General features: G+C 36.3%; 5 protein-coding genes and 1 pseudogene across 8 annotated transcripts; 2 read left to right on the top strand and 4 right to left on the bottom strand.

Annotated features, from left to right (window-relative positions):
• Positions 1–2,735: 2,735 nt before the first annotated feature.
• On the bottom strand, positions 2,736–9,070 carry LOC108996830 (calcium-transporting ATPase 12, plasma membrane-type-like). The gene is made up of 3 exons (XM_018972860.2): positions 8,403–9,070; positions 8,006–8,309; positions 2,736–5,742 (listed from the first exon to the last, which is right to left on the bottom strand). The coding sequence occupies exons 2-3, from the start codon at positions 8,276–8,278 to the stop codon at positions 3,280–3,282; spliced, it is 2,736 nt and encodes a 911-aa protein (XP_018828405.1). The 5' UTR covers positions 8,279–8,309; positions 8,403–9,070; the 3' UTR covers positions 2,736–3,279.
• Positions 9,071–24,297: 15,227 nt separating this feature from the next.
• Positions 24,298–29,341, top strand: LOC108988644. Of its 4 annotated transcripts, none has more exons than XR_001995705.2 (5): positions 24,298–25,104; positions 25,396–25,752; positions 28,357–28,408; positions 28,508–28,630; positions 28,975–29,341. XR_001995705.2 is itself a non-coding variant. In XM_018961965.2 (4 exons), the coding sequence occupies exons 1-4, from the start codon at positions 24,951–24,953 to the stop codon at positions 29,045–29,047; spliced, it is 402 nt and encodes a 133-aa protein (XP_018817510.2). In that variant the 5' UTR covers positions 24,298–24,950; the 3' UTR covers positions 29,048–29,341. The 4 variants fall into 4 exon arrangements, 1 of the variants encoding a protein (XP_018817510.2); XR_001995704.2 differs by having other exon boundaries at positions 25,396–26,777; XR_001995703.2 differs by lacking the exon at positions 25,396–25,752 and having other exon boundaries at positions 28,296–28,408.
• Positions 29,342–38,015: 8,674 nt separating this feature from the next.
• On the bottom strand, positions 38,016–41,131 carry LOC108988642. The gene is made up of 4 exons (XM_035688677.1): positions 40,192–41,131; positions 39,587–39,919; positions 39,412–39,476; positions 38,016–39,233 (listed from the first exon to the last, which is right to left on the bottom strand). Exons 1-4 carry the CDS (start codon positions 41,129–41,131, stop codon positions 38,016–38,018), a joined length of 2,556 nt encoding a protein of 851 aa, XP_035544570.1.
• A 16,662-nt stretch (positions 41,132–57,793) lies between these two features.
• On the bottom strand, positions 57,794–58,216 carry LOC108982403. The gene has a single exon (XM_018953775.1). The coding sequence runs from the start codon at positions 58,214–58,216 to the stop codon at positions 57,794–57,796; it is 423 nt and encodes a 140-aa protein (XP_018809320.1).
• Positions 58,217–60,913: 2,697 nt separating this feature from the next.
• Positions 60,914–61,909, bottom strand: LOC108996749 (putative calcium-transporting ATPase 13, plasma membrane-type). Its single transcript, XM_018972768.2, has one exon. It carries the CDS (start codon positions 61,907–61,909, stop codon positions 60,914–60,916), a length of 996 nt encoding a protein of 331 aa, XP_018828313.2.
• A 7,168-nt stretch (positions 61,910–69,077) lies between these two features.
• Positions 69,078–70,764, top strand: LOC108996748 (annotated as a pseudogene).
• Positions 70,765–72,089: the final 1,325 nt, after the last annotated feature.

Genomic DNA, 72,089 nt, shown 5'->3' with positions numbered 1-72,089 from the left:
AATTTGAGACAGAGTCACAATTGGACATGTGATTTTCGGCTCTTCATAAAAAAAAAAAAAAAGAAAAAAAAAGAAAAATAAGCAATCACACACGACACAATATTTACGTGGTTCGGCAAATTACCTAAGTTCATAGGAGCTGCAGAGGATTTGTATTTCTTGAGGAATCACAATACAATAATATGTGACAGCTACTGTTCACGCTAGAACAATCATAAGTCAAGAACAAAACCATTTTATACATCATGTGGCGGAAACCCTAAAAACATTAGAAATAGTGATGTTTGCTCGAGCGGCGTGTCGAGCTCGTATCGAGCGAACCTGTTTCCTGTAATTGCTTGAGCCATGTGTCGAGCGGCTCTTCAAGTGAAGCTCTCTGACTTACTTCCGTGCGAGCTGTGTGTCGAGTGAACTCTTTTTGACTTGTCTTTACTCGAGCGGTCTGTTGAGTTGTCTTTGAGCAAAACTTTCTGACTTGTATTCGCTCGAGCGGCTGGACGCTCCGCTCGAGAAGTGTGAACCAGACTCCATAATACTTAACAATACTCTCCTACTTGGAGACTGGTACACCCACAGTATCACCCTCTGCCTTAAACATGAAATCCTCCACCTCTGCAACTCACTTCTCCTATCTTCATGCTAGAAGACCAACTGAAGTTGTTCTCAAGTGTAACACCCTTTGTCAACATATCAGCAGAGTTCTTAGTTCTACTAATTTTCTCAAGTAACAACTGTCCATCATCTAACAATGATCGTATAAAGTGATACTTGATCTGAATGTACTTAGTCTTGGAATGAAATGCTGGGTTCTTGGCAAGGAATATGACACTCTGACTGTCATTGTAGAGAGTGCCCTTTCGATTCTTTTTACCCAATTCATCCAAGAAGTCATGTATCCAAACCATCTCCTTTGCAGCTTCTGAAACTGCAATATACTCAGCTTCCGTAGTAGATAAAGAAACTGTCTTCTGTAGATTGGAACCCCATGAAACTGCAGTACCACCTAGAGTGTAAACAAACCCAGTGGTACTTTTTATGCTATCAGTACCTCCAATTAAATCAAGATCAACATAGCACTGCACCTCTAAGCCCTCTCTTGAGAAACACAAGCACGTTTCTGAGGAGCCTTTTAGATACCTCAAAATCCACTTCACTACTTCCTAATGTTTTTTTTTTCAGGATTACTCATGTATCTACTCACAACTCTCACTGCATGGGCAATATCTAATCTAGTGCAAACCATAACATACATAAGTGAACCAATAGATGACGCATAAGGAACCTTACTCATATAGTCTTGTTCATCTTCTAACTTTGGTACCTAATTCTTACTGAGTCTGAAGTGACTATCCAAGGGTGTGCCAACTGGTTTGGCCTTGTCCATATTGAACCTGTTGAGTACCTTTTTTACATACTCAGCTTGTGAGAGTCTCAACATGCTTCTGACTTTATCTCTGACAATTCTCATGCTAAGGATTTGCTTTGCAGCTCTCAAATTCTTCATTGCAAAGTGCTCTAACATCTGCTTTTTCAGATTGTGTCTAGTAGTGTCGAGCGAACTCTCTCTGACTTGCCTTTGCTCAAGCGGTTTGTTGAGCTATCTTTGAGCGAAACTCTCTGACTTGTATTTGCTCGAAAGGTGTGAACTAGACTCCATAATACTCAACACCAAGGTGCACGATTTTGGGACGCTACGGCTTGTAGTTCTACGATTTTGGGACTGTTTCTAACCTTGGAGATGGTGAAGGTGCACTATGATCTTTAATGATCCCAAGGGCTGTAAGCTTGCAGCCATGTTGGGGGCATTGAGTCTATTTCTGGCTGTTAATTACTAGGATTAGTACTTGCTTGATTTTAGAAATAATACAGAAATGGTTTTCAAAAAAAAAAAAAAAACAGAGAGAAACTGTTTTATATTGTCATTTTTTTTAATCGATAGTTCATAAAGTGTTAATGAAAAAAAGGTAGATAAATTAGAGTTAATATTCTGTTAAAAAAAATACATACGCACAGTAGTTTTAAAAGGTTTGAATTTATCCTCCCATATGTTTTCCCTTTTCTCTAAAAATCATCATCTTAATAAATAATCAAACAAGAAATTAAGCACAAAAATAAGGGCTCTTAAGATCAGATTTTCTGGTAATCATATTTTTTTAGTAGTAATAGTATCCATTCATTGACGGTCCTCACAAAGTTAGGCAAGTAGTCTTTGCAAGTAGATAGAGTAACGAACTAGTGAACGAGTTTTTAAAACCGACTTCCCTTTATAGGGTCGATAGATATTGTGTTAATAACTCTGTGTGGCGCACGTTTAACCCAAGTCAATGGTACAAGTCTTCTCTGTCTTATTCAACCGAAGTCAATGCTCTGCTAGTCTTTGGGGAGAGAGAGCGAGAGAGATGTTGCGATTGAAGCCTTTCAACATTTTCCCAGTGAGTCAATTGAACGGTCCTTCGATCACTAACCCTCCGGTAATGCAGTGTGTATGCTCTGCTTCACTTTGATCCATTGTTGGCTAGTACGTGAATCTTTGGTGGGTTTCTTACATTTCTGAACAGTTTCCTTCAATGGGTTCTTACATTTTCCATGTTTCAATCACTTTCATGTTTGATCTCTCTCTCTCTCTCTCTCTCTCTCTCTCTCTCTCTCAGTGTGTGTGTAATGTTATGTTGTCTATGCTGATATTTTAGTTCAATGCTATATGCTTTCTCTTGTTTAGTTAGATATTTTTTTGGTTAGCACAGTTAAAGGTTTTTTAATTGGCAAAACATTGGCACCATATTGGCCTCTTGCTGGTATTGCCTGATTCTAAGTTGCTCTTTCTTTCTGTACGATACCCATTTCACAAATTTTGCTTTGTTTTATCTTTCGTTTCAACGATAATAAAGATCCCTCTGGTTCGGTATAAGCACTTTATCTGCACGCTAATTATTGAAATATCTTGAATTAGAATGCAGAGAACTGCAGGGTTCGGTGTGTCACTAATTGTTTTAGCAGTTTCTTGTTCCAAACGATTGTTAATTAATGACTAAAGTGAAATTAAAACTTGGTATATTTCCCTTTTATCATGTCATTATACGGTAAACTTGAATGAGTTCATGGTGCTTAGGCGGGAGTAACATCATTTTTATGTACACAATGTTTCTGGTTTGAGAACAGGAAGAAGACATGGAGATTAGTAAGTGTTGTTGTCCAGCAACCAGAATATAAAGCTCCCAAACAGGAATGTTATTTGTACGTGCCCTTTATTTATATACAAGAAGTGGAAATTGGCATAAACTAAGATAAAACGGATGTGGAGTTTTCGTTGATGAGTGGCAGCTCAAGATTATAAGTCGGTTCTGAGAGAGAAGAGGGTGTCATACTGTTGACTCCCATATGTGAGTTAATTGGTGCAATCAACCAATTCCTGATGCAGCCTGATGTGCACTTTGTAGTGCAATCAATGGTCCATGAAACCACACCAATTAGAAGACAGACAAACCACTGCACCAAATTCAATCTTGCACAGCCTGAAACTATATGTGCAATCTCAATAAAAGCCACCTGGAGTACCAGAGTGACACCCACTGCCACCCAAAACAAGATGTTTCGATGAATGCCCCTAAATGCGTTCTTCTTCTCCAGTTCTCTTGCATTGACTTGGTTGAATACTTGACAAAGAACAAAGCTATTGAAGATAATGGTTTTACTAACCTTCTCTTCGATGTGCAGGATAGCTTGCCCTTTAAATTGGAAGGCCAGTAAGATGGCTACCTGATATAGAACTTGACTGACAAGATTTCTCCACATAGGCTTGGTGATAAGTGGTTCAGTTCGTCTCATTGTCAGCATCTCCATTAGTGTCCCTGTTGGTGGCTCAGTCAGTAGTGCAAGGCCGCCAAGAAGGGCTACAACGAAGTTTGCCCAGAGCAACTGGACTGATGTTATTGAAGAATATCCAAAACATATCGTTGTTAGCAAGGTTGTCAACAGCCCTGCAGCATTCATGGTGAGTACAAGTAGGATATATTTCCTTATGTTGTCATGAGTACATTTTCCGCAACTTACAATGGTGACCAAGAAATTGAAATTTCCATCCCTGATGATGATGTCAGCACTTTTTCTGGCCATTTCACTGCTACAAGCCTCTATCACGATCCCCACATCAGCTTCTTTTAGTACTGGAATCTCATTTGTTTTGACCCCAATCATTGCTACTTTATGGCCTTTTTTCTTCAAACACTGCACCAGAAGGAGCCTATCAGAAGGGAAAGAGCTTCTCATCACAGTGATTTTATCTACAATATTCATCCTCTCTTCTGGGCTGTAATTGAGAAACTTTTCACCTTCAAGGACCATCCTATTTGAGTCAGGAAGCAGTCCACCCTCGCAAACTTCCAACCCTGACACATTATCTTCTGATACCAATATGATGTTAAATCCAGCATTTCTCCTAGCTTCTATTTCTTTTAGCATCTCTGTGCAGCACAAATCAACTGCCATTGGATTTAGTGTTAACCAACTAGATTTATCAAGACAGATAGTTGTGACTGAAGCCATGGTAAGACAAGCCAAAGGTTCTTGAGCAATGGCCTTGTCGGAGAGCATCTTCTTATTCCAATAAGTGATGGCTAGTGTGATTACAAAAGGAATTCCTTCCATTAATCCAACCAAAGACATAACAAGTGAAGTTGTCAGGGTACTGATCTTCCCATTTGGTTTCAGAACAATTCTCTTGATTGCATTTATTATCTCCTCACATGAGATTGGTTTCCCCTTCAGGTCTGGAAGGCTAGAGTCAACATCTTTCTTTTCAAGCTTAAAACGGAGGAACAACACTACTAGGATGAGGATTGAGATTGAAAGCCCAGTAATTTGTATGCCAATATTCACCTTGTCAAGTTCTGCTGGTAAAGGGGTATTTTTGGGGGCATGGGTACCCTGTTTCATCAAATGACCCCATGTTGTGTCCATGCCTACAGCTGTAACAAGCATGCGACCAGTTCCTTCCGTCACCTTTGCACCATAGAACAGAAAAGGATTATTTTTATCAACAATGAACTCTGAACCATCATTTAGTTTTAGGAATTCACCAGATACGAACAAACCATCAGCTGGGACCAGATATTCCCTCTCCAGGCATACTATGTCACCCGGCAAAACATTACAGATGGATACTTTCCGTTGGCATCCACCCCGGAAGACATCAACATTTTCCCACATTTCTAATGCTTTCTGATTTCCTGTACATGTCATTGTCTGGGAATGCTTGAGCCAGATGTCACGAAGCGCAGGAACAACTACAAGTACAACAATGGCAAGAAGTATTATGAACCCTTCGTACCAACCAGTCCTGCGTCCTTCCTCCTTGATCCCAAAGCCAAGTGACAGCACTGCAGACACGAAGAGAAGGAAAATGATGTAACTATTGCATGATTTCAGGAGGATTTGAAAGAAGCTTCGTGCAGGAGTTTGGGTTGTGGCCGCGATTGTGCTGGTTTCGCGTCGAGAACGTAGATCTTCCTCATCACCAGGTATTCCATCCTCTAAACTCGTATCCAGAGCCTCTGCAATTCCTTGAATGCCTCCAAACTTCTGTAAGGAATCCGTGTCCTTATCCTTTACCATCTTTGAAATGTTTTTTTGCTGGAGTTTTGCGTCTCTGCTTATACGATTACCATTTTCACCGTCCAAACTTACATTCATGGAAACTTGAGGTGATGCAGATGATATTTCCACGCCTGTTATAATTTGTGGATCCTGCAAAATATCAATTACAACATATATATCAGAGTGATGACTATAATCTTAAAGTTAAGTCACTAGTCTTCAGGGCAGATGTAAAGCTCATCCTCAATATATATAACTATAGTCCATACGAAACTTGGTGTTTTCACAATGTAACCATACTGCATGTGTAGCAATCCAGAAGTAACTATATACACAAGAAAAAATCTATTCATCATCCCAACTCCCATCATCCTCCTATCATCCCATGACGTGATATTAAATGATAGGTTTACAAGTGAAATGTAATAAATAATTTCCAATCATTTATTACCACATCATAGGATGATGGAAGTTGGGATGATGAGTAGCATTACTCTATACACAAACCCTACCAAGGGGGTGAAACAGGTATTCGGCCCAGCCACGGGTATAATGGTGGTTTATAACCATACCACGGGGGTGAAACATGGTATACAGCTCAGCCATAATGGTGGTTTATAATTCTACCACAGGGGTTAAACATGATATTTGTCCAGATACAATACTATAATATGATATGAAGATGATGTCTCAGTTTATGATATGCCGAAGGATTTTTGAATAAGAAAGTTTTTCTCAAAGTTTCGCTCTGATATTTTGTAACAAGTTTTGTTTAGGCATTCTGAAAGTAAATATGCTGTTTCTGCATTCTGAAAGTAAATGTTTTGTTCTGCATACTGAACTTTATAAATGCTCATGTTTACATGCTAGTATAAGTTCTATGCTTATTGAGTTGTTGATAACTCACCCCTTATCTCTACAATATTTTTCAGATATTTTGATGATTCAGCTGAGGATTAAGATTATGAGATATTGAGTGAGATAGTTTAAGTATAGTGGATTAACAATAGAAAGTTTTTACGAGTTTCGTTGATTTTTATTAAGAAATTTTATTGTGTTATGATGACTTGGCATTTTGAAAAATTAGTTATATTGAGGAAATTAGTTTGAATTGAAATTTCTATATGATATTGGGAGTTTTGAGTCTATTATTATATTGTTGAAATATGCTAGGAAGTAACTCTCCGACCTTTGCGGGACCTGGGCATTACAGACACTCTTAATTAAAGCTCTATCTATTGTGTAATGAGTACTCAAGGTATGACGTTAGCTTTAGTTTTCATCTAATAAATTTCAATTTCCTAATTTATGAGCTTGTGATATCCTTCACATGCCTTTGATTCCCTTAGAGGTTAAATTGTACCTAATATATTATGAAATCTAAGTAAGAAATTGTTTCAGCTAAAATATGAAAATTAGTTTATAATCTATACTTTCTTCAAGTTCCCCTTGTGCTTGGAATTGCAATATTTAGATCCCTAGCAACCCGAGCTGCTCTTCTTTCTTCATGCACTACCACTTGTTGCTGCATTTAATTTTCTGGTATTTACCCAGGTTTGGATGCCGTTTTGAGCATCCCTAAATCTTGGAGAACAGGTACGTACGTACTTCTAAAGATGATAGGTCCGGCCCTGGACATAAGGAAGGCTCGGACTTTTTTTTTTTTTTCCTTTTTCCTCATCAACAAGGACATATTCTTAGGGTTTAGCCTACGAAATTTTAAAACCTCATTAGTCACATGTCAGAGAAGCAGAGTTCAGGTTTGCTCCGTCGGAATATAAACCACATAGCTTTCTTTTCTTTAAATTTCAGAGAGGTAGGCAAGATAGTTTATACTTTATCGATTAGAAAAATGAAGAAATTTATGCTTTTTTTTTTTTTTTTTCCTGTTTTCTCAATTTCTTAGTTTCTTTATTAAAGGGGTTGGGGGATCATTCCTGAGCATGGTCAATATATATGGTTTGGTGGTCAATATATATGGTTTTCAACTAATTTTTCTCCCTTTGCTAATTTCTGAAATCATACAAATGTAATAAATTAAGGACTATATATAAAAGAAACATAGTGATCATCACAACTGACATGTAAGCATCTCCAGTAGCAGTAGATTTAATTAGTCATATATAGATTTCGCTCAAAATGATTTCGGTTGCATCGATCATTATGTAGTTTGAAATATCAATAATAATGAATCTCTAATAATAGTTATCTTTGACAGGCCATGCATGATAGGTGCACGATGGTATTTCAAATACTCATTTAGTAATATATCTTCGTTTGTACCTAGCTAAATATATGGAATCAGCTAGCATTGATCTTTTTGGAGAAGTTGTCAAGAAGCTAGAAATATATCTGTACCTGCCATGCACAGAAGATCCAAGCGATCGAGACATGCAAGAGCAAGAAAACTTACCATTTCTCCGGTCATGCCATCGATATTGCTGATTATACTGTAATAGGAAGTTGATGATGAGACTCTATCGAGAGAAGGAGAACCCTTCTCATCATGAGCTAATTTATCTGCTCTCGATATTAGATTTCTTTGCTGCAGGATCAAAAGAATCCAGCGCCAACGTTCTCTTGCAGTGCTACTGTTGCCGGATATTAGCAAGGCCGTCTGCTGAGACTCGAGGTGCACATCGTGGCCAGAGCTTGTGCTCGACCTACAGCTTGTCTGAATATGCATGGCGGCTGGCGCTGTGCGTCCAACTCACTTTCTGCACCAACAAACAAATTAATCATTAATGGGTAGGCAAAAATAGAATGAAAGAATTACATGGTATGATTGGAAGCCAGACATATATACTCACATAACTGTATTTTTCTCCTGAGCAGCCACACAATAACGGTACTGATGCCGATAGAAAAATTGCTTCATAGGTAGCTGGTCGTGTGTGTGTGTATATATATATATGTTGCTTTTTCTGTTTAGATTATTTGTTTTCCTCGAAACTTCCTCCAAATGTTTAGGTAGCTCCAGGACTAGTGCAACTGCCGCGTGCTAAGGTTGGAGATTGAGGCTTCCATTACGTCTCTACCGATCATCCAAAACCGCGTGAACTTTTAAAATGATTTGCTTGGCATTATGAAGAGCAGAAGAGACAATAATTGAATGCAGCTTGTACTTGATCAATCATCTGATTAAGATCATGCGGCGTCGCGCCACAACCAACATGATCATGTGGGACATGTCCGAGGGTCCAGCCATCTGACGAGGTAGATTGTGAAGTGGTCACTGAAATTTCCGTACCACCATACTGGAGGGAACTGGAGTCGATGACTTGATATTATTACGTCTTCTTCTATTAATTGTCGTGACCTGTGGGGAATTGCAGCGATATGTATCCACGTACGTGTTCGCTAGGTATGTACTAGGAAATTCACCTGTAGCCAAATAATCGGGGGTTTTTTATTCATGAGCTAATCTGACCAAAAAAAATTAAATATTCTTTGTTGTCGTTATGATTGTTGTTTTTGAAAGCCAAATTTTCGTGATTTATTTATTTATTTACATTTATTGGGTCCGAGCTGTTATTAGGAGTTGGGGTGAATCAAAATTAAGTTACCACTATATATATATATATATATATATATATGTTTGCTGAAAATTTGATCCTAGAAAAAAAATGATTTATTATTATTTTTATCATCATCCTCTCAACATTTCTTGATAATTTGATATTAAATAGTTTGCTTATAAGTAAAATATAATAAATAATTTTCGATTGAATTGTAAGATGGTGGATAGTATCAATACTTTTTTTTATGATACACATGAGTTCCTGTTTAATTTGCTGCTGTACTTCTCAGTTCTTTACATGGTAAATGGTGCTCGACGTGTTTAAGTACTTAATGAATTACTTGAGAACTCTATTGGGTGTCTCAATTACACCGCGCGGTTCCAATTCCAAGCCAAATGGTCAGGTAAAAAATGTCATTTAATTTAGATTTTCTTGTTAATTAATTTGTATAATATTGAAGTGTACGTTTGTGGATGACAGAGAAGGGTGAAGGGAGATTTTTCTTTGAAGCTTCGTTCAAATTTTTGGCAAGATCCTTTTACTGACGATAAATAACGTTAACGTCGAGTGAAAATGTTTTCGAGGAATGGTTGACATTTTGAAGACATTGTACGTACGTAATGCATGACGTGCTTGTGCTTCATTTTGGAGTTAAGTTTCTTTAGAGATGCACTGAACACTAACAGGAACATAAATTAAGCAAGCAAATTCTTTGGGGGAAAAAGTAAAGTAAAACCTGAAATAGGTGCTACTCAGCGCCTTTTTAATACTAAATGCGGACAATTAAAATTAGGAAAAATCTAATTATAAGCTATTCTGTGTATTAATATGCGTATTCATTCAATATAATTGGTTAGAAAGTAAATTTTATTAAAAATAATACTAATTTAAATTTAGAATATGAAAATAACAATATTAATACACAGATTGGTACTTAACAAAACTCTTAAAATTAGTTGGATGTGAGATACATGTTCCTTATAAGGTACTTTCTGTCGAGAGACATGCGTCCCGCATCTAACAATTTTGAAACTGGACCAAGTCAAAACTAAACTAAAATAGGGTTGGCGTCTGAGTTTCTCAAGATGAGTAGATTCTAACAGAGCAGAGGGTGTTACTCTAGGTTCCAATACATGAGCCCAATGGTGATCCACTCAACCAATCCCATGACATAGCCTGGTATGCACTTGGTACCCCAATCGATAGCCCATGAAACCATCCCAATTACAAGACATGCCACCCACTGCACCCAATTCAATTTTGCATTGCCCGCCAGGATATTTTCAATCTCAATAAAAGCAAACTGCAGTACAAGAATAACGATCACAGCCACCACAAACAATCGGTTACGATGAATGCCCCGAAACACATTCTTCTTCTCCGGTTCCCTTGCATTCACTAGGTTAAATACTTGACACAGAACAAAACTATTGAAAATCATGGTTTCACTAACATTCTTACTGACTCGTAGGATCGCTTGCCCTTTGAACTGGAAGGTCACCAAGATGGCAGTCTGATATATAGTTTGACTGAAAAGCTTTCCCCACATAGCCTTTGTGATGAGTGGTTTATTTTGTCTCAATGGCCACTTGTTCATCGATTTCTGATGATCTGTTGGTGGCTCAGTCAGTAGTGCAAGACCGCCAAGAAGGGCAACAACAAGGTTTGCCCAAAGCAATTGGATTGCCGTAATAGGAGAATGTCCAAGACACACGCTTGTGATGGAGGTTATCAAGAGCCCGGCAATATTCCGGGTGAGCTGAAGTTGGATGTACTTCCGAATGTTGTCATGAATGCATCTTCCGCACCTTACAATTTCAACTAAGAAACTGAAATTTCTTTCCATGATGACAATGTCAGAATATTCTTTGGGGATCTCACTGCTTCCCATCACAATTCCCACATTAGCTTCTCTTATTGATGGAATATCATTCGTTTTGTATGCAACCATTGCTACTACACGGCCTTTTTCCTTCAAACACTTCACAAGAAGAAGCTTATCAGAAGGTGAGGAGCTTCTCATCACAGTGATATTATCTACTTTATCCATCCTCTCTTCCTTGCTGTAATTTCGGAAGTCTTTACCTTCAAGCACCATTCCATTTGAGCAAGGAAGCATTTCACAATTGATCAGAGCTATAGCTTCCACCTCCGATATTTCATCTTCTGAAATCAATATGATGCTAATTCCAGCCCTTTTCAAAGCTTTTATTGCGTTTATTGTTTCTGCCAAGCACTTGTTATCTCCCAGTTGGTCGAGTGTTGGCCAAGCATATTGGTCAAAGCAGATGTTTGTAACTGAACCCATGGAGAGACAAGCGAAAGGGTTTTGGGCAAAGTCCTTGCCAGACAGTATCCTTCTATTCCAAAAAGTAATAGCAAGTTTGATTACAAAAGGTACTCCTTCCATTACACCAACCAGGATTGGCATGGCAAGTGAAGTTGTCATGGCAGCGATCTTTGCATTTGGTTTCATGAAAACTTTGTTCATCATAGCCGCTATCTCAGTTGGTTTCCCTTTTAGATCAGGGAGATTAGAGTTAACATCATCTCTTCCAACCTTAAAACGGAGGAACAACACTACAAGGAGAAGAATATAGATTAGAAGCCCAGTAATTTGTATGCTGCTGCTCACATTTTCAAGTTCTGCTGGAAGTGTGGTCTTGAAGGGCGTGGCATGGTCGCTGATAAAGTGCATCAAATGATCACCACCCCATGTTGTGTCCATGCCCACAGAGGTAACTAGCATGCGCCCACTTCCATCAATCACCTTTGCACCACATAACATAAACGGGTTCTCCTCATTGATGATGGTTTGTAGCTCGCCATCCAGTTTTAGGGATTCACCAGATATGAATAAACCATTAGCAGGGACCAAATTATACTCCCTATCGAGGCATACTATGTCCCCCAACAAAACTTTGCATCTGGATATTTTCTGAACGCATCCCCTTCTGAAGACATTGACTTCCAATGGTTGCATTTCCAAGGGCTTCTGCTTTTCTAGGATCTTCCATGAAAGCTCAAGGCAAAAGTTACGTACGGAAGGAGCAACCTCAAGAATGAGGATGGAAAAAATTATGATGGCGCCTTCGTACCAACCAGTCTTTGGGCCTTCCTCCACAATCCCAAAGACAACTGACAGCACCGCCGACAGAGAGAGAAGGAAAATGATATAACGATTCCAATATTTTAAGTTAAACTGAAAGAAGCGATAATGTGCAGGAGTCTCATCACCAGGTACACCATTCTCTATATCGGTATTAAGAGCCTTTGCAATTCCCTGGATGCCTCCAAACTTCTGTAAGGAACGTAGATCCTTCTCCGTTACAATCCTAGCAATGCTTGCTCTTTGCAATTCTGGATCATTGTTATGATTGCCAATCTCATCATCCAAATTTACATTGATGGAAACATGAGGCGATGCCAATGAGATTTCTGCACTTCCTAGTGTAATGTGTGGATCCTGCAAAATATCAATATCAATCAAAGGATATATAAGTATTGTGAACTTTCTTCAACAAACTGATCATGAGTTGGTAGCTCAAGGCAGAAAAGCTCAGGAGAAAGTTGGGCACTTTTCCAAATTCAAGCACGAGTGTTGCAAATAATTCTTTTGGGAAAAGTAGCAAATTTTTATGATAACTAGTCGTATAGCTAAGCGTGGGTAGATCGAAATAGCTGCACATTGAATGAAAAATCTCATTTAGCATACCTTAAGACATGCATTAATTACACAATAAATAGAACCTCTATATATATATATAGGCTTATAATTATTATATATATAATTTCAATATCCAAAATTTTGATTGAGCAACTCGATCTCACAACATGCAGTTGTTTGAGTGAACGTCACGAAGGTAAAAAATTAAGCTATATTTTATAGAACTGTGCCAAAGTAAAAGAAAATAAGTTGGAGAAAAGAGGCATGCATATATATATATATATATATATATAAAATTAGTAAAACTACAAAACTACTAATTTTAAATAAAAGTTGCTGATTAATGTTTGCCTGTTGGAGGTTGGAAGCAGCACTGATATGATTCAATTCGCTGATCTCTTGACCGACATGATCTATGGAAACTTGAGATGATGATATTGCGGATGAGATCAGATTTATGCTTCCCGTATTTGGTGAATCCTGCAAGATATCCGACTAGCTAGAAGATATCAGTACGTAATTAGATAGGAATTGGTTTTTATTTTATTAATTGAAACTGGTTGACAATAGGAGAGAGAGAGAGAGAGAGAGAGAGAGATGAAAGCTGACTAGAAGATCAATTTTTGTGGATTAATTAATTATGGTCGGGGAATCCTGATCTTAAGGGGTACTGTACATCGGTTCGGTCCGGTCAGGTTTGGGGGGATGAACCGGTCCATTATTTTTTCGGGACCAAACATCCATAGGAACTAGACCGAACCGGTAGCTATCGATCCTGTCCAATTATTTTTTATTTTTATAAATAAATTAATAAAAAATTTTATTTAACTACTAAATTAAAATTAAATGAATTATAAATGTAGATTATATAACTAACTCATTAAAAAGAATATTTTATATGGTCAATGATAATAAATTAGATGAAAACTGTATCATTAGCTTATATAATTATTATATATATAAACAATATATTAAATTATTAAAAATATTTTTAAAATATATATAGAAATTCAGTCTGATCCTATCCAAAATTTATAGACTCTAGACCGGACACAATTTATAAGACAGTTTATGTTCACACTTTGTAACTTCATTACGAAGGAACGTCAAATTTTGAAATAAATGAGTTTAAAATGTTATAGAGTAGTTTTCCTTGTCTGTTAGAGTACAAAATAGATTATTGAGTTGTGATTTTAAAAGACAGGAACTAACTCATCATCATTTTAATTATACTACAAGAAAAATGAGTTTTTATAGCTATTTAATTAAGATAAAAAGATTATTTATAATTAAAATATACTTATTTTAACTGTAAATAATTATTTTACTATAATTAACTGATTATTAATAAATAATTTTCTTGTAGTGAATTTGAATCTTGCTGACTGCTTATTCTCAGGCTTTAACTATCAGCTTGAAGAAATACAACCCGGCCCCCACCCCCACTTCCCAAAAAAATCCAAACAAAAATGAAAATGCTACACAACAAATTGGCTACACTTTATATATTGTAGCAAAAAGAAATTGATAAGAAGCCGCCAGAGATCAAATCCTACCTAAAACACATATTCTTCTTCTATATATATAAGAAAAATTCTTCAAATCAGTTATTATATATTCACCACTTCATACCTTATACCCTATAAAAAACACTACACACTCTAAAAAATTTATATATGTAGGGTATGGGGTGTCTATAGTGACTGATCTGTAAAATTACTCTATATATAAAAGTATGTGTTTTTTTAAAGTGGATCACAAGAAAAACGGACTTTTATGATCAATTTATTGCAATCAAAAGATTATTCGTAACTAATTTTAGTTACAAATAGTCATTTCGTTAGAATTAACTGATCACAAATAAGCAGTTTTCTTATAATGACAACAAAAAGAGAAGAAAAAAAAATCTTTTACAGAACTTTACAACCAAAAATTATATCTAACATTAGTCTTTCTTTCTTATTCTAGAGAATATAACTCTTATTCTAGAGAATAACTTTTAACCAGTCTCCAAGAATCCGTCTTGAACAATCATGTATCTTAATGCATGACCGGACCGCTAGCTGTCATGAAGCTGTAGGACAAGTACTCAATCCTCATCACGTGGTGCTATGTTCAATTTAACTTAAAAAAGTTTTATGTAATCTAATTAGCTCTAACTGATTATATCTCAAGTGTACAGATTTTTAAATTCAAGTAGTGTTCTGTAATATATACCCAATCAGATTTGGTCTGTACGTTGGGCTAGCTAAGCTTCCATTAATCCCCTATAACAACCAAGTGTAGGTACCCGTCGTTTGCTTTCAGTAACAACCACATGTCCACAACCCCTTATAAATGAAGGTTTTTAGTACTTATGGTCTATGCTTTTCTTCCCCTCATGAGACTTATCTAACATATGAGAAATGCTAACAATGAAGTTTTATACCAAACAATTTCATCTGATCAATATGTAATTTGTCATTTTTATCATTCTATTTAGACACACATATTTAAAGATTAAGATAGAATGATAAAAATAAAAAATCACATTTTAATTAAGTGATCAGTGTGTATACTGTAAAACTTTCATATAGAATTTTTTATAACGTGTGTGTGCACACATATATATACATATGTATATATATATACATATATATATATATATGGGTGGTTCTACTCTCATCGTTGGAGTCCTAGTTATTTTACTTGTTTTTTTTTTTTTAGTTTTTTTATATGTATTTTTTTAACACTTTAATTGTTTTTTAAAAGTAATTAAATTATTTTTATTATTAAAAAACAATTACTTAATCATTAAATGAAAAAAAATAACAATAGCCCCAACGAGAGCTACCAGCTGTAAGAATATATTTTCATATATATATATATATATATGAAAATCTATTCTTACAGCTGGTAGCTCTCGTATATATATATATATATATATACTAGTAGTGGCTAAACGTGCAGCACGTTTGCCACATCTGCCTAATTGAAGAAAAAAATAAAGTGTGACTTCAAATATTAAAATAATCTAATGCATAAGAGTAAAATTATTGTTTATTAATGTTCATAATTTATTATTGAATTTAAATTATATTAAAAATTAAAACTAATTAGATAGTTTTATTTTTTTTAAATGTTCAATAAAACTTTATCATTTATTTAATGATGAAATTTAGCATTTTATAAATTAAAGTTGATTTTAAGTGTATGATATAATATTTATATTTTAATTATCTATTTTATGTTAGCTTAAATCAATATTTAAACTTCTACCGTTAGATTAAATCTAAAGATTCAAGATGAAGGGTTGAGATTTAAAACCACAAACATAACATTTTTTCCTCACTTTTCATTTCTCCCTCTCTCTCCTTCCCCACACGTCTTCGTTCTCTCTCACCTGATCTCCTTCCTCAAGCAACCCAACGCCGCCATGCGCCACCCTACGGCCTAACCGACCATCTTACCGGCTTCCCCTTATACCGACGAGCAAACCCCACCGTTGAAGCCCCTTGGCAGCTCGTCCCTCAGTAGCACTCGAGCAACCCGAAATGGGTCTCGACGCACGGGTTCTCCACCTTTGCGCCACCTCGGCTCAGCCCCAGCTCCACCAAGTACCACCACCGAGTTCCCCTCACGCCGTGGAGCACTTCCATAGAACCCACCACCTGTAGCTCCTCCCTAGTCCCACGCACAGGCCGGTTTCTCCTCGTAGCGCCGCCGTTAGCCACCTCTACGATACCGCACCACCACCACCATCAGCCTCGTCCTTTGCCAACGACCCCTCCACTTCCTCCTTTCCTCCAGTTGACGATCCCTGATTTGTGATTTATGTGGTAATTTTGTAATTTGTGTGAAAACTTGTGTGATAATTTTATGATTTGTGTGGTAATCTTGCTATAAAGATATAGAGAGAGATGAGGATATGAAGAAGACGTAAGAGGAAGAATAAAAGCGTAAAATAAATTTACTATTTATTATTGTTCATTCATGTTTATTCGTTTATAGCTATTTTTAAATATAAACTTACTGCTGCGGTTGCTGCTGCTCCTGTGTCGTCATTCAAGGATGAGACTCCATGGAGAGCATTAAGAGAGCCCATCTCAGCTAATTTATTCGCCACCGGTTTTGATACAAGTAGATTCCGCTCCCGAAGGGTCGAAAGAGCCCGGCGCCAACGCTCTCTTGGCGTAGTAGTACTGTTACTACCTGTTTGTATGACCATCATCTGACGTTCATGATCAGACTCTTGATGGCCAGAGCTTGCGTACATGTTTATCATTTAGCTTGAGCACTGAATGCGCATGGCTAGCTAGCTGCTAGATCTGCATATGGAACCCTTATATATAGCTTGCTAGCTAGCTGCTGGACATAAATGTCAAGTTAACTATTTATATTGTATTCCCTTTTCATTTAGAAAAATAAGAGGTTTAATTAAACTTTACCTTTCGAATTTTTATTTAATTTATAATGTACTTTTAAAATTAATAATTACATTAAAATAGATTTATTTACTTTAAAACTTATCAGTCCTCCTTCTGTCTATCAGTAGCGTCAAATTTAATGGAAAGTGCCTCCACTTGCTACTTATGTGCATAACATTCACTGCAAATATATAATTTTTATTTAATTTATTATCATTGATCATAAATTAATAAAAAAATTATTTAAATTATTAAATTAAAATTAAGTGAATTATTAACGTAGATTATGTAACTAACTCATTAAAAAAATATTTTATTATAATTATGATAGTTACTACTTACTAACTTAGACTTTACTCTTTAGTATGCCTAATTATTAATAATATCATGCATTTTATATATTGTTAATGAATATCAAATAATTTTATTATGTACATAAATTATTTATACTTGCTTGCAATTTAAGTTTCAAATAATTTTATATATGGTCATTCGTGTATGATGTATTAACTATTTACATATAATAACATAAATTATTACATGTTTTATGATTTATGATTAATTAATAGTATATATTATTTTATATTGGTTAATAATAATAAATTAAATAAAAATTATATTTTTACTGTAAATATTATGTATATGAGCAATATGTAGAGATACTTTCCGTTAGATTTAATGCTATTGGTAGATATAAGGAAGGATTAATAAGTTTTAAAAATAAGTGGGTATATTTTGATACAATTATTAATTTTAAATTCAAACGAATAAAGTGTAAATAACCCAAAACAAAATTTAATTGAAAAGCGGCAGCCAATACCGCGTGGGCACGTACGTACGATGCTTTGGTTTTTTTGACTAATTTAGAGCCTCGCAGGCAATTCCGCGTGTACGTTTTTCTGGTCAAGAAAGACATGCTTGCTAGAGAGTCAGAGACTCATGTTTTGTGGTCTATGACCAAACCACTAGTCATGTCCCTAACAATGCTGTCTGTCTTGCCCTCAACCACAACATCTACCGACCCGATTAATAAGGAATAAATTCCTTTCGGGGGACTTTCCTAAGGAGGAAATATTTCCTGAGTTAGAAACCTTTTTGTACTTGATAATTTCCTAGCAAGATCCTTCAAGAACCCTTTCGGGGGACTTGCCGGAACCACGAATCAGCTAGCTAGCTTTTTCGTTTTGAGAAATAACATATGACATTCATATATAATCAGTAGATACAGAAAGTCTTTCAATCCAAACATAAACAGCAAAAAAAGTTACATGACAAGAAGGCCACCAACGCCCACCATTGAATAGTATCACTCACATTATAACGTGCATGTCGTGTCAAGCGATGAGCCAACTCAGGAAGAAGTTGAACAATATCAATGGAATGGAAGGAGGATAAGCGCCGATAAGTAATTTCATATTATTATTATAATTTTTTTAAATTTATACATAAATTATAATAAATAATTTAATTTTTTTAAATTTTAAAATAATAATATTAAAAAATAATATTTTATTATACTTTTATTTAAAATTATCTCATTTTATTTTACTATCCAAACCGTACCTTATAACTTTCTTGTTAGCTAGTTGCTAGAAATAAGACATAATTTGTTTTCACAAATAAAATGAAATGAATTAATATTAAAATTAAAAGTTAAATAAAATATTATTAGAATATATTTTTTTAATATTATTTTTATTTTAAAATTTTAAAAAAATTAAATTATTTATTTTAATTTATATAAAAAATTTTAAAAAATTATAATAATGAGATGAATGTAAAAATAAACCAAGTATAATGTCCAATTAACTATATATAATATTGTATTCTGAGTTGGATCGAAAAAGACAAAAGATTGAACAGCTGCAGCCAATTCCGCGTGGGGCCATGTGTTAATATTGTACGTACGAGGTTTTTACTTTTTCTACTTTAGAGCATAGCTGGCCAATTCCGCGGAAACAGCCTCATAAATAGTACTGGTAAGGGCTCAACCAGAAAAGTCACATACCTTTGCCGAGTTGAAAGAAAAGAAAAAATCAGAAAAAAAAAATGTTCAAAGTAAATATTAATAGTATAAATTAATAATTAAAAAATATGTTCATTGCATTCAACACAAAAGTATTGATATTAAGCTGTAATAACGAAGAACACAGCAGACGATTTCCGATGCTCAGAGCAAAAACAGCCTCCATGCTTAGAAAGTTAATACATAAGATACAGCTGAAAATGGAGGAAATTTATAGGTAGGCGTCCAATAGAATTGAAATACAATACTTAAACAGGAACAGGTCACTGGGCTGATAGGAAGATGAAGTTAACGGGTTCGTTTCCAAGATAAGTTGACGATCGACGAGTAGTGTTGCTAATTGTAAATGAAGAAACAATTTTAAGGGGATTTCTCCCAGTGGGCTTGAGAATAGCAACTAGAACAGATCAAAGGCCTAGTTCAGAACGAATAAAGTCTCCAATCCAGCTCATGGGTCGGCTCCTCTGGATGCAATCTACATGAGGAAACGGTATTACAGGAAATGAGACTCATCGACCTGAAAATCCCTCGAGTAAGGTCCAAATCAACGTCGACTTCCTTCACGACGCTTCAATGGCTGCGAATTTGACAAGGGCTTCACGGCGCTTCAATGGCTCCATGGATTTGACGAGGGTGAGGAGAGAGATGAGAGAGAGAGAGAGAGAGAGAGAGAGAGAGAGAGGAAGATCAGTTCGACACATTTGAGAGAACAGAGATGGGGCTTCGCGAGAGGGAGACGAGGATAGGGAATTTTTTTTGATTCGGTGTATTGCGTCTCATTATTAGTGAAATGAGACTGCTACGTGACTGGCTCTTATTGGAGGGTGGTCTCAGCCCAAAAACAGATGTACCGGTTAGAAGATTTTCCCTTCTCTAAATAGTAAAATCTGATTTGAAACCTAAGCCCACAATGGTTAACAACCCAAGGTTCAAATGAAAGCAACAAATCTGCTGAAACAGAAAAGACACTGGCGCATGGGCCGATCCTGGCCCTTCCCCTAAAATAATCTTAACCATCCATACTCCTCTTCCAGTACTCCTCGACATCTCATAAGACTTCTCTCTGTCACTTTGCAACGAGTCCCTAGTACTATTCAATGTGAAACCAAACTGCACATACTGATCAGGATCATATTTAGCTCAGAGATCAAAAGGGTCTTATTAATTTAATATCCTATCGGTATCAGTCGGCAGCTCTTTCAAAATTCACGCTTCTCCATTTCACCTTCAAAGGGTGCCTTTGCTTTCATGCACGGTTTCTTCTTTTCTGGGTAAAGAAGCATGTGGCATCATCCCACCAGGTTGTGTTCGAAGCTTTTTTTTCCCTTTATTCTTGGCAAAAAGTGGGATGATTCTACACACGTCCACAGAAAAAAAAAAAGGCACTAAAGATCAATGGAAGCTGCATGCAGACAATAATCATATCTAGAAATCCTCATAGGGACTTATGGTTGTAGGCAAAGGCCAATGGAGCATAGACTCAAACTTGGAGGGGTCGGCTCTAACTCCATCGTTAGAGATTAATGCCCTAGATAATTAATTTCAGATCATCCAAAACTACATTTATAAAATTTAGCAAACAATTGGTGTTGCTGGAGTGTTTCCAAAACCAATTTAAGGCGATGTACGTGCTCTTCCATAGTTTTGCTATAAACGAGAATGTCATAAAAAAAGAAATTTTCGTAAAAATGGCTGAAAAATGTCATTCATTAAATTTTAAAAGGTTGTTGGAGCATTTGTAAGGCCGAATGACATTACTAAAAACTCAAAATGACCATCATGTGTATGAAAAGCTGTTTTTGGGATATCACTAGGGCAAACTCTAATTTGATGACAACCTGACCTTAGGTCTAATTTGAAAGAAATAGTAACCCCATTGAGTTCATCCAATAATTCTTTTACTACAGGAATAGAGAATTTGGCCTTTATTTATTCTTTATTAAGAGCTCTATAATCCACACATAGATGACAACTCCCATCTTGCTTACGAAACCAAAAGAACGGGAGAAGAAAATGAACTTTGGCTAGGACGAATAATTCCTAAGCTAAGCATTTCTTAGACAACTTTTTTCTATTTCTGTTTTTTGGAAGTAAGGGTACCTATATGGACGAACACATACGGGTTTGGATCATTCTTGAGGCTCAACGTGATGATCTTGATTTCTTTTAGGAGGTAAACCAGTAAGAGTGTTAAAAACAAAATGAAATTGATATAATAAGACTTGTATTTGAGGATGCTAATTAATAGGAGAATTTAGAGAACCCGGACCTTCGATTAGCTATATAATCAGTCCCCTTTTGTTAATTTTAGCAGCTTTTCCAAATTCCTTATCCTCCATTAATGACAATGCAGTAGGTGCTAGGCCATGAAAGGCGATGCTACTACCCTTGAATGAGAATGCCATGGAAAGCTGAGAAAAATCCCACAATATTTGGGCCCAACGTTTTTAACAACTGCACACCTAAAACCACATCACATCCACCCAAAGTAATATTTTAGACAAAAAAAGTGGCACAATCAAGAATGTTTTAGACAAAATCACACGTTTTTTCACTTTTAGAAGTGCTAATCAAGTAATCTCAAGTCGAATGTTTTCATTTTTTAAAAATATTTAAAGGTATTAAAAAATTGTAAGTAAAAAAAAAAAACATAAAAAAAATATATAAAATATACTAACGGAAGCTCTCAACAGTGGCTCTAGTTCATATCATCGATTTCTGATGATCTGTTGGTGGCTCAGTCGGATTGCAAGACCGCCAAGAAGGGCAACGACAAGGTTTGCCCAAAGCAATTGGATTGCCGTAATAGGAGAATATCCAAGACACGGTTGTGATGGCGGTTATCAAGAGCCCGGCAATATTCTGGGTGAGCTGAAGTTGGATGTACTTCCGAATGTTGTCATGAATGCATCTACCGCACCTTACAATTTCAAATAAGAAACTGAAATTTCTTTTCACCATACAAATTAACCATATGGGTCCGGCTATGGGTACTGATAAATGGTAAGGTTAGCTTGACCGTTAAGTAATTTTTTTATATATATATTTTAAATATTTTTAAACATATTTGCAAAAAAACTCAATTCGCTAATAAATACTTTAAAACAAAAACAAAATATCAATCAATTTGGGAGTCCAATTGATCGGCCCCCGACATTTTCCTAACTATTTATATTGTATGCCCTGATCATTTAGAAAAATAAAAATTAATTGAAATGCTGCAGCCAATCCGCGTGGGGACATGATTGTACGTACGAGGATTTGGTTTTTTGACTTTATAGCCTTGTAGGCAATTCCGCGTGCGTTTTTCTGGTCAAGAAAGACTTTACACAGAGATTGTTGGCGTCAACCACAACACCTACCGACCGATTAGTAAGGAATATTTTCCTTTCGGGGGACTTTCCTAAGGAGGAAATATTTTGGCCTAAATTAGCAAATTTTTTGTACTTAATAATTTCCTAGCAAGATCCTTCAAGAGCCCTTGCCGGAAACACGAATCAGCTAGCTAGCTAGCTAGCTTTTTTTTAAATAACATATGACATTATTCATATAATCAGTAGATACAGAAAGTCTTCCAATCCAAACATAAACAACAAAGAAAGTTACGTAACAGCATCCACCATAATGCTATCCAAAATCAAATCTAGATGTTCATACCACTATTGAATAGTATCACTCACATAACGTGCATGTCGTGCTGAGCGATGAGCCAACTCATTGCCTTGTCTACCCATATGTAAAACTCGATGAAATAGAAGTTGTCGGTCTTGGTTGGAATAAAGTGCCTCCACGATCACAAGAGACTTCCCCTCAAACATCAAATGTGCAGAAAGCCCAACATGGACTAACGTGGACTCCTCGTTCTTATTAGCCCAACATCTCACCATGCAGTCTATTATTAGGCCCAAGTAAGCCCATGAGATCGGTCCATTAAACTCAAATGCTAATTCTCTTTCCCATGAGGTTAAATTCAGCCCATTAGACCCATAATTCCGTTTCTTTCGCGCACGCTCGTTTAATTGCTTGTTTGAAAATAGATCTCGTTCCAAAAGTCTCATTTCATCTCATCTCATTTTTTTTTTAAACATAATTTAAATATAAATATTTTCAAATTAATCATTACAACTTTTTTAAATTAATCATTACAACTTTCTCAAATTTTCATACAAAAAAATAAAAAACAATTAAACTTTTTCAAATCACTAAACAAAAATAATATTATAAAACCATATTTTTATAATATTTTAACTTTATAATATTTTTTATTCAAGTTTTTCTCTCTCGTTTCCCAAAACCCTAAAAATGTTCCACTCAAAGTATCTCACTATCATTCACAAACTATCTTACTACTATTTACAAAATTCTCATCTCATCTCACTTCCTAAACAAACGTATATTGTGCATGGTGACAGTGCATTTTTAATTTTTCTAAGGAAAATGATAGTACAACTCTTAAGAAAAATGTTATTTTGCCCAGTCAACTTGCCCCTTCATGTATTTTATTTTATTTTTTTATTTAATAGTTAAGGAAGTTACTATTATTGTATTGAAGTTTTTTTTTTCTATTTTTTAAAATTTTTTTAAAATGATAAAAAAAATATGAATAAAAATAATGAAAAAAGTGAAAATGTGTTTTTGACCTAGAGGTCACTTAGAGCGGGCTACTCTAAGCGTCAAAGTAGCACCACTCTAACTCTTAAATATGTCTATCAAATATGTTCACTCATGTATTTTTATTTTTTTAATTTTTTTTATTCTTTCTTAATGGTTAAGGAGATGATTACTAGTGAATTTATATATATATATATATATATATTTAATGTTAAGGATGTTTAGAAAATACTTGACTTGTTTGATTACACAAAAATAAATTATCTCATCTTATATAATCATTACAACTTTCTCAAACTCTCACACAATATATAATAAATGTGAGATTCTAAAAATTAGTGTTTTAATTTATTTATTAGTATTATTATTGTTTATTTTATTTTTCAGGATTAATCACCACTGTTAGATTAATCTGAAGGACCCTTAGATGGATGGTTGGGATTAAATCCCCAAGAGGAACCCTAATTCCCCATTTTCCCACTTTCCCTCTCTCTCCTCCATCTCCCTTCAGTTGCCTACACCTCCCTCCTCCTTCACCGATTCTCTTCCTCTCTTCAACCCAGCAATGTCGTCGCAGTCCAGCCACCACCACCGCAGCGAGCCCCTCACGTTGATGATCGTCCCCTCTACCGAACCCAGCCACTCATCTCCCCGATATGCCCCTCACGCAGCCCACTCTCTCTCACACGGTTTCCCCACATTGCGGCCCAGATCCACTGCCTATAGTTGCGCATCACTGTCCACGTGTACTCTGGACCTCCACCTCTCGGCTATACCTTCCTTCTTAAGCCACGCCGACCTCTCATACCCTCTCAAGCTATCTCTCTCCCTCTCGGGTCTCCACTGTGCAACGCCAAATCTACCGCCTTGCGCCACCCTCTAGCCACCAAGCTGCCACACATGCCGTGACTCCACAACCCGTTGGTAAGCATCTACCCTTTTTCTTCTCCCTCGAATCCTCTTTCCTGTAGCCTTAGGAAGTCTTTTGACCCCAAGAGCCTCCGCTGTCAGCAGCTTTCAGTGGTCGCACAACCACCTCTGGCCTTCCCCTTCCCACTCCCGACATCTTTTTCCTTCGAAACAGCCTAACCTGTGAGCTAAGGCCCACATTTGGCCACTGCCCCGCCATGCTGCCGCCACCCTCCACCGCGAGAATCTCTCAACCATCCATTAGCACCCTAGATTTGACCTCTTTTTCAAGAAAAACCCACAAAAGGCCCTCTATCTCGCCCGTATCCGTTGCTGCCCCGCTTCTGCTCCGCTACTTTTGGCGTCATCTCGGTGAGCAAAATTTGCCTTGCATTGTATTTAATTTCTGGTTTACGTATTTACGATAATCTAATTGTTGGGAATTAGGCCATGGGCCAGATGGAGGATGGGATTACACATGTAGCTTGGTTTGTGAAACTGTGAATACTGTGACTGTTGTGATGTTGTATATTGTCCTATGTATGTTATGCCATGTCATCCAATATACTATTCGTCATGCATTTGCATCTTTACCATAATTACTATTTGTTCTAATTATTTAACTGTGTTGTGTTATGTCATTTTGTGTGAATTGAAAACTAGGTTTTCGTGTAGTGGGGATATCATGTGGGTGCATGTGTATCAAGACCCCAATCCGAGATGGGGTATTATCTTGGTGGAGCTGTTTTGGTCATTCAGGGGCTTAATAAACTGAGTGACGTCTTTTGGGTTGTCGCTGGGCGACAAAGGGCTCAGACGAGACGGTAATGCTCTCGTGCTGACTCTGTGGCCCCTCTGCTGGCGGGAGCTAGAGGATGCTTGGTCACATATGCACTGGGCGCGAAGGTGGCATCGCTCATTACGAAGTCATACGTATGGACGTTACGCGTGGTGTGATAAAGGGAGCTAGGGTGTACGGATAGTCCTTAGGAGAGACCATGGTGCATGCGTAATAAAAAGGTTGTGTTTTGGGTCAAATGGATTTTTGGTGTGAGTGTTTGGTTTAAACGTGTTATTTTGGGAAATGCTAGAAGAAATGATATTGTGGTTTTTTGTTTGTATGGCTGTTTTACTTTGTTGTTTGTATAAACTCATGTTTTAAACTCTTAGTTGTTGCATGTTAATTACTTATCGAGATTGCGAAATCTCACTGTGGTATTTCTACCTACGGTTTCGTTTTATTGATCCGTAAACTTTGATGTAGATGAGGTGTTTGAGCTAAATCGGCTCTGCCGAATGAGTGATTTGGCTAGAGATTCCTTCTATTTGTATTTGTCGCGGGACTTGTTACCGTTTTATTTATTTTCCCACCCGGATGACTGTATTAACCTCTTGGAGGACTTTGTTTCGGGTTGTAAAGTTTAAAATTTTTTGGTGCTTAACTTTGACTACCTTTTAATTTTCTTCTGTTATTTATGTTGCACACATATTGCATGCTTGCACACACTAGCACATGGCGATAGGGTGTATGATCCGTGTGGTCATTATCTCGATGTTACGACTTCTACCAAATCACACTTGGGGGTCGAGTAAGGGTGTTGATCCGGACCGGTTTTTTTCCGGATCCGGTCCGAAACCCGGAAATCCGGGTGCATCCGGGCGGTTAAAAAAATCCGGATCCGGTTACGGATCCGGTTATGTGACCCGGTTATCCGTAACCGGGTCCTTTAAAACAAAAAAAAACCCGCACGTCTTCGGTCGAAATTGTCTTCGACATCTTGGGCTTTACTCTTTTCTTCTCGAATCGTTAGGGTTTACTCTCTTTTCTTCTCGAATCCGTCGTCTCTCTCGGTCTTGAATCCGGCTTCTCTCTCGGTCTCTCAGTCTCGCTTTCTCGTCTTCTCCAATCCCTTCTGGCCTTCTCTCTCTTCTTCTCGAATCCGTCGTCTCTCTCGGTCTCGAATCCGCCTTCGAAGTGCTTTGTGCATCTGGGTGAGACACGCGAAGGCTACCATCCATATTCTCTCTCTCTCTAAGCTCTTAAGGTATTTTCCTTTGCTCTGTAAGTTTATTTCGACACTTTATTGGTGGATTTTTTTCATTTGCTCTGTTTTTCACACGTTAGTTTTAATCACTGTTTTATGTAATACTCGGTTTGTTTAGTTTATATTATTTTTCCTTTACTCTGTTTTTCACATGGGATTTAGTTTTCTTGTCATTAAAGTGGGTTTATGGCATTATACCTTTTTGTTTGCTCTCATAGTTTTGGTTTGAAACCATAATCGAATTTTTTGAGCTTGTGACAAGAGTCTTGTAAAGCATTGAAGATTTCTATATTGGCACAGAAGTTAATATCTACAATTTTTGAGCTTTTGTGGTCATTGCCGTATGTTTTGTAAAGCATTGGAGATTTCTATAAAGTTTTTATCTAAAAAAAGTGTATGTTTTGTAAAGCATTAGAGATTTCTAAAATATATACACTCAGGCATATATATACACTCACAAGCAATTGATATGGATAAGGCTGCAATATATAAATTATCCAAGAATGATAAAAAACCCATTAAGCCAATACAAGATTTCCCTACAAAAGGTCAAAATAGCACATTATTAGCCATTTACTGCTTATTAGTATACAATAAAGTACACCACAAGGTAGAAGCCATATATATGTCAGTATGATTGATATGACACAAAAACATATTAATTTTTGTAAAGACCATATCATACTCAAAACATATCATCTAGCTAGTATGATCCAAAATAAGTGCCAAGTAATCACCTGAGACTGAAAATAATGAGATAATTAACTTTAATAACTTGAACTATGTACAAAGAGCAAAAAGAGTCAATGTTGTCAACATCTCCTTTGACTGAAGGGCTAGCAGCATCCCCAAGCAGCCAAAGATAAGCATGAAGTGAAAATAAATCAATAAAAATAACTAAACAAAACAGAAAGACGTTCAGACCTTATTCTGCAGCTGTTCCTGGAGGATACGGTTGTCTGCTGATTTTATCTGCAGTATCAATAAACAATCATTTTAATTAAAAGATAAGAAGAATATTTAATGATATCCAATTCATACCGTCCAAATATATCTGATGAACCTCAAAACTGAAACTCTATACAATCATAAAAGAGTTGTAAACAACTCTATGCATTAGCAATTGAAGCTTCACCACTCTCAATAATATGCTGCTCTAAGAGCCAAATCAGGAAATTCTGAGACACTATTGTACATCATTTTATTTGTACCTTTCAAATTCTAGCTACTATATCTTGTCTATTACCTCATTTCAGAGCTAATGAACATGTGACACAATATTTATACACTAAATAATCCTCCTTTCTTGACCAAAAGAAAAGGGACAGCAAAAATAGTTGGATGATGAATATTGTCCAGAGGAAACTAATGTGGAAATCAGCAAGGTTGCTGCAAACTCTTACCACAAATCTTTGCTAGAGAAACAAGGAGAAAACTTTTTCTGTTCTGATTTTCTGCAATTCAATATTAATTTTTATTCACTAATTGCATTTTCCTTAATTTTTATGTAACTATAAGAGTCAATAAATAGAATAGCAATGAAAAAAGGCCTCAAACTAACCAGCTCTGACAACAACAGTGTACTTCACAAAGCTCTCATCCTTGACAAAGAAGGCAAGTAATCCAAAGAGGTGAGATAGTGAACTTTAATAATTTAATAATGTCTATATGATAATCTGATCTTTTCTGAATTGGTAAATCCTTTTGTTTTCTCCCTTGCATCTATGCAGTTGCATTATTGACAGTGATTCAGGTGGAGTTTTGGATCTGTTTGTTACTAACCATCTTGAGCTATCTCCCTGGGATTATTTATGCTGTCTATGCCATCACCAAGTAGTGAACTTTATTATTTTGTAAGCACCCAACATCTCTGATCTCCTCTTGCTTTCTATTTTCTTTTTTGTTTTGTTGATTGAAGTAAGATAGAGCAATGGTAGTGTATATATGTCAAGGAGGTTGGAAGCATACTTTTTTCAAATTTTCTGGGTCATAAACAATGAATTAGTTTCAGATATGGAATCTTTCTTGTCCCAATTGATTTGGTGTTCTATCAAGGGCCTGTTTTGAGTCTTAAAGAAATATATTTTATTGAAATTGCATGTGGACTCTGGCTTTGATCTCTAGGAGCAGACTTCTGAATAGGCATCTACTGCCCAATAATTCTCATGGTGTTCTAAGTTTGGGTTTATTTGGGCAGGAGCAATTGCATGGAAGGGAACAGGCCATACATGAGTTGGAAAGGAAGATGGAAGAAAAAGATTGGGAGCTGAAATAAATTGGAGAGCATTTCAATGGCCAGGGCCTTAGCAGCCCGGGCTTTTTCATGGTGAATTAACACCTAGGCCAAATAAATTAACTATCACAAAGGATAGTGTATATTAATTAGTTGTAATATATATGCACTGCATTTCGGTTGTTTTTAATCCTTTCTCTACAGGATATTATGTACAAAATATACACGTAAGCATGAAAGTAGTGCATATTATGCAGTACTTTGGCAAGAACAACATACACACTTTGGATGAATGCATTTTAGCCTGTAAGCTGAAACTCCCACATATTGATTTGGATGAATTTGTTTTAAAAAAACCTACTATAAATTTGTCATTAAAAAAAAAAAAAAAAAAAACCGGATTAAATCCGGTTATAACCGGATATCCGGATTTAGTCTGGATATCCGCCCGGATTAAATCCGGAATAATCCGGGCAGATAACTGCCCGGTTTTTAAAATCCGGATCCGGATCCGGTTGTGGCCGGATATCCGGATCCGGATCCGGATGCACACCCTTAGGGTCGAGGGTGTCACAATAAATAATTTAATTTTTTCAAATCTTAAAATAAAAATAATATTAAAAAAAATTAAAATAATATTTTATTCAACTTTTAATAAAATATCTTATCTAATCTCATTTAAACTGTATAATAGTTAAAAAAAATAATTAAAAAACTCATTTACAATAATCTACCTATTTGAAATGCACATTTGGCGTGGATATGTGATGCATCATATTTGTCAAATCATATTTCCGTTATTGATTTAGTAGAGGTTGTATGGACGGACTTTTTTGAAGTACGGACCTAAACCATTGGTAGTAGTTTGGAAAAAGCTCAAACTCCAGGGCCTTATATAGTAAATTTTCCTTATTTAAGTAGTTTTAGCTTGAAAATAAAAAATTTCATTTAATCATTATAATTTTTTCAAGCTCTCAACTAAAATATAAAAAATAATTTAATTTTTTTAAATATAAAAAAAAATTATATTATAATAATATTTTATTCAATTTTCATCTCATTTCATCAATATAACCAACCTAGACAATATAGTTTACTTGTTTTTTCAATGCCTTCTTATTTACTTTATATTTTTTATATTATAAATTAATTTACTCATTAGCTATTATTTACTATCTTATACCTCACCTTATGTGACAAATTGGGTTTACTAACAAGTGAATTGGTTTTTGCCCCAACCCCTCCATCTCAGTCTCGCCTGAAGGAAGCACGATTAGAGAGAGGTTTGAGAGAGAGTAATATGAACATCTAAAATTTGTAAAGAATTTTTAATATTAGGTCTATCTTGTGTCTATCAAAAAGAGCTTGAGGAGAGAGAGAAGTTGAAGAGAAAGAATTTGAGGAGAGAGAGGGGTCAATAAGAGAGAGAGAAGGGTTCGATGAGAGAGAACTTGAGGTGAGAGAGAGGTCAAAGGGAGAGAGATTGAGGATAGAAAGGGCTTGAGAAGAGAGAGAGAGAGGGGGTTTGAGTAGAGCTAAGGTGATAAATAGGACTGACATAAAAAAAAATATTTGAAAAAGTTGACAGGTTTAGTGTGTAAAGATGAATGACAGATGATGTATAAAAAAATCCTTATATTATAGAATAAAACTAGTCCCACCAAGGACTAGATCCTGATAATTTTTTTTAATTTTAATTTTTATTTAATAATTAAAGAAATATTTCAATGATGTTGTAAATGTTTTAAAAAAATATTTAAAAATATGAAAAAACTGAATAAAAAATATATAAAAAAGAGCCATTAGTCTTGCCGGCAGCCATTCTCGTGCTACACGGCTCTATATTATATGCCAAACTAGAATGTTGACAGTTTTTTTTATTTTCAAAAGCTGATTGTATATCAATATCAGCTATATCAATATTACACGTCCTATGTCTAGTTGAAACCTGGTAGGTAAGTACGTGTTACGTCAGTGTTTTCCATAACTAAATTAATAGGGATTTTTTTTTTTTTTTTTTTCCCTAGGAAATGGTCTTGTGCTGAGAAGCTGACGACTATACAATTTGTCGACAACTTGATAATAAAAATTGATTTTTAAGGGTTCCTTTGACTTTTGATTTAATTGTGACATGTTTGAATTTTTTTTAAAAATATTATTTTATTTTAAAGTGGTAGAATAATTGTAAATCAGTGTATAAATATTATTTTGTACTTTTAAACATTTGTAAACCCATCATTATCATTGAAAAAAGAAACGTCAGCATAGATTCATGTAATTGCGTTGTTTTTTCTTTTTTTGAAATAAAATGCGTTGTTGATAAGAAGGAAGAGTATCATTACCTTTTTTAAATTGGCACCTAACCTTAGAGATCAATTTTAGAAATCTTACATCATATGTACCAATGTCAAAGAAATCCAAGCCCTAGTGATGTGAAGTGTAACTTTCCTTCGTACTTATAATTAAGGTTAATTACAAAATAAGTATTTAGATTTTTATAATTTTGTAATTCGTTCTCAATTTTAGATATTTAAAAAATTAATATCTAATCTTAAACTTTTTATAATTTTGTAATTCGATCTCAGTTTTAGATATTTACAAAATTAATATCTAATCTTAAAAATCTCGAAAGTACTTAATTCTGTCAATCTATCATTAGAAAGCTAGCAGGGGGTGGGATTACCACGCAGCGTAAATTTTTAACAAGAGATTAATAGAGGTACCTAGCTAATTGCGAATTTTTTAACATCAGATATTAATTTTTGCAAAAGTTTAAATTGAGGTTTCAAATTACAAAAAGGAAAAAAACAAATACTGATTTTACAATTAACCATTATTATTTTATAATTTACAAAAAAACACTTTCAAATTAATCATTATAATTTTTTCAACTTTATCAAATTTTCAAATAAAAAAATCAATATTTTTAAATTTTAAAATAAAAATCATATTAAAAAATTATATTCTATAATATTTTAATTTTATAATATTTTTTATTCAACTTTTTCTCTTTGATTTCTCAAAACTCAATAAATACTTAATTCAAACTATCTCACTGTTTACAAAGGGAAAATCTTCAAACCGATCGGAGTGCCATTTTTCTTTTTACACCCTCCACTAAAAGAGCAACACGTTGTAGATTCATTGGACTTATGGTGGGTGCGAGTCCATTCTCCCATCTCCCTTCTCTTCTCTCTCTCTCTTCCCTCCTCTCTTCTCCCCCGAACCTCTCTCTCGATGCATCGAAACTCCCTCTCTGTCTCTCTCAACAGATCCCATCTTTCTTCAAGAGATTCAAACGCATCTTCATCTCTATCTCTCTCGACAGTTCCCATCTTCTTTCAAGAGATTCAAATCCATTTTCGTCTTCGTCAAGATGGTTTTACTAGCCAAAATGTACAAGTCACCAAAATATCGAAGTAGTTTAGGCTAAACTGTTCCAAGCGGTGAAGTGAGATCATAACACCAAGGATGCAAACGCTTCCAAATTACAAAAGAAAATTCCAACTTTATTACAGGACTAATGTCAAGAAGTAGGGTAGAAAGAATAAATTAAAATTGAAAACCTCCTACCAAAGGGGAAAAATATTTATGAACAAGACATGCAAGGGAAAAAAACTCCTTAATAGATAGAGGAATATGCAGCTCTAAGTAACCAAGAATTTTTTTTTTTTTTTTTGGGAGAGGAGGGACGAGGGTTGTGGTGAGTGGGACAACGATGGGTGTGTGGGGACAATAGAGTGAATATAGGGTTTTGTGTGTATGGGGGAGGAGGGAAACAAACTCATTGCATGCAGCTCCATGTTTAATTTTCGTAGAGTTCCTACGTGTCTTATTATTATTAGTGGGTGTAAAATGAAGTTTCACTCCCATCTAGCTCCTAGCCGCATCCATTCATAAATTATCTTATTATTATTTATAAAATTTTTATCTCATCTCATTCTCCAAGTGTATCCTACACCTCTACAAATATTTTTGAGTGCCAAAATAGCGTATTTTGAGGGGACAAAAAAAAGAGGACAAAATGCAGTAAACCAATTTCACGATCTCTGTTTGTCAAAAGCCTAACTAGGGCTGAGCACCGACGCTTTCGGAGTCAGAGGGCCCAACCTCCGACTCCGACTCCGACTTTGTCGGAGGTCGAATCCGACCTCCGAATCCGACTCCGAGACATACAAAATCCTCTTCGACTCCGACTCCGACTTATCGGAACGGAGTCGGATTTTTTTATTATTATTTTTATCTTTTTTAACTTCATATTTGACCCGCTTTTTTAAAAAAAAAAAAATTATGAGCTTTCAAATTTCAATTTTCTCAACATTACAATCTAAACTAATTAAACTTTTGATTATAACAAAAAATACAACTAAATAAAACAAGTAACATACTAACATGCATTCAAAAATTAAAAGGAAAGTTCTATTGCAATAGAAACGGCGCCGTATTGTATAGTAGTATACTAACTAATATGAATCTATTTTATATATTATATATATATGAAAATTTATAAAAAAATATATGATATATATTATTATATATGAATATTAAAAAAAAGGCACCGTATATGAAATATTAGTAATAAACTAATATACTTGATATATATATATATATATTAAATCTCTAATCTCTTATACTTGATATATATATATATATATATTAATATATATAAATATTAGTTATACTAATACTTATATTAGTATTAGTTATTATCAATACTATATATTATAGTATTATACTAATAGTGATATTAATACTATATATAATTATAGTGATTAGTATAACTATATTAGTATTAGTTATAGTGATTTAGTATAACTATATAATATATTAGTATAAGTTATAGTGATTTAGTATAGTTTTAATACTATAAGTTATAACTATAGTCTATATTAGTATTAGTATTAGTTATAGTGATTAGCATAACTATATATTAATATTTGCTATAGTGATTTTAATTTAGTATAACTATATAATAGTATTAGTATAAATATTATTATATTACACTAACTATATCACTGATAGTATTAGTATACTAATGTCTAATACTAATATATCACTATAGTTAATAGTATCATATAGTAATATAGTATTAGTAATTGATACTATAGTGATTTATATAGTAATTTATATATAGGCTTAAAGTGGTTTACTAATAGTATTAGTATTAGGCCATAAATCTAATTATTATACTAATGTATATTAGAATTACTAATATATTTATCAAAATGAATATGTTGAGAATTTATTAGGTCAAAAAATATAATTAATACAAGATATTGTTATATAAAATTTATATGAATAATACTTTAGTTATTATACATTAGTATTATATGTTATTATAAATTTATAGATTAGTGTTTATCCATTAGTATATGTATTACAATATTACATGTTGATGTTATTATGCATCTTAGTGTTTATAGTATATTATATATACATTAGTATTACATGCTATTATATTTATACATTAGTAATTTAGAACAACATAGTAGTAATATTGTAAATTTTTAATAGTATGATATTTACATATAGTCATATACTAAACTTTTATTAGTAAATTTAGTCTATATATTAGTATCAGAGCTGCTATGTATAGTCGTTGACTACAGTCGGCGCGGAGTCGGCTGACGTGGATGTTAAAAAGAAAAAAAAAAAGAAAAAAAAAAGATATGCAAAAATGAAAATGAAAAACAGAAGAAAATTCTATTTTTTCTTTCGGATTCCAGCTTTCTTTCGTGCTCTGGTCAATCGTCTTCGGCTTCGGCTTCGGCTTCGTGGTGTTGTTCCTCTCAGATCTAAACTCTGCGTTTGCTCTGGCAGCTTTTTAAGCTCTATCGGTTTCATCTTGGGTTTGGGCTTCTTTGCCATATACCTAATCGCCGTCCCAAACATAATGGTTAGGTGAATCTTCTTTTCCCCAACCTCAATTCACTACAGTACACCCTCATACAATCATACCCGCCCACTTATAATCAGAATTTTAGTCAAAAATTAAGAAAATTAACAAAAATCAAATGAGCAAAAATATAGGCTGAAGAATTCTGTGAGGCAAACGAGAAAATGAAAGATGGCGCACAACAAGAGAGAGAGAGAGAGAGAGAGAGATTCACAAAGCTATAGTTTTTATATTCAATTAGATTTACCCTGGACGCGTCGAGGAAGGGAGGAGGCTGGGATTCGAGGAAGGTTCGAGCTCATCAAACGCGTTAAACTGAAGAAACTGAGGAGAGAAACTGGGGAGAGGGAATCTGTGGTCGTGTGCGTTTAATTTTTTCGAAACGGTATGTTTAAATTTTTTTCCACATCAGCAACGTTTACCCACCGTTTGCACGAAGCGACTGCATTCAGCATTTCTCTATTAGTATATATCACATGGAAGATGATGGGAAGAAGAGCAACGATTTGTCAAGGGTTGAAGGAGTCTCCGAGGACGTGCGGTACTCGGTATATACCACGTGCACTACCAGCCGATAGTTTACTCCAAAAATATCGTTGGAGGCGATACTCTCACGAACGAACGGAGCAAAGACGATGGATGACAACTAGAGGAACCAGGAGGACATACAACGAAGAAAGAGAAATTTGTGAGAATAAAATAAGCCTCTAGCTAGTTGTCAATAATAATAGGTTCTAAATTATATTTTCAGGAAAGACGGGGCCGGCCGGCGCGTGACATCGATATATATTTTTTTTTTTTTGAGAAGAGGACGGTACCCCAATTTTATTAAAGAACCCTCACTTGTGGCGGAGGAAAACCGTGGTTACAAACCAGAAGTCTGGGGGTTATACATAAGCAAAAAGGACCAGAACCCAGACCTCACAAAAACCCTAGGCCTCAAACTAAATGCCAGTTTTAAAGAAAATACAAAGGATTCAATCCAGCCAACCTAAAAAACACCTGCAAGAAAAAAACAGCTCGGACATATAAGAGGAAAGTAAGAAAACCGGCTGGAATTAGAAAGTACCTCACTACGATATACGCAAATAGGGGAGACCAATTCTATCCATGCGCAGAAGACCTCTTAATTTACTAGGCAAATTACCACGATCCTCAGACCACTCCATATTCAAGCCCTCCGCTCCCATTTTGGCAAGGAAATCAGCAACGGCATTACCTTCACGAAAGACATGATTCACTCTATAATCCAGTTGTTCCATGCAGACTTGAAGCTCATCCCAATAATCCTCAAGGTACCAAAGGTCACAATATCCTTTTTTAATCCAATTAACCAGAATTTGGGAGTCAATCTCAATATCCACTCGAAAAAAACCAAGATGACAACATCTCCGGACACCTTCAAGCAAACTTCTCAATTCAGCAAGATTATTAGACCCCTGGCCCAAGGGAACAATAAAAGCAACACACATCTTACCACTGGCATCACGAATGACACCCCCAGCCCCGGATGGGCCAGGATTGCCCATACTACTCCCATCTGTATTAAGCTTAACCCTATCCCGCAGGGGAGGGTTCCATTTCACCACAGAGATTTTCTTAGCTCTCGGAGGCAAAACATGGATGTCCATTCTTTTTAAAATGGCAACATCTTGATTAGGAAATCTCGTAGGATTTTTGTTCAATTGCATGATTCTACCAATCCAACTTTTAATAGAAAGCCAAACTGTCTCCATGGTATCCAAAAGGTCATCATATCTAGCTTTGCAGCGCCTCTCCCAAAGTTTCCAAGAAACAATGGAGGGGATCAAACCAAATATAGTCTTAACTTGAGAGGACTTGCTAGCCCGACGGAACCAAAAATCAATTTGTTCTTGCCAAGTACGAAAAACACCCATGTGCACACCTAACTGAATAGCCGCCTTACGCCAAAGATGTCTAGCAAAATCACCAGTACAAAGGACATGATTAAGATCCTCCATGTTTCCCGAAGCACAACAATTACACTTAGACACCATCGGGATCCCAGTCATTTTAATCTTGGCATCCACACTCAAGCAATTATTGGAGGCCTTCCACATCATTATAGAAATTTTTTTTGGGATATTATTGTGCCAAATCCAGTGAGCCCAATTAAGAGGAGGCGCATGAACCCTAATGCAGTCCCAAGCACTTTTAGTAGAAAAACTACCATCCTTCTCCTTCAACCAAACTAGCACGTCCTGCCCCTCCTTCCTTCTAGCCAAGAGTTGACACACCTCATTAGCTTTTTGTTGACCCACAAGTCTTTCCAGAAGAGGAATATCCCAGCCATTTTCAATACGACACTCTTTAATCTTAATCATAGGATCAATAACAGGATAATGGGCATGTAGGGGACCACCCTCTACCCAATTATCATACTAGAAAGAAAGGTTACCCTCCCTAACAATCCATTTAGAGTTATGCATAATATCAGGGATACTATTGACAATAGACTTCCAAAACCGAGTGCCCTTATTATGCCCTAAAAGGGATAAATGATTCTCCTTGACATACTTGCCTTTGAAAAAATCTGCCCACAAGGAGTTTTCAGACATCAACCTCCAGGCAAGTTTCATGTGAAGGGCCCTCTGGGTATCCCCAAAGTCCCTAATACCTAACCCGCCTTCTTCAATGGGACAACAAATCTTTTTCCAAGCCACCCATTTTCTTTTACCCTTTCCTTCAGATTCACCCCAAAAGAAAGAACTCAAAATCTTATTCAATTCCCTGATCACAATCTTAGGCACATGTAAGACAGCAAGCAGATGAGTGGCCATACTCGAAAGAACATGACGCAACAAAACAGTTCGACCACCAACAGAGAGTAATTTCATCTTCCAACCTGCAATTTTTTTTTTAACTTTACCAAGCAGATCAGTAAAATCAGAGGCCTTCAACCTACCAGTAACAATAGGCACACCTAGGTACTTAAAAGGGAAAAACCCTTCAGAAAAACCAGAAATACGAAGAATAGAGTTTTTCCTAGCCATAGACACATGTTTAGAGAAAAAAATGGCGCTCTTAGCTTTACTGAGGATTTGACCCAACCACGCTTCATAAGAGTTCAAAACTTGAGTCAATCCTTTCATAGACTTTTTACTACCATTAGCAAAGATCCAATATCATCAGCATACATGAGATGAGAAACAAGAGGGGTGCTTCTAGCTTGAGAAAAAAGATTAATAAGACCACAGTCAAAAGCTTGTTTAAGAAGGCGAGAGAGGACCTCCTGCAATATAATGAATAAATAAGGTGATAACGGATCACCTTGCCTCAATCCCCTCTCACTCTTAAAGAAGCCTTTGGGAGTACCATTCATCATAATAGAATACCAAGGCGTAGATATGCAAGCTTTAATTAAATCACAAAATTGAGCTGAGAAACCAAAAGCATCCAAAACATGAAGAAGAAACTTCCAATCAACTCTATCATAGGCCTTAGACATATCAAGCTTAATAACCACATTACCGCCAACAGATTTTTTATTAATAGAGTGGACCATTTCCGGAGTTAAGCTAATATTCTCAAAAATGCTACGACCAGGAATAAAAGCCCCCTGCTCTTGAGCTATCATCTTAGCTAGCAGATTAGTCAACCGAGCCACAATGATCTTGGTACAAATCTTATAGAAGACAGAGCAGAGGCTAATAGGTCTAAATTTATCAAAACCATTCGGCTTATCAACCTTAGGAATCAAAACTATATAGGAAGCAGTGAAATACCTGGGCAAGTGGTGCGAGTGGAAGAACTCAAGGGTGGCTTCCAAGAGATCCTCCTTAACAAATTCCCAACAAGTACGAAAGAAACCAGAGCCAAAACCATTCGGACCCGAACTGCTATCAATAGGAATACTGAAGAGGGCATCTTTAATATCATCAATAGAATGATCTTTACAAAGCATAAGGTTCTCCTCATTAGATATCACAGGAGAAATAAGATGGTTAAGGTCAGACATATCACAACTATTATGATGCCCCAAAAATTCCTTAAAATAATCAACAGCAGCTTGATGAATTTTAACAGGGGAATTTATATGAGTACCGTCAACCAAAAACATATCACTAACCCTATTATGCTTTTTAACATTCAAAATAGCATGAAAAAATTTTGAGTTTTGATCCCCATCCTTCAACCAATTTTTTTTGGCCAAGTGAGACAAGCGCGTCTCTTCTCGGCTCATCCAAGTCGATAATTCAAACTTGGAAACCATTAAATCATTATCATCCTCAGTATTAAAGCAATTTTGCAGACTGGATTCCAATCTATCAATACGTTGTTCCAACTCATGAATAATAGTAGTAGTCTTGCCAAAAACACGGAAATTTCAATCACGTAAGATAATCTTGACTCTTTTCAATTTAGAAGACAATTTATTAAGACCAACACCTATACCTTCCTGCTTCCAAACCTCTTTCACAAGACTCAGAAAATCTTTATGATCGGTCCACATGAATTGAAAACGAAAAGGGTTAGGTCCATACCTGAAAGGATTTTCTCCTATTTGAATCACCAAGGGAGAATGGCCCGAGGTTGTGCGAGCCAAAACCTGATAAAAAACATTTGGAAAGCAATTAAGAAAATTAGAGTCAATAAAACATCGATCTAACCTTGCCCAACTTCTCGCCAGTCCGCCTTGACCATTGCACCAGGTCATACTTGGGCCTTGAAATCTCATATCCACCAAACCACAGTTCTGAATACAGAGGTTAAAATCAGCCATTGCGGTGAATTGACGCGGTTGTCTGCCTCTGCGTTCTGAATCATCTTTGATAATATTAAAATCCCCACAAATAATCCAAGGAAGAGAGAAACTAGCTGTATCCTCCAAATCCTCCCAAAGGGATTTCCTTTCATTGTGGTTACACTTAGCATACACAACAGTAAGAATAAAACCATGACCATTTTCTTCCACTTTGACCGTCAAAAGTTGATTAGAACTAGCCAACTTTTGGACTGAAACCTCCGAGTTCCATAATAACCAAATTTTGCCTGCATCATCTTCATTAGAAGTGTAATTATCACAATTAAATTTACTCAAGAAATCCGGAATACGAGCCTCCCCTAAGAAAGGCTCCGCCAAAGCTAAAATGTTAGGCTTGTGGGTTTTAATAATTTTTTTCAACCTCGCCTGAGAAGTCCCAATACCCCGAAGGTTCCAAAAGAGTATTGGACTAATCATAAATTGAGTTTATCAGGGCGTATCACCGCCCTGGTGGAGCACCTTTTTTGAACTAACTTCCGAGACCTATTTTTCCTACTACCTGACTCAGAACTATAGTCTTTTTGTGAATCTTCATGCAAATTATCTCTTTCAACTTCATAATCCGACTGACTTTCTTCCATATTAAAAAACAGCATTTTTCCGCCCACTAATCCATCCAACCCGTGGTTTTCGCGTTCCAACCCGTGGGTTTCCTTAGTAGCTCCTGCATCTAACCCATCCAACCCGTGGGTTTCACTCACTAACCCATCCAGCCCGTGGGTTTCCGTAGAAAAAAATCCCATTATTTTAGAGTTTTCTTGTTCAGCCAATGAGACATCATGCATGGTAGACCATAAAGGTGCCGTCACTTCGTGCGGAACTTTTTCTTGCAGGGGATGGGTCACGGTTTCTACTTTCCTTCCTCCCTCATGAGATAGCCCCGTCTCATATAAGTCGCCTTCAACTGACAACATGCTTTTTGCCATCCCTTCAGTCCGTAAATCCCGTTCGTGAACCTGCTGGAGCTGTTGCGTGTGATGTGTTTCTTCATTTTCGTGACTGCACAGCTGCTTCTGTTCCCCCTCTGACAGACCCCGTAGGTTCACTAGCCTTTCCAGTCCCTGTTTCAGCTCGTCATCTTGTTCACCTTGCTGGTGCTCCGCCTCCTGCCGCCCCTGCTGGGACTCCCTCTCCGGCCGTTTCTGCTTCTGCGCATTGTTCTGCATACTCAAATTCTGCAGACTCTCACCACTCGGTTTTGCATGGCCCATGCACAGGGATTGTTTGACAGTCGTTGGCACCGCCTCCTTACTGGGGGCATCATCAACCCGGTTGTCATTGCAGCTCACCAGCTGCCATTCGTTACCCTCTAGATCCTCACCTTCAGTTTCCACCAAGGGCTCCGAATCCTTATCTGCAGTGTTCGGTTTCCCGTCCTCTCCCCTTTTCTCTCCTTTTTTAATCCAAATCTGTCCTCCCTTCCCTTTCTTTTTCTGCATCTCGGGCTCAAATCTACAAGTATGTATGTTATGACCCTGCTGTTTACATGTTATGCAATAAGCTGGAAGAGTCTCTTATATCACCTCTTGGCGCCGACTCCTTGGCATTCCAGGTTTACCAATCCAGAAATGGGAGATAGTCTATTTGGAAGCATCAACCTCAAGACAAACACGGGCTCCATCGGTTCTTGTCGCACAAACGGTCGGGTTATCACGGCGAATAAACCTACCTATCGGCGCTGTCAGCGATCTAAGGACCGAAGCATGGAAAAAATTTGGTGGTAGACCCAGAAGAAACACCCATACCGGGACACACGGAGGTTCCGAAACTTCATTGAATTCCGGGGTCCAAGCAAAAGAACGGTAAGGAATTCCTGCTATTTCACAGGATTCCCTAGACAATGCCTTATTGAAATCACCCTCATTAGACAAGCGAATAAAAACATTCCTTACTCTCTGCATGGTCGAGACCACTGGTGCAGAAGACAAACCCCATCTCAAACGAATATACGCTCTAATGGCATCAAGGGAAGGTCTCTGTTTAAGGAACTTTAGAACCAAAGAAAACCGGAATGGTAAAGCAGTTTTTTCAATTTCCTCTCCCGAGAACATGAAACAGAGTTCACCGTCAATCACTTTTGGAGCTCTAGGCGCAATCTCCATCTCTGGCAAAGGCTGAGGTGCAGCGGAAACCAGGTCAGCAAAGGACCTTGGCTGGCCTGCGGTGGCAGGCACGAAGGCCGCCATGCAAGGTAGTAAAGGTTTCAGGCGCTACAGTTCCTTGGAGGCAGAGAGCTTCCTTCCCATGCTTGCCTTTCGATCTAGTGGCATTACGTGACATCGATATATTGAGACAGTAATTACAAAATATATCAACTTGAAACTAATATTCTCAGAATATGCTAATTAAATAATAAATTAATACAAATAGATGCCCCTGGTAGAAAAACTTACTAATTAAAAATATTTTAATATATTAAAATATTTACACCACACATATTAAACTAATTTTAATATTTTAATATTTTAATATTAAAATATGTAAAGTGTATGCAAGTGTACTACTCATCATCACACACCACACACTTTACATATTTTTAAATTATTTTTTATTTTTTATTATTTTTATAATTTTTAATTTAATTTTATTCTTGTTAAACTAATTGATTTATTCTACTAATTATCATTCATACACAACATATGTTATAGGAAAAATAAAAAAATAAAATATGTGTGATGTGTTGTGCCGTGTGTGTGAGAATGATAAGTAAAATTATTTGTTAAAAAATCAAGAATTTTTAAGACATGATTGTATTCACCTCCTTAAGTGCGCGCCCTGCCACCTCATATCAAGAGATTGATCAATTCGACGTTGTAGCATGAGAGAGAGAGAGAGAGAGAGAGAGAGAGATCTTCCGTAATTCATGGAGATGTTGGTCGATCACGTTGTCCAATTTGGCAGTCCGAAGGTCATGATTCTTCACTTTCGTCTCTGATCTCTAACCTTCTGGTGTCTTCGCTCAATATTGGCCGGCTTCCATGCAATTACTCGTTGCATGATCCAATTCATGATTAGATATTCTAGTTCAATACTATATTTAATTATGTGCATGCTTAATTCTTCGGTTCAATGGGCTGCATGTATGTAATTGCATGGCACTCTACTTTAATTTCTTTTGCAGTTCTTTGCTCCAGTACTCGCGTATTAATCGACGATTAATATATACATTTTACTCTACATCAGAATTCGGAAACCTTCCCGGCCTTGTTATTGAATCCTCGAATCAAATTTCTGTGCATGGTACGGACGTTGAGATCATCTAGGGAATTGAATTAATATTTGGACACTATAATGTGAAGATGGGGTGAACGACATTACCTAACACGAGATCAAGATAGCTGACAGGAGTACCCCCAACCCTGACAGGGCAATCTGATTACTAGGGTTGGCTAACCATCGTGATATCTTCTCCACTGACATAGCAACCTTAGGGCCACGCCTCATTAAATGAGCAGGGGCAAGCACGCCGCTGGAAAGCCACGACGCATTTAATACGCCTTAGGGTTGGCATGCAATGGTACATCCACCTGGAAGCCAGCAACGGTCCAGGCTAGGACTGACATGTTTGGCATGGGGTTCGACAGGAACATGTGGTGACAGTACGGGGCCACCCTCCGGTCCATATCACCTCGGGATCCACCCCGGCCAGGTATAAATACCCCTCTCTTTGTTGAGAGGGGGTTATTCTCACACTGTTGCCATTTCATTCTAGCTTCCATTCCTTCTTCTTATTCCATAACCTTAGATTAACTTGAGCGTCGGAGCTATTACCACCCCCAAGCTCCCATATTCTCCTCCTTGCAAGGAAGAGCTTGAGAGTTGCCAGCGTGGAGTGACCCAGGTACGCGAAACACGACATCAACAATAACATGACTGAATTGTGTGCAATAAATATGTTAATTTCAATATGTATATAGCTAGCCTATAATATGGAATCAAGTTAGCCCAAAGGAAAGCAAATTAGAATAACGTTCCAAGTTTTGCTTTATATATGTTTGGATTGAGAGGTGAGTTGAGTTTCAACTCATCTTACTATTATTCACAAACCATATCATCTCATCTCATCTCTCAATCCAAACTAAACAATGCATAACGTCGGTGGAAAAAGAAAGTACTGAAAACCCATGCTTTATGATCATAAATTTATAATATATATTATATATCGTAACGAAGAATGGTTTTGTATGATTCAGACACATTTGTCTTTCATTCTTCACGATTTACACAATCAATTACTTGGACACAATTACGTACTCAGACAGATAGTTCCGGTTTGATTAGGCTAGGGTTAATGTTATGCGACTTGATGATTCTGATTTTTTTTCTAACGTTTGATAAATGTTTTGATGAGTTCTGAATTTCAATCGGATTGTGAAATATCTATGCTAGTTTAAGTGTTTGGAGTCATTTACATGCTTGTGTTTATAATTGTGGCATCAACGTCACTACAAAAATAATGAGCATTTATGATAAATTATTTATAACGAAAATGGTTATTTATGATAAGAAAAAATTTATTTTAATAAGAAATAGTCATTTTGATAAAAAAAATAATTAACAACAAATAAACAGTTTTCGATCTTGTAATATGTAAACTTTCTCCATGGCAACGATAGAAACCGTTTTTCACTTAGAGCGTAACTACGTACCATCCTTTGAATATACATATATATATATTTATATATATACATACATATATATATATATATACACACACACATATGGCCTGAATAGGCATGGGACACTTAACCATTAAATGGTCAGGCATTAAGGGCAAATTAGTAGCTTAAAACAATCACTTAGATAATAACCGGGTTTTTTTTTAAATTAACCTTATTAAACAGTGACACGCAAGAACATACCGGTACCTTAATGGAATTCAAAATAAAATGTCGCTGAATTTTACGGTACAAAAGGTGTAAATGCATGCTCAGGAGGAAGGAAAAAAAACAAAAAAAAGTGTAACGCTGCTCTCGGGATTTGAACCATAATTCGGTAGCTGGTCTATGACAAGGCACGCCATTTAATTAGGCCATGGAGTACTTGCTGTCAAGGGGCACTTGTTTTTTATTTATTGTATAATTAAGAAAAAAAAAATATTAAATAATATTAGATCCGTTGACATGTTTTTTATACATTCCGTGCATGTTATTTATTATGTGATTATTTCATTTAATATATTCCATGATTACTTGTGAGTTTTTATACATTAATATAATATTATTCTATATCATATGTTTGTTAGAATTTAACATATCTAATTTCCACCAAGTAGTCTAAGCTAATATCGCCCACGTATCTTTTGTAGGTGTGGTCAGTCGTCACACAATCTATTTGTTCATATGAACGAGATATTTGAGATCACCATATTGAGACATGTAGACCTAAGACCATGCCCATTATGTGATAACAAGAGATGTAATAAACAGATCAAGGGCGTCTGTCCTTAATAGGCATTAATATCTGATTTAATGGCTAAGTGTCATGTGTTTTGAAGCCATTAAGGGCTAGCTATAGAATATTACATATGTTAAGGTTATACAGAACACTTTTCATTTAATCAAGAACTTGATGACCTGATGGTATATATAAGTCGAGTTCTCCAAATAAAAAACTTGGATTCGAACTCCTACCACCCTTATAAAAAATAAAAAAAAATAGACACATGAAAATATAAAAACTGTCTCTCTTAATTTTTCACTAGATCTGTACAAAGTTTTAGGTTTTGGAATTTTGATTATCGCTCTACTCCTTGCTATATAGTGCACCCAACCGGAGAACTTGAAGAAGGCAGCTTCTTTCGGCCGAAAGGTCGCTAAACTAATCCATGTAGCGATCGAAGTAGAGTGGATTGCTGGACAAACTCGTGGAACATTTGAGGTATTTATACAAGAATTATTCTTTTGCTCTGCATGATTTATGAGCTCTAGCAAACGAACTGTTCCGGTCTTGAGAAAAGGAAAACGCAAACATGCAACCATTGTGTGAGATGAGTGGTTGAAATTTGAGAACTTGAGAGAGCGAGCGTTGACAATGATTAGAGAGATCCCTTAGAATGGGAAATTATGTAAAAATGAAGAAGGCAAGAAGAAAAAGGATATCTGATCATGAGGTTGGTTAAAAATTAACCAAAAAACAATTTTTACACATTTTGGAAGCCATGAGTTTATGTCAATCAGACCACAATTTTTTAGCGCGGTTATAATTACCGCTTTCATTAAAAAAAAAATGGAGAACAATAAAATATCACTGCAACACATGATGTATATATAAGTACGAAAAATTTCCAACCAATTGGGTTGCTAACGGAGCGAGTTTCAATCCACAGAATAGTCACCTGGACTGCCAGAATACCAGCCACAGCCAACCAAAACCATCCGTTACGAAGAACACCCCTGAACACATTTTTCTTCTGCATCTCCCTTGCATTGAATAGGTTAAATACTTGGCAAAGTACAAAGCTATTGAAGATAATGGTATTACTAACCTTACGGCTGATGTTCAGGATGGCTTGGCCTTTGAATTGGAACATAACTAAGATGGTAGTCTGGTAAATAACTTGCAAGACAAGATTTCTCCCCATAGCCTTGTTGAAAAATGTTGCTGTATGTATCCTCAGGCACTTTTTCATCAGTTCCTCTGCTGGTGGCTCAGTCAGCAATGCAATAGCACTTAGGAAACTCACAAAAAAGTTTGCCAATAGCTGTTCGATCATCGAAATTGGGAAATATGCAAAAGAACAGGCTATGATGGTAGTCATCAACTGCCCTACAATACTCATGGTCAGCAAAAATGGGATATACTTCTGAGTTCCTTCATATATATATACTCCTACCCAGCTTTACAACGTCTGTGACCATTAAACAGAAATCGGAATCTGATCTGATGATGATGTCAGCACTTTCTCTGGCCATTTCACTGCTATTGGTCTCCTTCACAATCCCCACATCTGCTTCTTTTAATGCTGGAACGTCATTTGTTCTGCCCCCAACCATTGCCACTACGTGGCCCTCTTTCTTTAAACACTGCAACAGAAGGAGCTTGTCAGAAGGTGAGCAGCTTCCCATGACTTTGATGCTATCGACTTTACTCATCCTCTCTTCATCGCTGTAATTTCGAAACTCTTTACCTTCAAGCACCAATCCATTCGAGTCAGGAAGCAGTCCACAATTCTGAGCTATGTGAGCTGAAACCGACACAATATCTTCTGAAACCAATATGACGATTATACCAGCATTTTTTAAACATTCTATAGCTTTTCTTATTCCATTCATGTCCTCGTCAACTGCAACATGATCTAGACCAGTGGTGTCAATGCAGATAGTAGAGACTGAACCCATGGTAAGAGATGCCGAAGGTCTTTTAATATAGGCCTTATCTGATAACATCTTCTTCATACCCCAAACAATGGCGCATCTGATTACCAGTGGCATTCCTCCCTTTATTCCAACTAGTGACGCAGCAAAGATCGGTATTATTCCATTGGCATTCATGGAAATTTTGTTGATTACTTCGTTTAACATAGTTGTTTTCGCCTTGAGCCCTGGTGTGTTTGACTGGACATCTTCATCTCCAAGCTTAAAACGGATGAAAAGTACTGTTGCGATGAGAAAAGTGAATACCAACCCCATTATTTGGGATATAGTATTCCCCTTGTAAAGAGCGGTTGCACCGGGGATCTTGTCAGGGAAATGGGTTACCTGGCTCATCCAACGACCCAATCTCGTGTCCACGCCCACAGATGTAACTATCATGCGACCTTCTCCGTCAATAACCTTTGCACCATAGAAGAGAAATGGCTTCTGATTATCTATGCTAGAACCATCATCTAGTTTTAGGAATTCACCAGACACCAACATGCCATCTGCAGGGACTGGATACCCCTCCTCGAGGCATACGATGTCACCCACGAAGATATCACCGGTGTCTACTTCCTGTCTGAGTCCCTGCCCTCTGATGACATAAGCTTTTGCTCGTTGCATGCCCAATGGTTTTTCCTGTCCTGAAATCATTATGATCTTTTCAGACAAGAGTTCACATAGAGAAGGAAGAAGCACAAGTAGAAAAATAACGGAAACAATGATGATGACCCCGGTCTCCAAAGCACCTTCTTGGTGAAAAATAGCACCAAAGACAATAGCCAGTGCTGCCCCCATGATGAGTTGAATGATAATGCAGACATCATTGAGATTTCCTAAAAGAATTTTTATGAAGCCGCGCCCAGGAACCTCTGTTAGGGAGAGTCTTTTGGCTATATATTTGCGCAGGACTTGTTCATCGATTCCCTTGTTCAAATCTGTATGCAGAGCCTCTGCTATTCCTTGGTTGTCTCCAAACATCTTCTTTAAGGAAACCAAGTCCATCTCCTTTACCATAGTATCAATCATTGCTTGATTGAGTATAGAATCACTGGTATCGTTGTCATTCTCATCTTCCAAATTTACGTTTAGCTGGCAAACATGATCAGGTGGTGCGGAAGAAATTCCGACGCTTGCTATTACTTCTCCCTGCAAAAAACCAAGACAGAAAACTTACTCGACAAATCAATGCTAATTTTCATTTTTAGGTAAGTACACAGGAAAAGCCCCTTTAATTTGGAGAGCCTCCCCAAAGAACTTAATTGTCACTTTAAGCACCTTAACAACTTATTAACTTTAAGCACCTTAACAAGTTGTTAAATATTTTAACGTGAACATTAATAATTGTATCTTCAATTTTCTATGATCCACGATAATAAAATAATAACAGTTAAACACTACAACAAATAGGGGCTTTTGCCACGAGTTCTTTTTCCACGGTATACGGTTGTCGCACAAAGTGGGTTGTTGACCCGAAAATTCCTGGTAGGAATAAGAACGGACTTTTTTCCACGAGATGATCGTGGTAGATAAATATGTGTGAAAATACTTTTTACGGTGAGAAAACCATTTTTTGCATCGAGTTTATATCATGGAATGCAAAAATGTCCAAAACATTTTTTGGTCATCGGAAAAACTTTTTTCGTCGAGTAGAATTGATTTTTCCAACGACATAAAGTCGCTACAAAAACTGATATTCACAAAGATTTCTTTGTCGTTGCTTATTTTTTTTCTCAGTAACCTATTTTTTAATTGAAGAGACTGTTTCTCGCCGCAAACGTTATTATATAAAAACTCCATCTGATCTCTCTCTCTCTCTCGGGGGCTTAGCGATTATCTCTTCCTCTTGTCTTGCAACTGCAAGCCAGTCCCCCTACCGCGCTAATCCATTCTCTTTTGCTCACAGAGCTGAACTAGTCCTCCCCCCCCCCTCCTCTTACGCTAGCAGCACTCTGCAAAGTTATTCCCCACCAATATGAGACTAAAGCCAAAATAGCAAAACCCAACAATATCCACCTCGCTACTTTGGCTGGTCCCATAGCCACGCTCTACCTCAATGAAGATCTCCATAACTTCCGCTATCATGCTCCACCATAAAAGCATACTCACTCAGAATAAATCAATTCTAAGCATTTCACTTCGGCTCATGTCGAAAACAAGCTTGCTGAAACATTATGGTGTAACTTCCACGTTTGGCTTTCCTGGAAGTTCATCAGCCATCGACATGAATTTCCATCACACACCTTTCATCATTAATACCAAATCAATACCTGTGTGCAAACTTGTGGACCCGCTAATATTAACACATCCTCTGTCATGGCAACTTTGAGAATTAGAGGCATGTTATGAGGATGCACATGTCCATTTTCAAAAGACATCGTCTTCTATTGAGAGAAACACAAAGTTAGCTTCATTACCAGTATCTCCATTTACTGACTTGGAGCTATTTGCCGAACCTGCTTCTTATTCTAGCCGTTTCACTAGTCGGTAGTATCACTGCTGACTTCAAGGGTTGGCCTGCCTTTCAACGCATTGTGTAATCATGATTGAATCAAAACACCCTTGACTTACACTTGCCACAAGTCAAAATTGATTCTCCCATCTAACTTCTCCACCTCAAATTTGATAGGATTTGAAGTCCTACTTCTTGACATTGTCTTGATAAATTTTACCGTAGAAATGAATGGTACTCATTAAGTAAGTTCCCAAGAAAAATTATTTTTTCCTAGACAAAACTTCAAAGTTCTCAGGAAAGATTGGAGGGGTCATAATGGTCCCACTTAAAACTCAATCTCCTAGACAGAACCTCATTAGATAGTACATATCCACACTACCACACTAAAGCTTCACCCTACCAAAACGACATAGGCTCTGATACCACTTGTTGGGAATTTGAACATTCCAAATTCACCCCCTAGAATCTACCATTTATAGGAATATCAAGAAAAATTGTGAAATAATTACAACACCAGAAATTTACATGGAAAACTTCCAAAACAAGAGAAAAACCGTCAGACCCAGAGAAGAGAATCCACCATGTGAAAAATTGTTACAATCATACAATTTTTCTCCTCACCTCAAATACACTCACAAAGCTTCTCCACTAGCAAAGCTTTAACTCTCACATCTTTTCCTTTTACAAAAAAGGCCAATAGAGAAATTTTACTAAAGTAAAGGTTACTAGCTAAACTTTGATTGGTGCACTAAGCCAAGGAGGCTAATCCTCCTTTTATAGGACTTCGGCCTTGCTTCTCTTTTATTCCCCACTAATGTGGGACTAAAACTAAAAGAGCAAAACCCAACATACAGATTGTTATATATGGCATGAAAGCCAATCCAACTAGAAATATAGGACTTAATTAAGTTCATGTACCACATATGATGTAATATATATAGCCTAATAAGAACATTAGGGATTTAAATGAGGAAGTTATAATATCCTAGATGAGTATAGAAGATGGTTAACATAATCTAAAATTGCTTAGGAATGAGAAGTAATTGTCCTTTATAATTATTTCCAGGAACTTGATCAATCATAGCATTGATCAGTTATTTTAGAGTATAGGCCCAACTATATATATACATAGTTTAAGCTTTTCTCAAATCCTTACCTTTCAACTGAAACGTGCTTAATTGGTGAATGAACATCTTTTCATCACATGCCTCAAATATGTAAATTCAAGAATATCTACAATATGCACGTTTTCTTGGTATATTCTCTCTCTTCTATAGTAATGTCACGCAATTAATCTTGTCGTGTAGCGACTAGAGGTTGTTAGCAGGGGTATTGAATGGGTGGTGGAGGCAGGATATTTGAGCTTATGCGCGCATGATAATTGGTCTGGAAAGACCAGGTTTTTTGGCTTAAAAATTTGCAGTGGTGCAACAAAAAGGTTCAAACTTAGGGAGCTAGGTAATGTCTTCATCTAGGTGCAATTTAGAGAAATTACAAGTACCTCTAGTATTAGATTTGGCATCTCAGATTAATAATGCTTTACCATATATAATGTCCTAAAAGGGGGAAAGACTGGCCTGTTTGGAAGGTTAATACGGAGGGGTCTTTTCCACACGGTCTGCATGGAATCTTACTAGCTAGAGGGAGGGATTATGATCTCGTTTCTTGGTATAGATGAGCATGGTGTCAAGTTTTACCTACCAAGATCTCGGTGTTTATCATGTGGAGATGTTTAATTCACATATAGTAGAATTGGCTTCCCTTTTAATTCCTGTAGTCAGAGATCTAGACCAAGTATTGAGCTTAAGTGAATTGGCTCAAGCTGGATGGAAGAATTTCTCGTCTATTGTACTTAGCTTCTTGGAGGGACAGTAGTCCTGCAGGTTGCATAGCTAGGGTTTCATTGTGCATGGACGTTCTTTAAAGCAAGAAGTAGCTTACAGTAGTTTGGATGATTTTGGCCTGGTTTGATGCCTTCCATAATTACTAGCTACAGCTTTTGGTTGAGGAGATGTTCTACTAGAATTTAGGGCTGTTTTGGGACCAAGGTTAGCTGGTTTAATCTTCAAAAATTAAATCCTCGTTATCTGCTGTTGTACTTTTGAAGGTAATATAAAGTGTTTGGCTTGTTTTGAGCTAGCTCTCGCCTCTCGGTTTTCCAGCGATTGGATTTGGGTCTATCTCTGATTTCATGGAAGCAGCCTTGAATTCTTTTTGCTTGAAGGGATCAGAAAATAAAAAAGTTATAAATGCAACAATATAAATCTAAGGGAGAGAAAGCAAAAACGTTACCGCTTCTCCTGTCTCGGCAGTGCTAACGACACCGTGAGGGGAAGTACTCGATGAGCTGATACATCTGAGAGCCGGAGAACCAGCTTTCTCATTTTGTTTTGAGATGAGACTTATCTCCTGTAGGGTCTGTAGAAACAAAGCATGTATAGATAAAAATCTTAGAGCCAAGTAAAGTCTGATCTTGATTGACGGGGTCGAAAGAGCCCCGTCCTGCTCTGATCTTCTAATGTTGGTGGCTTCTTCTTGGGACTCAAGGTCATCACCATGGTCATCCTGTGCATGAGAGTTCCTGCTTGACTGCATATTGCTGATCTTCTGAAATCGCCCTAGTAATGCTTCACAAACACCTCAGAACATTGACTGTTCTAGCAGCTATACGTCTATTTGTTTTTACCAGAGCATAACCAATGGTTCATATAGATTTTTGACAAATTAAAACTTTTTGTTTTTTTTATCCATTTCAACGAATGGATTATATTCTTTCTAGATCATCAATTTATCTGTTCTTTCTAGATTATATCATTTAAATATTTTACATCACTTAACATCCTCAACCCAAGCCCTCCCTCATCCACAGGTCTACACAACTTCTCCCAATTAACCCACTTTTTCTTAGGATTCCCATTAACCGAACCTCAGAAAAAGTACTCAAGATCTTATTAATCTGTCTATACACCATTTTAGGAACACTCAGCACTGAGAGAATATGTATTGGCATACTCGACAAAACTTGTTTTAAAAGAATCAATCTCGCCTCAGCGGAAAGGAATTTTATTTTCCAACCTTCAACCCGGTTTCGAATCTTTTGAACAATCTCCTGGAAATATAAGGACTTCAATCAACCCGATACAATAGGAACCCCTAAGTATTTAAAAGGAAACACTCCTTCCGAGAACTGAGTGATAGATAAGATATGCCTCCTTCTAATATTATTAACATGCTTAGAAAAAAAGATATGAGATTTAGCATTATTAACCTACTGGCCCGACCATGAAGCATAAGTACTCAAAATACCAACTATTTCCAAAATAGAAGATTTCCCGCCATTTGAGAAAATTATCATATCATCAGCATATAATAAATGAGAAACAATAGGACTATGTCTCGGATGCGAAAAACACTTAACTCTACCTTCATCATATTTCTTCTTAATCAAACGAGTAAGAACTTCCTCCACTAAAATGAACAAGTATGGAGATAAAGGATCACCTTGTCTTAATCTCCTTCCACCTTTAAAAAACCCCTTTGCAGTGCCATTAATTACAATCGAGTACCAAGGTGTAGTGACACATTGCCTCAAGAGCTGGCGAACTTTCAGAGAGAAACCAAAACCTTCCAATACACAAAATAAGAACTCCCAATCAATCGTATCATAGGCTTTAGCAAAATCAATTTTCATCAAAACATTACCACCTCGGATTTTTTTATTAATATCATGAATAAGCTCCTGAGTGAGACTAATATTGTCAAAAATACTTCTACCCGGAAGAAAAGCTCCTTGTTCTTTTGAAATAATACGACTAAAAATCCTTGAAAAACGATTTACTAGGATCTTAGAGCATATTTTATAAACTACGGAACAAAGACTTATAGGCCTAAAATTCCCAAAAGACGTTGGTTTAAGAATTTTAGGAAGTAAATCAATATAAGAAGCAGTGAGAAGCAGTGTAAAACCTAGGAAGTTCAATCCCACTAAAAAAATCCGTAATTGCTTCAAATAAATCATTTTTAACTAAAGACCAACAATGTTGATAGAACCCCGACCCAAAACCATCCGGACTAGGGCTACTATCCTTTGGAATAGAAAAAAGAGCATTTTTGACTTCCTCCAACAAAGGAGCACCACCAAAAATATTATTCTCTTCTTCCGAAACTTCGCCTGAAATCAAGTCAGCCAAATTAGGCAATACATTCGATTGGCTGGCCTTTAAAAAATCATGAAAATAAACACAAGCCTCTTCATGAATAGCTTCTGGATTACTAAGAATGCGACCATCATTCATATTCATTTCTAAAACCATATTATGATTCCTAGTTTGTAAAGCTTTAAAAAAAGAAGAAGACGCTTCCCCCTGTAATATCCAATCACGCTTAAACTGTTGGGCAAGCCGATTTTCCTCCCTTCTTAACCAAACATCCAACTCCATCTTATTAGCTAAAACATCCATTTCAACATCTTCTGAATACCTCTCTTGCAAATTAGTCTCACCTTCTTCCACTCTCATTTCTATATTTTTAATATGTCGACTAGTCCAACCAAAAACCTCCTTATTCCACGTTCTGAGTGCCTGTTTTAATCTTTTCAATTTTCCTGCTAACTTCCACAACCCAGAACCATACATCGGAACCTCCCAAGAACTGGAAACATAAGGCCAAAAATCCTCATGAGTGGTCCACATAAAATGAAACTTAAAAGAAGAAAGACCATACCTGGTTAGACAGTCCGAAAGACCCAATAGCATGGGAGAATGATCTGAAGACCTCCTTGGCAAATATTGATTGTGAACAGACGGAAAAGCCTCAAGGAATTTGAGGTTGCATAAAGATCTATCCAGCTGTGCCCATGAACGAGCCATCCCCGTTTGCCCATTGCACCATGAATATTTATTTCTTAAAAACGGCAACTCAACCAAGCCACCATTATCAATAAACGAACAAAAATCATCCATTGCCGTGAGCAGCCTCGGACAACCACCACGTCGCTCACTATCATTCCGCACTATATTAAAATCCCCCAAGATAACATGAGGCAACTGCAATGTATTAAAAACAAGCAGATCCTCCCATAAAACCCGCCTCTCTAAATATCGGCACTTAGCATAAACAACAGATATCAAAACAGTGGAGTTAATCATCAACGAAATAAATTGATTTGATCCTCCCATGACTTCCACACGTAACCCAGCAATCCAAAAACACCAAATCTTTCCTTCCTTGTCCGCATTAGAGAGACATTCACTAAACGAAAAATAGTTCCTCCAATAACTAAGATGACTATTATCCCTGAATGGCTCCGCCAGAAAAAGAACAGAAGGTTTATGCACTCGAACCAGAGATCTTAATCTCTTCTTCGAGGTACCAATCCCTCTTATATTCCAAAACATTATTTTATTCATCATAGAATGAATTTCACGAGTTTGCTAGGAACCCTTTTAGAACTTCTTAGCATACGTTTAGGAATTACCTTTGGTTTCGTTAATTCAGAATCAGAACAGCCATCCTTCTCCTTAGCCGGATGCGCCAACTCAGTTTCATCTTCAGACTTAGATTCCATACCAATATGATCTTGGATAAAATTCATCATCTGCACATCCTCCGTACTTAAAGCCCTTGTACCACCAATATGCACCTCGAAATTTTCTCCCAGTACATCCATATGAGGCATAACCACAGGCTGCAACATTTGATCCTCACCCAGAACTAAAGCCAATTCTCTAGCAGACTGAGCTCCACTTGATTCAGCAACCATTGTCAAATCTTGCACCAACGGCTTAGCTTCTTCCTCAGCCAACTCAGATCCTTCCTTAGCAATTTCAGCATCTAAAGACACCACCCCTTCATTATGTCCGTCTTTTAGCATCTGACCCTTGTCCTCTAAATGTTGAGTCACCAAAACAGAGGAAGGTTCAATAATTTGAACTGGCGGATCTTTCTTGGACTCAGCCTCCTTCTCCTTTGGAACCCAAACTCTATTTGATTTATAATTCCTCACGTTCTTGGGGTCTTTCCCTTCCTTGAGCTTAGTCTTACATGTTTTCAGATTATGCCTTTGCACTTTACAGCAAGAACAAAAAGCTGGTAGAGTTTCATACTCCACTTGTTGGAAAAAACTATTAGGATGTCGTGGTGTTCCAATCCAAAAAGCAGCTAATGGATCTTGATCAATGTTCATCAGCACGCACACTCTTGCACCATCAGTTCTAGTCGCACATCTTGTAGCATTATCCCTACATAAATAAATTCCAATCGGAGCCACTATAGTCCTAAGATATGATTCTTGATATAGGTTTGGAGGAAGACTAGGAAGCGTAATCCACACTGGTATCTACGCTGGTTCCTCATCCTCTTTAAACTCTATCGTCTATTGAAAAGCCCGGTAAGCAGCCCCTTCAATATCTGAACTTTCCCGAGATATGGTTTTCAAGAAATCTTCTTCATTAGAGAATCTTACAAAAACATTTCGTGGCCTGCGCATCACAGACACCATTGGCTACGTCGAAAGACCCCATCAACTGTGAATGAAACCTCTAATGCAATCCAGGGATGGCCTTTGCCGCAAGAACTTCAAAACCAAAGAAAATCTAAAAGGAACAACAGACCGATCCAATTCTTCCTTTGTAAATTGCACAAACATTTCTCCATCCACATGCTTAGGCTACCGAAAAGGAATAGAAATCTCAGGAATAGCCTGAGGCGTACTCAATAATAAATCCACAAACGTCCTTTGTTTGATTGGGTTTCGAGGAAGGGGTTGAGAGCCCCCTGCATCAGCCATGCACGAATGTGAGAGCACTCCCTAGTCACGGAGCAAACTCACACATGATCTTGAAGCTATCTTGGAGCGTTCTTGAAGCTATCTTGAACTCTCGACTGTTTTGGTTTCTGGAAACATCCGTAATCATCACGATTTGTCTCATCTTTTCTCTTTTTATTTTTTTTATTTTTTATTTTGAAGACTTTGTCCCCTCATCTACCAACCTAGATATATACATGCTTCCGTACGGGTCACGTATATCATATATTGCACGAGAATAGTACACGAAAGATTAAAAAAATACTTCTTTTTAATAAAATGTTATTATTTTTAATTTCAACAGATTAAATCAAATTGAAAAGTTTAAATATATTTTATAAGAATTTTATTATTTATTATCTCTACACACCACATTTATTTTATTATTTTTTAAAAATTTTGTTTAGTTTTATTCTTCTTAAACTAATTGAATTCTTTTATTCATCATCTATCCATCACATATTTGATAAGAGAAAAAAATTAAAAAATTATGTGTAGTGTGTGGTGTGAAGACGATGATCAATAGATTTTTTGTAAAAATAAATTGTAGTATTATAAATTATTTTTGATGACTTTATGCAGATCAGTTATAAAATAGTTGCATAATAGTTGTAAATCTATCATCTTTCATTGTAAAATAATCCCGCTATTCACCCTTGAGCTTTACGATAGAATTGTATTTTGGAAGGAAACGTTGGTATGTATTGAAGCGGATCTGTTTTGCTAGCTATATATGACTAACATTAATGGTACTAAATTTGAAATTGCGTGATTTTGTCTGTTTTTTTTTTTTTTTTAACCAATGAATCATTCATTCCAAATAGAAAAGTCTTTACAAGAAATTGTTTCTATCAAGCGATACAGCTTGTGATACAAAAATCCTCAAATTCTCTTTATTTGAGGCTCTTTTTAGTCGTTTGGCTTGCTTGCTTTGTGTTCGAGGACCTAGATGCCTTCTTTCTAGCACCTTTACACTGTCCTTAAACTGATATAGGATAATGAAGATGCTGTATGCAGTGAGGAAATAAAGAAGTTACAATGAGAGTTGGTTAAAATACAGTGGGTCTCCAATACAAATTAATTTATTGATTAAAATTAAGCACCGATCAAGCTCAACGTTTGTACACGTACGTGCTTGATGTACGCAAATAGAAACGATGAATTAATTAACGATGACGGAAGGTGGCAGGTGGCATTTTCTAACTTTTTCCATAACATGAAATGTTGGGATGATCGATTTTCGAAGTTTGAACATCATTGTTGAAATTGATGCCCTCTAGATTACATTTCAAGATCTCTTTAGTCAAGTGGTAGTAATCCAGGTCAAATTTTAGAAAGCGCATTTTAGTTTTCTTAGCTCTAAAATTCAAGAGGGATAGAGTGGGAAGACCAAAGCTATTTTAAAAAGAAAAAACAAAAAAGCCAGCTTACTAAACCTTATCTGATACAAATTTTATTGGTTAAAATTAAGCACCGATCAAGCTCAACGTTTGTACACGTGCTTGATGTACGCAAACAGAAACGGTGAATTAATTAACGGTAATGCATCAATCACTCTCCAAGAATCAGTAGTAAGTTTGTATACCTCAACTTGGTAATGCCGCAGAGAATCGAAGTACATGATTTTAACCATCTTGAAGTCATTGGTGTTGAGATCAATACCAAAGTCGAAATCGAAAAACGTGGGGCAAATATCAGGCAGGCGAGGAACAAACAAAAGCCTCTTTGATTCTCTGGTTGTAGGATTCCAAAGCACTATCTCCCAAGCCCGATCTTGAGCAATACCAACACCACAATCTATTCCATTAAAGGAATCGAAGAAAAGTACTAGGTTAATATCTTCTGAGAACAATTGTGAGACGAGATGTGCGTCGTCGAAAAACTCTAGGGTGTCATTAGAGTGCATGGAGAAACGTGGAGTAGTTGTTGCTTGCCAATGCTTAAAGATGACTTGACGGTAATGATTGTGATTGTGATTAGAAATGGTGAAAGTGTGGTGCTTTGTGATGAAATAAGGGTTTCTGATGACATCATACTAGGCTTTATGTTAAGAACCTTCCCAGTTGATACACTACAGTCTGCTTATGATGTAAAATGATGAAGCAACAAGTAACCAAACGTTGTAAGCTATAAGAAAATGGATGCAAAATAGGTGTTTGATAAAAATCCTTGAAGGGAAATTGTATTGTCACGTTGGGAACATTCGAGGTATCCCTTCCACCAAATTGTTTCCAAATACAAAAAGATTCAAGACTTTTTTCTTCTGATCTCCCCTTCTCTCCTATATCTCCTTTCCAGTAACTAACTCTTGCCCTTTGATAAACTTACATACAAAACAGAAATGAAAATAACAATAACTAAAGTGCACCGTTGGGGACAACCCCAAAACGTTGTGTTTTACACTTATGAAATAAACGACGGTTACTAATTAAAAAAGCTAAACGAGAGTAGCTCTCCACTCCCAAAAGGAGAGTTGGGTTCCTGGCCTACTTTGGGTCTCCGCCTGAAGGGTCTGGGGTCTTCACGGCTTGGTGTCTTTGGGCCTGGGCCACTCTCCATAGGGGCATCCCGTCACAATAACTTTTAACTTTATTTTATTTTTATTTTTTTTGTCAAAAGTTCTTTCAAGGAGGTTTTTTCTTTTTTTCTTTTTTTTCCGAAGCTTATATATATTAGAACATCCGTATCCGTTCCCGATAGCCTCACTTTTTCTAAATTTTAGTAAGAATTTTTAACTTTTTGACAACATCTCCTCTCCATCCGGTTGACTCTGTAAAGAGAAAGTTCATTTCTAAATCATTTTTTACTAATATTTATTCTAATTAATAAAATAAATTATTCTCCTAATCATCTACACTTTCTCTTATACTCATATTTGTTATAGTTGAAATTTGAAAAAAAATATCACCATTAAGATTATCTATTTTTTTAATATAATTCATCATTTGTGAAAATATGATTTTTTTTTATATATAAATATTATTGTTATGAAAGTTCTGATTTTAAAAATAAGATGATTTTTAACTTTTTTTTTTTTTAAAAAAAAAATTGATGATCCGAATGTGAATGCTCTTATATATAAAAGCATTGGCATTGACTTAGACAAATGCAATATTTTCATCTTCAAATTTAGCTAATATATCCACATTTGGTCCACATTGAATTAGTCAAATTGATTTCATCTAAAATATGAGCGACAATAATTCTATCATTCTTTTCAAATATGGAATGTATTGTAGCAAGTCTAAATATATATATTTTTATTATATTTTGGCTCCTTTCCCACGGCTCTTCTTCTTCCCTCTTTCTCTCTCGCATTCTCCTTCTTCTCTCTCTCTTCTTCTTCCCTCTTTCTCATATATTATTTTGTTATAATTTGAGATTATTATATTATAGATTTGGGATTTTTATGGATTGTACATATGTAATTTTTATTTACATATGAGATTTTACTATCTATGTACATATGAGATTATTATATTATAGATTGTTGAATTATGAAAATAAAAATGAATATGATAGTTAAAGGTTATTGAAAATTATGAAAATAAAATAAAATTGTAATTAAAAAATATAAATTAATTAAAGAAATATAAATAATAAAAAATAATAATATTTTATTATTATAGAAAAAGTGATGGCTAATCTAATGTAGATTTTAAGTGTTAAGTGATTAGTAAAAAATTAAAAAATTACATAATTTTTAAATTTTGAAGATTGGAATATCAATCCAATGCCAATGACGAGATTGATCAACGGGAGAAGTTGAAGGCCGACCTAATGTAAAGACTCGGCTGTAAACATTTATGTTATTTCGGACGTGGAGTACTGCTCGTTCTTATTAGCCCAACATCTCACTATACAGTCCATTATTGCGCCGAAGTAAGCCCATGAGAGCGGCCCGTTAAACTCAAATGTTAATTGTTAATTCTCTTTCCCATGAGGGCAAATTCAGCCCATTAGGCTGACAATTCCGTTTCATTCACACACTCTCGTTTACTATCACAGATTGAGCGGCATCGTTTTGCACAAGAGAGAAAGCAGGATAGAGTGACATCCCAGAAGATGAACACAGACATCACTTCATCTGCGAAGCCAGAGTACCCCGTCATAGATCGGAACCCTCAGCTTGCTAATGTCGTGTAACAAACCCTTATAAATTGATTTTGATATAATAATGCAGAAGGGAGAGTGAGAAGTTGAGAACCTCCGAAGAAGAAGAAGAAGGAAGAAGGAAAAACGGAAGCTGCTTCTGCTTTCCCAAGCCATTCATCTGTACGTATAGTCGTAAGAATCCTTAACGCAAGTCCGGACCAAACAAATAATATAAAAAAGAGAAATAATGTATTGATTTAGAAAAAAATGAATAAAAAAAGAGCATTTATTAATCTTGGAACTCAAATGGCCCAGTTGCAATGTATTCATTGCATGCTTATAAATTTCTTTAGAGATGCACTGAACCCTAACAGGAACCTAAATTAAGCAAGCAAATTCTTTGGGAAAAAAGTAAAGTAAAACATGAAATAGGTGCTACCGCCCATCGATCTGAGTTTGATGAGCTTCACCTCAAGATGAGTGGATTCTAAGAGAGCAGAGAGTACTGTTACTCTAGCTTCCAATACATGAGCCGAATGGTCCACTCAACCAATCCCATGACATAGCCTGGTATGCACTTCGTAGCCCAATCGATAGCCCATGAAACTACAAGACATGCCACCCACTGCACCCAATTCAATTTTGCATTGCCCGCCAGGATATTTTCAATCTCAATAAAAGCAAACTGCAGTACAAGAATAACGATCACAGCCACCACAAACAATCGGTTACGATGAATGCCCCGAAACACATTCTTCTTCTCCGGTTCCCTTGCATTCACTAGGTTAAATACTTGACAGAGAACAAAACTATTGAAAATCATGATTTCACTAACATTATTACAGATTCGTATGATAGCTTGCCCTTTGAACTGGAAGGTCACTAAGATGGTAGTCTGATATAGAGTTTGACTGAAAAGCTTTCCCCACATAGTCTCTGTGATAAGTGGTTTATTTTGTCTCAATGGCGGCCACTTGTTCATCGATTTCCGATGATCTGTTGGTGGCTCAGTCGGCAGTGCAAGACCTCCAAGAAGGGCAACAACAAGGTTTGCCCAAAGCAATTGGATTGCCGTAATAGGAGAATATCCAAGACACACGGTTGTGATGGAGGTTATCAAGAGCCCGGCAATATTCCGGGTGAGCTGAAGTTGGATGTACTCCCGAATGTTGTCATGAATGCATCTTCCGCACCTTACAATTTCAACTAAGAAACTGAAATTTCTTTCCATGATGACAATGTCAGAATATTGTTTGGGGATCTCACTGCTCCCCATCAAAATTCCCACATTAGCTTCTCTTATTGATGGAATATCATTCGTTTTGTATCCAACCATTGCTACTACATTACCTTTTTCCTTCAAACACTGCACAAGAAGAAGCTTATCAGAAGGTGAGGAGCTTCTCATCACAGTGATATTATCTACTTTATTCATCCTCTCTTCCTTGCTGTAATTTCGGAAGACTTTACCTTCAAGCACTATTCCATTTGAGCAAGAAAACATTTCACAATTGAGAGCTATAGCTTCCACCTCCGATATTTCATCTTCTGAAATCAGTATGTGCTAATTCCAGCCCTTTTCAAAGCTTTATTGCGTTTCTTGTTTCTGCCACGCACTTGTTATCTCCCAGTTGGTCGAGTGTTGGCCAAGCATATTGGTCAAAGCAGATGTTTGTAACTGAACCCATGGAGAGACAGGCGAAAGGGTTTTGAGCAAAGTGATCCTTGCCAGACAGCATCGTTCTATTCCAAAAAGTAATAGCAAGTTCGATTACAAAAGGTACTCCTTCCATTACACCAACCAGTATTGGCATGGCAAGTGAAGTTGTCATGGCAGCGATCTTTGCATTTGGTTTCATGAAAACTTTGTTCATCATATCCGTTATCTCAGTTGTTTCCCTTTTAGCTCAGGGAGATTGGAGTTAATTACATCATCTCTTCCAAGCTTAAAACGGAGGAACAACACTACAAGGAGAAGAATATAGCTTAGAAGCCCAGTAATTTGTATGCTGCTGCTCACATTTTCAAGTTCTGCTGGAAGTGTGGTCTTGAAGGGCGTGGCATGGTCGCTGATAAGTGCATCAAATGATCACCACCCCATGTTGTCATGTCCTTGCCCACAGAGGTAACTAACATGCGCCCACTTCCATCAATCACCTTTGCACCACATAACATAAACGGATTCTCCTCATTGATGATGGTTTGTAGCTCGCCATCCAGTTTTAGGGATTCACCAGATATGAACAAACCATTAGCAGGGACCAAATTATACTCCCTATCGAGGCATACTATGTCCCCCAACAAAACTTTCAGATGGATATTTTCTGAACGCATCCCCTTCTGAAGACATTGACTTCCAGTGGTTGCATTTGCAAGGGCTTCTGCTTTTCTAGGATCTTCCATGAAAGCTCAGGGCAAAGGTTACGTACGGAAGGGGCAACCTCAAGATTAATGAGGATGGTAAAAATTATGATGACGCCTTCGTACCAACCAGTCTTTGGGCCTTCCTCCACAATCCCAAAGACAAGTGACAGCACCGCCGACAGAGAGAGAAGGAAAATGATATAACGATTCCAATATTTTAAGTTAAACTGAAAGAAGCGATAATGTGCAGGAGTCTCATCACCTGGTATTCCATTCTCTAAATCGGTATTAAGAGCCTTTGCAATTCCCTGGATGCCTCCAAACTTCTGTAAGGAACGTAGATCCTTCTCCGTTACAATCCTAGCAATGCTTGCGATCTTTGCAATTCTGGATCATTGTTATGATTGTCAATCTCATCATCCAAATTTACATTGATGGAAACATGAGGCGATGCCGATGAGATTTCTGCACTTCCTTGTGTAATGTGTGGATCCTGCACAATATCAATATCAATCACAAGATGATGAGATTGACTATCATAACAAACTTACTGCTGCTGTTGCTGCTGCTCCTATGTCGTCACATAAGGATGAGACTCCATGGAGAGCATTAAGAGAGCCCATCTCAGCTAATTTATTCGCCGCCGGTTTTGATACAAGTAGATTCCGCTCCCGAAGGATCGAAAGAGCCAGGCGCCAACGCTCTCTTGGCGTAGTAGTACTGTTACTACCTGTTTGTATTACCATCATCTGACGTTCATGATCAGACTCTTGATGGCCAGAGCTTGCGTACATGTTTATCATTTAGCTTGAGCACTGAATGCGCATGGCTAGCTGCTAGATCTGCATATGGAATCCATATGCATATATATATATATATATATATATATATATATATATATACTAGCGGTAGTGTAACGTCCAAGGGACGTTTGCCTAATATATATATATTTTTTTAAACCTAGTGAGTGATTAAAGAAGTGTTTTTTAATGATGTTGTAAATTTTTTATTTTTTTTAAAAATTTTTATGATGATTAAAAATATACATAAAAAAAGAAAAGAAAAATAAAAAAATGAAATATATATTCAGGACACATTTTCGGGTTACTTTTTCGATAACTGTAACAGTTCTTTTTAGTTAATTAAGAATATTATCATATTTAAATTATGTTAAAATTTTAATTATTTATATAGTTTTACTTTTTTAAAAATATTTAACAAAATTTCATCATTTATTTAATGATGAAAGATTAGTATTTTATAAATTAAATTTGATAATTTATTTATGATATGATATTTATATGTTAATTATATATTTTAAATTAATTTAAATCAGTATTTAAATTTTCATTATTGGATCTAATTTGGAGAGTTATGATGAAATGTTAGATTTAAATTCCAAAAAATTTTCTTTTCCCCTCACTTGCAATATATGAATTGTAGAATTCAACCATACTACTCAATGACTCGGGGAGTACTAAAAAAATACAGAGTCTTTTATTTCTATATTGTTCTCACATTTTTTCATCACTAAAGTAAGTATCTTCTATTTTGGAAACTTCAAAAATATTATAATGGTAGAAAATCATTTTATTTAAATGATTTTAATTAATTAAAAATATTATGAGATTTAAATTATATTAAAAATTCTAATTATTTATATGATTTTACTCTTTTAAAAATATTTAACAAAACTCTATCATTTATTTAATAATAAAACAGTAATATTTTATAAATTAAAGTTGAATTTATATTGCAATTATCTATTTTAAGTTAGTTTATTTTTAATGTTTTAATCTTCACTGTTGAATCAATGAGGATTGAAAATGAATGGTTGAGATTTAAAATCTCAAAACCCTAACTTTTTATTTCATTTTCATTCTTCCCTCTCTCTCCTCCCTCCCTCCAGCCGCACGCCTCTCTCCCTCTCGATGTCTTCTCCTCGGCTCCGCCCAGCGCAACCGGCCGCCGCTACCGCGCCACCACCAAGCCCAGCGACCGGCGACCTTCCCCACGCCGATCTGGTGCCCAACGACCTCTCTCTCTGCCCCCGCAACAGGCCGAAGCTCGTAGGTCTCTCTCTTCCTCTACACGCACGGGTTTCTCCCCGTACGGCCGCCGTTAGCCACCCCTACGGCACCGTACCACCACCAGCAGCCCGCCGAGCTCGTCCCCACAGACCTCTCTCTCTCTCCCGCCACAACAGGTCGAAGCCCATCGCCTTCTCTCTTCCTCTACACGCACGGGTTTCTCCCCGTGTGTTGATTTGTGATTTGTGTGGAAATTTATATGTTGATTTGGTGATTTGTGTGGTGATTTTTTGATTTTGTTGTATTTTTTTGGTGATTTTGTGGTGATTTGGTTTCTCCCCGTGCGTTGATTTGTGATCTGTGTGAAACTTGTGTGTTGATTTGGTGATTTGTGCGGTGATTTTTTGATTTTGTGGTATTTGTGTAGTGATTTGCCGTGAGTTTTTGTGATGATTTTACCGTGAGTTTTTGTGATATTTTTCTGTGTTGATTTGGTGATTTGTGAGGTGATTTTTTGATTTTGTACTATTTGTGTGGTGATTTGCTGTGAGTTTTTGTGATGATTTTACCGTGAGTTTTTGTGGTAATTTTGCCGTGGGTTTCTATGAGGATAGAGAGGGAGGCAGAGGCAGAGAGGGACGTGATGAGGCAGATAATTACTGTTTACAGTTACTGTTCATTATTGTAGATGTTATAGATGCTTTTAAGTTATAGGCAGATATCTTGCTAGCTAGCTGCCGGAAATAAGTGTAAGTTAATTATATATATTGTATGCCCTGATCATTTAGAAAAATAAAAATTATTAATTGAAAAGCGGCAGCCAATTCCGCGTGCGAACATTCGTACGATGTTTTGGTTTTTTGAGTTTAGAGCCTTGCAGGCAATTCCGCTTGTTTTTCTGGGCAAGAAAAACATGGATGGACTATGGAGATTGTTGGCGTCAACCACAACTTCTACAGACCGATTATAAGGAATAAATTCCTTTCGGGTGGACTTTCCCAAGGAGGAAATATTTCCTGAGTTAGAAACTTTTTTGTACTTGATAATTTCCTAGCAAGATCCTTCAGGAACCCTTGCCGGAAACACGAATCTGTTAGCTAGCTTTTTCATTTTGAGAAATAACTTATGACATTCATATATAATCATTTGATACAGATCAAGTCTTCCAATCCAAACATAAACAGCAAAGAAAGTTACATAACAACAAGGCCAGCAACATCCACCATAATGCTACCAAAAATAAAATCCGGAGGTTCATATTACCATTGAATATTATCACTCACATAATGTGTATGTCGTGTTAAGCTATGAGCCACCTCATTGTCTTGTCTACCAACATGTAGAATATCAATGGAATGGAAGGAGGATAAGCGATAAGCTTTATCTGTCACCCCATCTCATTTTATCTCATTAAAATTTCTATACAAAAAATAATAAAGATGGTGCTATGTCCACTGCTCCTAGCTCTAGATGGAAGCTACCATTAGGTATAACTTTTTTTCTTCTTTTTGTTTTCTTTTTTTATAGGTATTGTTTTTATATTTTTAAATATTTTTTAAAAATATAAAAAGAAAATCACAATATTATTAAAAAATATTTCCTTAATCATTAAGTAAAAAGAAAATAAAATAAAATAAAAATTTCTGCTGTAACACCGAGCTGTAAAAATCAGTATGTGAGTATCATTTTCCTGGTTCTCGCTAATTATTTTGATGTTTTTTTTTTCACTTTTTTACATGTATTTTTTAACACTTTTAAATATATATTTTTTTAAAAAAAATCACAGCATCATTAAATAAACAATTCCTTAATCCCAAAAAAATAAAAAATAAAATGCTAGTGGTAGCTCCCAACGGGAGTTGGGAGCGGGACGCTTAGCACTTTTCATATAATAAACAATTCAACTTTTTTAAATTTTAATAAATAATATTCTAACAATATTTTATTTAACTTTCATCTAAAATCATATCATCTCTTCTTACTATCCAAACCACACTTTATAGCTTTCTTGCTAGCTAGTTATTGGAAATAAGGCCTCGTTTATTTTTGCAAATGAGATTAAATTAAAGTTAAAAGTTGAATAAACTATTGTTAGTGTAAGGGGATCCCCCCAAGTCCCAATAGGCCTAAGAATGGCAATTAATGGAACAAGAACCAAAGGCCAAGCCAGTCTCCAACCCGACCCATGGGTAGGCTCTTCTGGACGCAACCTGCACGAGGGAACGTGCTGCAGGAGATGAGACTTGTCGACCTAGAAACCCCTCAAATATTGTCGAGCTCTTGAATGCTTGTCCCTGCTATGGGAATAATGTACGAGGGACCTTCGATTCTATGACAGGAAGGGCATTAACAGACCACCAAGGACGCTAGTGGGGTGAGGGAAATAAAAAAATCACATCGCATTAATGGCACCATTATTCGAGCTATACGCCACATTAATGATATTGTCGTAGAGTCACGCCGTATTAAAAGACTGACAAAGGGAACAGTACGAAGAACATGAACTTCATGAGGGTAGACACGATCTGTCCCCCAGACTTATGATATAAATAGTAAATCTCAAGTACGAGAAAACTCTTTGATCCCTAGACACTTTCACTTAGGGCAGTTTGGATTAGAGATGAGTTAGATAGTTTGTGATTAGTAGAATAAAATATTGTTATAATATTATTTTTTAATATTATTATTGTTTTGAGATTTGAAAAAATTGAATTGTTTATTATATTTTATATGAAAATTTAGGAAAATTGTAATGATAAGATTAGTTGAAGTGCGTTTTGAATCTAAAGTTATTTACAATCTTCTAAGAGAATTTACTAACTTTAACATCAGAAACTCTCCGGCCACAAAGTCGCCCTCTTATAGTGGTCTCTTTTCCTATCTTTTGCAAGCTTAAGTTCTAAAAACTTGAATTATCGGAAACTAGTTCAAAAGCGTACGAAACACGACGTTAACAGTTAGAATATATATTTTTTTAATATTGTTTTTATTTTTAAATTTGAAAATTTTGAATTGTTTATTTCATTTTATATAAAAATATAACAAAATTATAAGGATTAAATAAAATAATTAAGATGAGTGTGAAAACAAACTAGCTGTGTCAAATTAACTATATCTATCTATATATATATATATAAAGAGCCTATCCAACGGAAATTTCTTGTTTTAACTGAGAGAAGTAATTTTCTGTTAACTTCCCTTTAAATCCGTCTGCGTCGTCTACCTTCACTTATTTAGTTGGTTGCTGTAAAAGAATATTTATGAGAATAGAAAGTAATACTTCCAGCACCAACCTCTTCACATTCATCGCTCTCAATCAATTTCTCTCCTTTCTGAAAACCTCTCGAGCAAAAGGCGATCTGGAAATGTCGTCAAGGCAACAGAAGAGTGTAGTATTAATCGATCACATTTCACTGGTTGCTATAAAAGAATATCTATGAGAAAGGAAAATAACGCTTCGTCTTCCACATGAGAGTTCTCGATGTGTTTCGTATTCATCGCTCTCGCTTCGTCTTCCACATGAGAGTTCCCGATGTGCTTCGTCAATTGCTTATGCCAACCCTCAAAATCTCCCTCGGAGTGTTCAAATCCCTCATTCAGCATTGCTCCAAAGCCCCCTCTCTCGCGCCTCCATTCCTCCACTACCACTACTAACCATAACACCCATCTTACACTTTCCAAAACATTGCACAAATAATACTAGGTAAACGCAGAGAGAAACCGTCAAGCCGTTGCTCACCAGAAAAGTCGGCCCATGTTTCGGAGACTCCGGTGCGACGATAGAGTATGAGCTGGCTGTTGAAGAGGTTATGGAAGATAAGTATGAGAATGAGGAGCCTTTGGAGTCCGCATGCGTAGGTCAAAATTTCCAATTCCTCTCTTGTATTAATTTTTGGTTAATTTCTATTGTGGTTCAAGTTTTAGAGCCCCCCAAACGGCAAAGATTTAAGAAGGAAATGGAAATATATTTTTGGTGGTGGCTTTTGCTTCGTACTCGAAATCCCAACATGGATATGTTGAAGTCTGAATGAATCCATGTTTTCTTCTTTTTTTCACTCCTTTTTTTTTTCCTAAATTTTGGTACATTTCAAGGTTGTCTGCCCTCTGTGTTAGTACATTTCATCAGTGTTATTTTTGGCGAGGCACTGTGACAGTTCTTTGAGATGAATTGGACAAAGGCTTGGTGTTACCTTGGCAGAACTCAAAAAACTTTGAAAAGATTTCTCGTCTATAAACTATACCTTTGTTCCTTGATTGTGCTTGAAAACTAAATAAATTATGAGGGGAAGATCTGATGGAACACAAAAGAAGCGTTTAATCACTCCTTTGTGTGTTGTGGCAATCTTTCTTGGTTTTCTATATGTATACTACGAATCCATTTTTGGCTCTACAAACCATGGTACATCTGCTCTAGAATATGGGAGTAGATCTTTGAGAAGACTTGGTTCATCGTATTGGGTGGGGAAGAAGATGCTGATGGCAAGCAAGATGAATCTTCAACAAGATTTGGCCTAGAAAATGGAGAGGATTTTATCACACCAAAGAGTCTCCCAGTAAGTTCTTTCGGAATATACTTGGTGTTCGGCCCATCTGTTCAGTTTAATTGTTTTCTTAATGCATCCATTGAGTCTGTTTGTCTACTGATTTTTGAAGGTTTGTGATGATCGACATTCAGAACTAATTCCATGCCTAGACAAACACCTCATATACTAAGTGAGGTTGAAGCTGGACTTATCTTTAATGGAGCATTATGAGAGACATTGCCCTCTTCCAGAAAGGCGGTACAATTGCTTGATTCCTCTTCCACGTGGATACAAGGTGGGGGAGATGCTAAGTTTAAGCAAGATAACGATGTGGAATATTTGTTATTTTCAAGAGTTTTGCATCCTCATCCTTTCTACTAAATATTAGTTGTTTTGTTGCTGGTGTGGTGTTTCAAGTCCCAATCAAGTAGCCGGAAAGCAGAGATCAAGTATGGAAAGCAAACATAACTCATACTCACCTTGCACATGAGAAGTCTGACTAGAACTGGATGGTTGTGAAAGGTGAAAAGATTGTATTTCCGGGTGAAGGTACTCATTTTCACTATGGAGCAAATAAGTATATTGCTTCAATTGCAAGTGTAATATGATTGCTGGCCTTTATTGAATACCTTTTGCTAAGTACTTTTTCGAGTTAGGAGGCCATATAGAATTTTGCATACTTCCTGTGCTCTGCATTGCCTTATGGCTCATTTTCTCTTTTATTCAAATCTCGTTGTTTCTCTAATTTATTTTTTAGTAAATATATTTATACTTCATGAATGAAGAAATAATCTTATATGTGGCTTAATTTTGCAGAAGCTAAACTTTTCACACAATAATATAAACAATGAAGGAAGATTAAGAACAGTTCTTGATGTTGGATGTGGTGTTGCAAGTTTTGGTGCTTATCTCCTCTCATATGATGTTATAACGATGTCCTTTGCACCGAATGATGTGCATCAAAACCAAATTCAGTTCACCCTAGAAAGAGGAATTCCTGCATATCTTGGTGTTCTAGGAACCAAGAGGCTCCCTTATCCTAGCAGATCTTTTGAACTTGCTCACTGTTCTCGTTGTAGGATTGATTGCTTCAAAGAGATGGAATTCTTCTTCTTGAACTAGATAGATTACTTAGATTAGGCGGCTATTTTTCCTACTCATCTCCCGAGACATATGCTCAGGATGAAGAGGATCTCAGAATATAGAGAGAGATGAGTGCCCTTGTGAGACGTATGTGTTGGACAATAGCTTCAAAGAGGAACCAAACTCTTATTTTGCAAAAGCCTCTGACAAATGACTGTTATATGGAAAGAAAACCTGGTACCCTCCCTCCTCTCTGCCAGTCTGGTGATAATCCAGATAAAGTTTGGGGTGTGTCAATGGAAGCATGCATCGCACCATACTCTGATCTTGAGTGTCTTCTCCTATTTTCTTTAGCATAATTACTTATTTTCTACGTTGTTATAAATTATTAACAGAAAGTTAATATTTTTTGAGTTGCTAAAACAAAACTTGTTCTTGCCTTTATGAATCATGATCCCTATGTGCCACTAATTTAAAAAGTTTGTTTAAGTTTTCTTTTAACTTTGGATCTATTTAGTCAAAGCTTTAAAGTACCTTCACCGTTATTTACATCAATAAAAACAAACATAGGTTTTGTTTGTTTTTGTTTGTTTTGGCATAAAATATACTCTGAAAAATGTTTTTTGTGCTTTCCTGAGTTTGGTCCCACCAAAAGATGATAATAGCTCCTGAATTCTACGTGGAGAAGGTCAAGGTAAGATTCCTCGTGGATATGGCAGTCTAATAAATTTTTAATTGATAAAGATTACTCCTTTCAAAAGTAATAATCAGAGCAAATTTTCTTTTCTACTATTTTTTGTTTCTCCTTCCATTTCAAACAGTGAAGCCAGTATAAGTCAACTATAGATTATTCAATTTTATGTTGGCCTTAACCGACTCAACCAATAGCATCACTAAAATTTTAACATCGTTTTTATTGATCTGTACATGATAACATAAAATTAAACTTATAACAAGAAGCTTTGTTAAAATTATAAATGTTATAAATATATATTGGATTGAATGATATTTTAAATTAATATTTTTATTTTTTCTATTATGTTTTAAATTATTTAATAAAATTAATTATTTTTATAAAATATATAAATAACTACTTCATAAAACTAAACAAACGTGCTTTTTGCTCCCGCCCAGTATAATATTGTATGCCTGAGTTAGATCGAAGATGCCGAAAGATTGAACAGCTGCAGCCAATTCCGCGTGGGGCCATGCATTAATATTGTACGTACGAGGATTTTAATTAAGAAAGAATCTTCAAACCGGATCCGGTGAAAAAGGGCTGCTACGTAAACCACGTTATAAAATGTTGACTTCCAAACGTTTTTTTGCAATAAACGTAGACGGACCTTATCATTTCCCATTTCAGAATAAGAATAAGAATAAAATTAGATACAAATCTCAAATAGATAAATTTTATATAAATTTTTTATAAAATAATATATCTCACTAATAAATAATAATTTTTTTTATATATTTTTAAAGTGAGATTTATTTTTTTATAAAAATTTATATAAAATTTATCTATTTAAAATTTGTACAAATCATTTCTATAAGAATAATTCTTATTTTATCGTCTCTCTTCATCAACATGCCTTTCACTATAGAATTGAAAGCATGAGCTCCTTTCAAACCCAACCATTTCACTCCCTTTCCATATCTGGTGTGTTAATTATTTTCTTTTTTC

Source organism: Juglans regia, chromosome 3 (genome assembly GCF_001411555.2).
Source record: "Juglans regia cultivar Chandler chromosome 3, Walnut 2.0, whole genome shotgun sequence".
Classification (NCBI taxonomy): Eukaryota; Viridiplantae; Streptophyta; class Magnoliopsida; order Fagales; family Juglandaceae; genus Juglans; species Juglans regia.
This window is presented reverse-complemented; position numbering and strand designations above follow the sequence as displayed.

Coding starts and splice junctions, on each gene's coding strand:
- LOC108988644 (XM_018961965.2), top strand. CDS start 24,951: ATGCTGCCGCCACCCTCCACCGCGAGAATCTCTCAACCATCCATTAGC. Junction 25,105..28,356: donor CTACTTTTGGCGTCATCTCG/GTGAGCAAAATT, acceptor TGACAACAACAG/TGTACTTCACAAAGCTCTCA. Junction 28,409..28,507: donor AAGGCAAGTAATCCAAAGAG/GTGAGATAGTGA, acceptor GCATCTATGCAG/TTGCATTATTGACAGTGATT.
- LOC108996830 (XM_018972860.2), bottom strand. CDS start 8,278: ATGCATATTCAGACAAGCTGTAGGTCGAGCACAAGCTCTGGCCACGAT. Junction 5,743..8,005: donor ATGGCATGACCGGAGAAATG/GTAAGTTTTCTT, acceptor GATATTTTGCAG/GATCCACAAATTATAACAGG.
- LOC108996749 (XM_018972768.2), bottom strand. CDS start 61,909: ATGTTTTCTTGCTCAAATGGAATAGTGCTTGAAGGTAAAGTCTTCCGA.
- LOC108982403 (XM_018953775.1), bottom strand. CDS start 58,216: ATGCACTCTAATGACACCCTAGAGTTTTTCGACGACGCACATCTCGTC.
- LOC108988642 (XM_035688677.1), bottom strand. CDS start 41,131: ATGCAGAAAAAGAAAGGGAAGGGAGGACAGATTTGGATTAAAAAAGGA. Junction 39,920..40,191: donor AGACTATAGTTCTGAGTCAG/GTAGTAGGAAAA, acceptor AAGATGATGCAG/GCAAAATTTGGTTATTATGG. Junction 39,477..39,586: donor TATGAGATTTCAAGGCCCAA/GTATGACCTGGT, acceptor GTTTTTTATCAG/GTTTTGGCTCGCACAACCTC.